We start from the raw sequence: 72,089 nt of genomic DNA on the forward strand, positions 1-72,089 counted from the left end.
CTAGGTCCATAGTATAAGATTCATCATAAAGATCAAACAAGACCGTATGAGTATTACGTTTGGATGAAAACTCAAACCTCCGCACGAAGGAATCAGTGAGATAATAATAATGTAAGCACTTGTCCGATAAGAAGTCCTCGAGGCCGGCATTTTGTATGTACGCATAGAATTCATCCTTGAAACCTGCACGATCCATAAATTCATCCGATGGCCATTCGCAAGGCTTCACTTAAGCTTCCCTTGGCGGTTCAAGGTCCTGCTCACGAATCACAGGACTTGGTCCTTTCTTCCTTGAAGAACCGCCTTGATACATTTTCCTGGACATTTTTCTTCCTCTGAAAAATTTCTGAAATTTTTAGTGACTCAAAATAAAAGTGAACAAAACTCAACAGAATTGATAGCAACTACTCCTACAAGTGCCTAGAGGCTATATCATGCATCAAAACTACTTTGGACCATATAAATTTGACATGCAAGCTCAAGAACATGGTCACCACAGCAGCAAAAATTTGCAATGAATAGTACAAAAACTAATTGGACCATTGGAGGAGTCACATACCGAAGAACAATCCCCCAAAGCAGTTTTGTGAATGGAGCTTTGAGCAAGGAGATCGAAAATGGCAGCAAGATGAGCAAGAACACGAGTTTGAGCTATGGAGTGATTTTTCTGGAGGAAGAAGGAGTGGATGGGTGCTGGAATAAGTGGAGGGGGGCCACGTGGGGCCCATAAGGTCAGGGGCGCGTCCTTTGTGCAAATTATTTAATCTTTTACGGATAATTCAGAAAACAGAGAGAGAATACTCTTCTTGCTTTATTTAATCTAAATAACAGAAAGTAAAAAGTGAGTACAAAGAGTTGTGCTTTCTAAATTCATCCATCTCATGCTCATCAAAAGGAATCCATTAACAAGGTTGATCAAGTCTTATTAACAAACTTCTTCTGAATGACATGAAACCGGAGAATTTTCGAATAACACTATCTTACCTCAACGGGGATATGCATGTCCCCAACAATAAGAATATCATATTTCTTTTTGGCAGTAGGAAGAGGGAATTCAAAACCTCCAATAGTAATGGTTGAATTTTTTTTGATAGAATTGATACTATGAACTTGAGGTTGTTTCTTCGGAAAGTGTACCGTATGTTCATTACCATTAACATGAAAAGTGACATTGCCTTTGTTGCAATCAATAATGGCTCCTGCAGTATTCAAAAAGGGTCTACCAAGAATAATCGACATACTGTCGTCCTCGGGAATATCAAGAATAACGAAGTCCGTTAAGATAGTAACGTTCGCAACCACAACAGGCACATCCTCACAAATACCGATGGGTATAGCAGTTGATTTATTAGCCATTTGCAAAGAGATTTCAGTAGGTGTCAACTTATTCAATTCAAGTCTACGATATAAAGAGAAAGACATGACACTAACATCGGCTCCAAGATCACATAAAGCATTTTTAACATAGTTTCTTTTAATGGAGCCTGGTATAGTTGGTACTCCTGGATCTCCAAGTTTCTTTGGTATTCCACCCTTAAAAGTATAATTAGCAAGCATGGTGTAAATTTCAGCTTCTGGTATCTTTCTTTTATTAGTAACAATATCTTTCATATACTTAGCATAAGGAGGCATTTTAAGCATATCAGTCAAACGCATACGCAAAAAGATAGGTCTAATCATTTCAGCAAAGCGCTCAAAATCCTCTTCATCCTTTTTCTTGGATGGCTTAGGAGGAAAGGGCATGGGTTTCTGAACCCATGGTTCTCTTTCTTTACCATGTTTCCTAGCAACAAAGTCTCTCTTATCATAACGTTGATTCTTTGATTGTGGGTTATCAAGATCAACAACAGGTTCAATCTCTACATCATTATTATTACTAGGTTGAGCATCAACATGAACATCATATTAACATTATCACTAGGTTCATGTTCATTACCAGATTGTGTCTCAGCATCAGAAATAGAAATATCATTGGGATTCTCGGGTGTGTCTATAGCAGGTTCACTAGCATGCAAAGTCTTATCAGTTTTCTTTTTCTTTTTATTACTAGGACTAGGTGCATCAGTATTAGTTCTGTGAGAATCCTGCTCGACTCTCTTAGGATGGCCCTCGGGATACAAAGGTTCTTGGGTCATTTTACCACCTCTAGTCATGACCCTAACAGCATTATCATTATTCTTACTGTTCAACTCATTAAGCAATTCATCTTGTGCCTTAAGTACTTGTTCTACTTGAGTTGTAACCATGGAAGCATGTTTACTAATAAGCTTGAGATCGTTAACAGTTCTACTCATATAATCACCCAAGTGATCAAGCATGTAAGCATTACGTTTCAATTGTATACTAACATAAGCATTGAAGTTTTCTTGTTTAACAGTAAAATTATCAAACTCATCAAAGCATTGACTAGCATACTTATTATGAGGAATATCACCTTCATCAAATCTATGGAGAGAGTTTACCTCTACTACCTGTGTCGGGTTATCAAGACCATGTATTTCTTCATTAGGTGGTAGATTCTTAACATCTTCAGCTTTAATACCTTTTTCTTTCATTGATTTCTTTGCCTCTTGCATATCCTCAGGACTGAGAAATAGAATACCCCTTTTCTTTGGAGTTGGCTTCAGAGTTGGTTCAGGAAGTGTCCTGATGCGGAGCATCCTACGGTCATCCCCATGGACCTACCATCATCTCATCAAGACCCAAGAGGACCTATGACACGAGCACGAGCTAGAGCTCTCGAGAACGAGGTGACTTCCTTCCTTAGTGATATCACATATGATCCACTCGAGACATGGCTACTACCTAAGTCCGATATGCTATGCATGATCAGGTGTCAAGAGGACCCTCACAAAGATGCACATGAAGATGGACAAGCCACCAAGTCCATGGATGAAGAGAACCAACGGAAGAAGGCAAGTTCACCTTCCAGGCCCCGGACATCCGGCCAAGGCCCCGGACGTCCGGCCCCTGAAGATGTCAACAACAGCAGCAGCCCAGCCATCGAAGTGCTACAGGGCCCGGACATCCGGCCCCAGCCCCGGACATCCGGCTCCTCCCGAAGCCCCGGAAATCCGGCCCCTCGCCCGGACATCCGGCGCCACGCGACAGAAACTACAGTAGCAGAACCCTCAAGCCCGGACATCCGGCGCCATGCTACAGAACATCCAGAAGTTTTGCCCTCCAGCCCGGACATCCGGCCCCTCCTGAAGCCCCGAACATCCGGCCTGACGCCCGGACATCTGGCCATCCCTGTCTGCGCACAGTAAGGGCCGAGGCCCGTGTACCCCTTCGACCCCCTAGACTATATATACTCCTTCTCCTCCATCTTTCTAGGGTTAGCATTGGTTTAGCTCATATGTGAGATAGAGCATTGCTCATCCATACGGATCTCCTCCTCGAGAGAGACTGCGGCCCCTCTTCGGAGACGATCCACGTTGGATTCAAGACCCCCTCTTGGGTGGCCCCCATCAAGACCTCCTTTCAGAGAAGAACCGGTTACCTATGTATCGTCCCTTGTTGGATTTGGATCGTGTATCTCTTTGTGTTTCGAGGATCTAGCACATGTGTGATTGTTCTTGTTGGTTTGAGTGACTCTCTCGTGTCTTCCCCTCGTGTTTCCCCTCGTGTTCTTAGTTGGGATCCGCTCCTTTCGTGAAAGATCGGCTATATAGGGTTCCACCCTACATCATCTTGGTATCATGAGCCACGTTGATCACGATTTCGGAGCCCCCTCTCTTTGTTTTCTAGCTTGATTTTGTTGTTTTTCGTCCTAACCCGAAAATTGCCCGACAAAAATAGCCCCAAAAGTTTTTGTGATTTGTTGGTGTGATGAAGTTTTGTTGGATTTGATCCGCGGATTTCGTGTGTTGCAGGTAGATCTAGCTTTTCCCCATCTTTTCCCCAAATTCCATGCACAAATTCCTCCGAATTTTTGCCCCGGATTTGACCTCTCCACGCGGTGTTCTTCGGATCCCGAGCCCGGACATCCGGCCCGACCAGCCCGGACATCCGGCCCCTGGCAGCATCACTTCCATCCTCCACTCCGCTTTCCGCCTAACTCTCACCAAATTTTGTCCCGGTGCCCACATACACTTCCGCATACCACCACCACTTCCGCATAGCACCACCATAGCCTTTCCCGTTACCAACTCCGACAATTTTAACCCGTTTTGTTTTGCGAATTTGAGTTGTGGTTTCCGTGTCCTATTGTGTTTCGGCTATCTAGGTACGGTTCGGCATCAACATCACCACCGCTCATCTTCGCCAAGGACTACTACGAACGGCTACATTACTTTGGTATCACCTTCACCTTCATATCATTTTGGTATCGTGATATTATCATACTCTCTTGCATTTGCATTGATAACCCCATGGCCTTACTTTTGGGTAGCTTACCCATCGAGACGAGCCTTTAAGTATTGTCGGCAACATGACTTGTGCACATTAGTGTTCATACTTCACATAGCATACATACCATCATCATGTTGCATATCTTGGTATCATCTCTTGTGTCACAAAGTTGTCTTCGCATACACAATTGCTATCTTGGTTCGTGAAGCATTGCATGAGAAAAGAGCTCAAACAACAAAGAGCCAAACAAGCTTTTAAGCAAAAGGAGAAAGATAAGCAAAGAGCTTAAGCTAGAACCATAGCATCATACAACATTAAGATTGTCATACTCGATCATCTTGGATCAAAGCATAGAAACATCATACATATAGCATACTTGGGATAGAAGTCGTTGCATTTTTTCTTAGTAGGTTGTGCATAAGTTCGTATCTGCCTATTGTGCAATCGTGCTAGCGTCTCTCTAGTGTTGTGCAACAAGAGAATCTTGGTGGATTCCACATTTTGGCTCACCCTTGGTTGCCCGACCCCACTTATCTATTTGCGTGTGTGTTTCCGTGTACCATATTTGCTATTGGTCTACTTGTCGCATTTGCAAATTTGTGAATCTTTTCCAACATTATTGAGTCTCACTTACAATTGCATCGAATTTTGTGCCACCATCCTAACCAAGCTCCACCATAAGCTTTTACTTGTGTAGGTGCGAGAACCGACAAGAATTAGTACCAATTGTGCTATTTCCTTGCTACACATTGGAGTGATCTTTGATCCATTTTCAACATCGGTCAAGGTACATTTGGTATTGGTTCTTCTCTTTCTCCCACTCACATATCTTTGTTTGGAATGATGGATAGGCCAAGTACTTCTACCAATCCACTCTTCTTGGAGCAAGACGACGACATGTCATCCTACGTCACCAAGACTCAACTATTTGGTGCACACCGAGCTTTGCATCAAGAACAACTTGCTTTGGGCGATCGCATCGACAACCTCGCCACCGATCTACGACAATCTGAGCAACGTACAAGAGACTACTTCGACACATCCATGAGTTCCCTCAAAGAAGATATCCGAACCATGATGGTCCGCTCTTCTACAACTTCGTCCTTGTCAAGACGGAGCCGCTCAAGTTGAAACTATGACGACACCATCTCCGGTTCAAGTACACCGACATCAAACACTCTTCGTCGTGCCGCGCGTCAAGACCGTCAAGCTAACCGCAATCCTCTACACGACACCGACTCTCAAGAGCATCGACATCATCACAACCAAGCTGCTTTCGCACAAGCACAAGAACGGCAACGCCAACGACAACAAGAACAAGAGGAGCGAGCGCGACAACATCAAGATGCACAAGATGTTGGGGAACGTAGCAGAAATTCAAAATTTTCTACGCATCACCAAGATCAATCTATGGAGTAATCTAGCAACGAGGGGAAGGGGAGTGCATCTACATACCCTTGTAGATCGCGATGCGGAAGCGTTGCAAGAACGCGGATGAGGGAGTCGTACTCGTAGCGACTCAGATCGCGGTTGATTCCGATCTGAGCACCGAAGAACGGTGCCTCCGCGTTCAACACACGTGCAGCCCGGTGACGTCTCCCACGCCTTGATCCAGCAAGGAGAGAAGGAGAGGTTGGGGAAGACTCCATCCAGCAGCAACACGATGGCGTGGTGGTGATGGAGGAGCGTGGCAATCCCGCAGGGCTTCGCCAAGCACTGCGGGAGAGGAGGATGAGGGAGAGGGGTAGGGCTGCGCCGAAAGAGAGACGTTCTCATGTCTTGGGCAGCCCCAAACCTCAACTATATATAGGGGAGGGGGAGGGCTACGCCCCCCATCTAGGGTTTCCCCCCAAGGGGTGCGGCCAGCCCTAGATGGGGCTTGGGGGCGGCCAAAGGGGGGAGGAGTGCCTCCCTAGTCAAGTGGAGGCCCTCCCCCTTAGGGTTTCCCCTCTCCCATGCGCATGGGCCTTGGGGGGGCTGGTGCCCCTGGCCCATTAAGGCTAGGGCGCCCCCTTACAGCCCATGCTGCTGTATTGGACGTGGTGGAACATTTTCCGGACCTCCGGACCCCTCCGGAATCCTCCGGAACCTTCTGGAAGCTTCCCGGTACAATACCGAAAAACCCGAACTTTTCCCGGAACCCGAACAACAACTTTCCATATATAAATCTTTACCTCCGGACCATTCCGGAACTCCTCGTGACGTCCGGGATCTCATCCGGGACTCCGAACAACATTCGGTAACCACGTACATACTTTCCCTATAATCCTAGCGTCATCGAACCTTAAGTGTGTAGACCCTACGGGTTCGGGAACCATGCAGACATGACCGAGACGTTCTCCGGTCAATAACCAACAGCAGGATCTGGATACCCATGTTGGCTCCCACATGTTCCACGATGATCTCATCGGATGAACCACGATGTCGGGGATTCAATCAATCCCGTATGCAATTCCCTTTGTCTATCGATATGTTACTTGCCCGAGATTCGATTGTCGGTATCCCTATACCTTGTTCAATCTCGTTACCGGCAAGTCTCTTTACTCGTTCCGTAACTCACATCATCCCGTGATCAACTCCTTGGTCACATTGTGCACATTATGATGATGTCCTACCGAGTGGGCCCAGAGATAACTCTCCGTTTACACGGAGTGACAAATCCCAGTCTCGATTCGTGCCAACCCAACAGACACTTTCGGAGATACCTGTAGTGCACCTTTATAGTCACCCAGTTACGTTGTGACGTTTGGTACACCCAAAGCATTCCTACGGTATCCGGGAGTTGCACAATCTCATGGTCTAAGGAAATGATACTTGACATTAGAAAAGCTCTGAGCAAACGAACTACACGATCTTGTGCTAGGCTTAGGATTGGGTCTTGTCCATCACATCATTCTCCTAATGATGTGATCCCGTTATCAACGACATCCAATGTCCATGGTCAGGAAACCGTAACCATCTATTGATCAACGAGCTAGTCAACTAGAGGCTTACTAGGGACATGGTGTTGTCTATGTATCCACACATGCATCTGAGTTTCCTATCAATACAATTCTAGCATGGATAATAAACGATTATCAAGAACAAGGAAATATAATAATAACCTATTTATTATTGCCTCTAGGGCATATTTCCAACAGTCTCCCACTTGCACTAGAGTCAATAATCTAGTCCACATCACCATGTCATTAACACTCATAGGTCACATCACCATGTGACCAACATCCAAAGAGTTTACTAGAGTCAACAATCTAGTTCACATCACTATGTGATTAACACTCAATGAGTTCTGGTTTGATCATGTTGTGCTTGTGAGAGAGGTTATTAGTCAACGGGTCTGAACCTTTCAGATCCGTGTGTGCTTTACGAATATCTATGCCATCTTGTGGATGCTACCACGCGCTATTTGGAGCCATTTCAAATAACTGCTCTACTATACGAATCCGGTTACTACTCAGAGTCATCCGGATTAGTGTCAAAGTTCGCATCGACGTAACCCTTTACGACGAACTCCTTTTCACCTCCATAATCGAGAAAATTCCTTAGTCCACTAGATACTAAGGATGAGTTCGACCGCTGTCATGTGATCCATTCCCGGATCACTATTGTACCCCTTGACCAACTCATGGCAAGGCATGTTACATGTGCGGTACACAGCATAGCATACTATAGAGCCTACGTCTAAAGCATAGGGGACGACCTTCGTCCTTTCTTTCTCTTTTGCTGTGGTCAGGTCTTGAGTCTTACTCAATACTCACACCTTGTAACACAGCCAAGAACTCCTTCTTTGCTGATCTATTTTGAACTCTTTCAAAATCATGTCAAGGTGTGCGTTCTTTGAAAGTATCATCAGGCATCTTGATCTATCTCTATAGATCTTGATGCCCAATATGTAAGCAGCTTTATCCAGGTCTTCCTTTGAAAAACTCCTTTCAAACAACCCTTTATGCTTTCCAGAAATTTTTACATCATTTCGGATCAACAATATGTCGTTCACATATACTTATCAGAAATGTTGTAGCGCTCCACTCACTTTATTGTAAATACAAGTTTCTAACAAACTTTGTATAAACCCAAAAACTTTGATCACTCCATCAAAGCGTATATTATGACTCCGAGATGATTGCTCTAATCCATGGAAGGATCACTGGAGCTAGCATACCTTTTAGCATCCTTAGGATCGATAAAACCTTTCTGATTGTATCACATACAACCTTTCCTTACGAAAACTAGTAAGGAAACTTGTTTTGACATCCATCTGCAAGATTTCATAAATGCAGCTAATGCTAACATGATTCTGACGGACTTAAGCATCGCTACGGATGAGAAAATCTCATCGTAGTCAACTTCTTGAACTTGTGAAAATACCCTTTGCCACAAGTCGAGCATCATAGATGGTAACATTACCGTCCACGTCCGTCTTCTTCTTAAAGATCCATTTATCTCGGATTTCATGGCTTCTAACCATTTGTCGGAATATGGGCCCACCATCGCTTCTCCATAGCTCGTAGGTTCAGTATTGTCCAACAACATGATATCTCAGACAGGATCACGTACCACTCTGAAGTAGCACGCATCCTCGTCGTCCTACGAGGTTTGGAAGTGACTTGATCTGAAGTTTCATGATCACTATCATAAGCTTCCACTTCAATTGGTGTAGGTGCCACAGGAACAACTTCCTGTGCCCTGCTACACACTAGTTGAAGTGACGGTTCAATAACCTTATCAAGTCTCCACCATCCTCCCACTCAATTCTTTCGAGAGAAACTTTTCCTCGAGAAAGGACCTGTTACTAGAAGCAATTACTTTTGCTTCCAGATCTGAAATAGGAGGTATACCCAACTGTTTTTTTGGGTATTCTATGAAGACGCATTTATCCGCTTTGGGTTCGAGCTTATCAGCCTGAAACTTTTTCACATAAGCATCGCAGCCCCAAACTTTTAAGAAACGACAACTTAGGTTTCTCTAAACGGTGTTGTCTCAACGGAATTGCGTGGTGCCCCTTTTAAAGTGAATGCGGTTGTCTCTAATGCCTAACCCATAAACGATAGTGGTAATTCGATAAGAGACATCATGGTATGCACCATATCCATTAGGGTGCAGTTATGATGTCCGGACACACCATCACACTATGGTTTTCCAGGCGGTATCAATTGTGAAACACTTTCCACAATGTCTTAATTGTGTGCCAAACTCGTAACTCAGATACTCCTCTCTATGATCATATCACAGACATTTTATCCTCTTGTCACGACGATCTTCAACTTCACTCTGAAATTACTTGAACCTTTCAATAATTCAGACTTGTGTTTCATCAAGTAAATACACTCAGCATCTACTCAAATCATCTGTGAAGTAAGAACATAACGATATCCACTGCATGCCTCAGCACTCATTGGACTGCATACATCAAAATGTATTACTTCCAATAAGTTGCTCTCTTGTTCCATCTTACTGAAAACGAGGACTTTCAGTCATCTTGCCCATGTGGTATGATTTGCATGTCTCAAGTGATTCAAAATCAAGTGAGTCCAAACGATCCATCTGCATGGATTTTCTTCATGCATATATACCAATAGACATGGTTCGCATGTCTCAATCTTTTCAAAACGAGTGAGTCCAAAGATCCATCTACATGGAGCTTCTTCATGCGTTCTATACCAATATGACTCAAATGGCAGTGCCACAAGTATGTGGAACTATCATTACTATCTTATATCTTTTGGCATGAACATGTGTATCACTACGATCGAGATTCATTTTAGGTGCAAGACCATTGAAGGTATTATTCAAATAAACAGAGTAACCATTATTCTCCTTAAATGAACAACCGTATTGCGATAAACATAATCCAATCATGTTTGTGCTCAACGCAAACACCAATCTCGATGGTAGAGGGAGCATGCGATGCTTGATCACATCAACCTTGGAAACACTTCCAACACATATCGTCATCTCACCTTTAGCTAGTCTCCGTTTATTCCGCAGCTTTTATTTCGAGTTACTAACACTTAGTAACCGAACCGGTATCTAATACCCTGGTGCTGCTAGGAGTACTAGTAAAGTACACATTCATATAATGTATATCCAATATACTTCTGTCGACCTTGCCTGCCTTCTCATCTACCAAGTATCTAGGGTAGTACTGGTTCAGTGACCATTCCCCTCATTGCAGAAGCACTTAGTCTCGGGTTTGGGTTCAACCTTGGGATTCTTCACTAGAGCGGCAAACGATTTGCTGTTTCATGAAGTATCCCTTTTGCCCTTGCCCCTCTAGAAACTAGTGGTTTTACTAACCATCAACAATTGATGCTCCTTCTTGATTTCTACTTTCGCGGTGTCAAACATCGCGAATAGCTCAAGGATCATCATAACTATCCCTGATATGTTATAGTTCATCACGAAGCTCTACTAGCTTGGTGGCAGTGACTATGGAGAACTATCACTATCTCATCTGGGAGATTAACTCCCACTCGATTCAAGCGATTGTGGCACTCAGACAATCTGAGCACATGCTCAACGATTGAGCTTTTCTCCCTTAGTTTGCAGGCTTAAGAAACTTGTCAGAGGTCTCATACCTCTTGACGTGGGCACTAGTCTGAAATCCCAATTTCAGTCTTCGGAACATCTCATATGTTCTGCGACGTTTCAAAAACGTCTCTTGTGCCACAATTCTAAACCGTTAGCATTACGCATTGAACTATCACGTAGTCATCAAAACGTGTATGCCAGATGTTTCGTAACATCTACAAACGACGTTGAGGTTCAGCACACCGAGCGGTGCATTAAGGACATAAGCCTTCTGTGCAGCAATGAGGACAATCCTCAGTTTACGGAGCCAGTCCGCATAATTGCTACTATCAACTTTCAACTAAATTTTCTCTAGGAACATATCTTAAACAGTAGAACTAAAGCGTATGACATAATTTGCAAAGACCTTTTGACTATGTTCATGATAATGAAGTTCATCTGATTATGAACTCCCACTCAGATAGACATCCCTCTAGTCATCTAAGTGATACATGATCCGAGTCAAACTAGGCCGTGTCCGATCATCACGTGAGACGGACTAGTCATCATCGGTGAACATCTCCATGTTGATCGTATCTACTATACGACTCATGTTCGACCTTTCGGTCTCTTGTGTTCTGAGGCCATGTCTGTACATGCTAGGCTCGTCAAGTCAACCTAAGTGTTTCGCATGTGTTCCGAGGCCATGTCTGTACATGCTAGGCTCGTCAACACCTGTTGTATTCGAACGTTAGAATCTATCACACCCGATCATCATGTGGTGCTTTGAAACAACGAACCTTCGCAACGGTGCACAGTTAGGGGGAACACGTCTCTTGAAATTTTAGTGAGGGATCATCTTACTTACTACCGTCGTTCTAAGCAAATAAGATGCATAACATGATAAACATCACATGCAATCAAATAGTGACATGATATGGCCAATATCATTTTGCTCCTTTGATCTCCATCTTCGAGGCACCATGATCATCTTTGTCACCGGCATGACACCATGATCTCCATCATTGTGTCTTCATGAAGTTGTCACGCCAACGATTACTTCTACTTCTATGGCTAACACGCTTAGCAATAAAGTAAAGTAATTTACATCGCGTTATTCAATGACACGCAGGTCATACAAAAAATAAAGACAACTCCTATGGCTCCTGCCGGTTGTCATACTCATCGACATGCAAGTCGTGATTCCTATTAAAAGAACATGATCAATCTCATACATCACATATATCACTCATCACATCCTTTTGGCCATATCACATCACATAGCATACCCTGCAAAAACAAGTTAGACGTCCTCTAATTGTTGTTGCATGTTTTACGTGGCTGCTATGGGATTCTAGCAAGAAAGTTTCTTATCTACGCAAAAGCCACAACGTGATATGCCAATTTCTATTTACCCTTCATAAGGACCCTTTTCATCGAATCCGATCCGACTAAAGTGGGAGAGATAGACACCCGCTAGCCACCTTATGCAACTAGTGCATGTCAGTCGGTGGAACCTGTCTCACGTAAGAGTACGTGTAAGGTCGGTCCGGGCCGCTTCATCCCACGATGCCGCCGAATCAAGATAAGACTAGTAACGGCAAGAAAATTGACAAAATCGACGCCCACAACTACTTTGTGTTCTACTCGTGCATAGAAACTACGCATAGACCTAGCTCATGATGCCACTGTAGGGGAACGTAGCAGAAATTCAAAATTTTCTACGCATCACCAAGATCAATCTATGGAGTAATCTAGCAACGAGGGGAAGGGGAGTGCATCTACATACCCTTGTAGATTGCGATGCGGAAGCGTTGCAAGAACGCGGATGAGGGAGTCATACTCGTAGCGATTCAGATCGCGGTTGATTCCGATCTGAGCACCGAAGAACGGTGCCTCCGCGTTCAACACACGTGCAGCCCGGTGACGTCTCCCACGCCTTGATCCAGCAAGGAGAGAAGGAGAGGTTGGGGAAGACTCCATCCAGCAGCAACACGACGGCGTGGTGGTGATGGAGGAGCGTGGCAATCCCGCAGGGCTTCGCCAAGCACCGCGGGAGAGGAGGATGAGGGAGAGGTGTAGGGCTGCGCCGAAAGAGAGACGTTCTCATGTCTTGGGCAGCCCCAAACCTCAACTATATATAGGGGAGGGGGAGGGCTGCGCCCCCCATCTAGGGTTTCCCCCCAAGGGGTGCGGCCAGCCCTAGATGGGGCTTGGGGGCGGCCAAAGGGGGGAGGAGTGCCTCCCAAGTCAAGTGGAGGCCCTCCCCCTTAGGGTTTCCCCTCTCCCATGCGCATGGGCCTTGGGGGGGCTGGTGCCCCTGGCCCATTAAGGCTAGGGCGCCCCCTTACAGCCCATGCTGCTGTATTGGACGTGGTGGAACATTTTCCGGACCTCCGGACCCCTCCGGAATCCTCCGGAACCTTCTGGAAGCTTCCCGGTACAATACCGAAAAACCCGAACTTTTCCCGGAACCCGAACAACAACTTTCCATATATAAATATTTACCTCCGGACCATTCCGGAACTCCTCGTGACGTCCGGGATCTCATCCGGGACTCCGAACAAAATTCGGTAACCACGTACATACTTTCCCTATAATCCTAGCGTCATCGAACCTTAAGTGTGTAGACCCTACGGGTTTGGGAACCATGCAGACATGACCGAGACATTCTCCGGTCAATAACCAACAGCAGGATCTGGATACCCATGTTGGCTCCCACATGTTCCACGATGATCTCATCGGATGAACCACGATGTCGGGGATTCAATCAATCCCGTATGCAATTCCCTTTGTCTATCGATATGTTACTTGCCCGAGATTCGATCGTCGGTATCCCTATACCTTGTTCAATCTCGTTACCGGCAAGTCTCTTTACTCGTTCCGTAACTCACATCATCCCGTGATCAAGTTCTTGGTCACATTGTGCACATTATGATGATGTCCTACCGAGTGGGCCCAGAGATAACTCTCCGTTTACACGGAGTGACAAATCCCAGTCTCGATTCGTGCCAACCCAACAGACACTTTCGGAGATACCTGTAGTGCACCTTTATAGTCACCCAGTTACGTTGTGACGTTTGGTACACCCAAAGCATTCCTATGGTATCCGGGAGTTGCACAATCTCATGGTCTAAGGAAATGATACTTGACATTAGAAAAGCTCTGAGCAAACGAACTACACGATCTTGTGCTAGGCTTAGGATTGGGTCTTGTCCATCACATCATTCTCCTAATGATGTGATCCCGTTATCAACGACATCCAATGTCCATGGTCAGGAAACCGTAACCATCTATTGATCAACGAGCTAGTCAACTAGAGGCTTACTAGGGACATGGTGTTGTCTATGTATCCACACATGCATCTGAGTTTCCTATCAATACAATTCTAGCATGGATAATAAACGATTATCAAGAACAAGGAAATATAATAATAACCTATTTATTATTGCCTCTAGGGCATATTTCCAACACAAGACGCCAAGGCGCAACGTCAAGAATGACAACTACGTGAAGCTCAAGCACTTGAGGCGCAACGTGCTCTTCAAGACTCAAGTCGTGCCGTAGCCAATCGAGGCCGATAAGCTCGACTACATCAAGAAGCACTTCGCAACGAAGCTCAAGAAAGGATTTACGAAGCACGTGTGCATCGACAAGCTCCTCGACATGATCGACAAGTTCCTCGTCAAGATCGACAAGCTCCTCCTCATGCGAGACAAGAACGTCAAGTCCATCGAGAGAAAGAAGACAATGGAACACCTCCTCGCCAAGAGCATCATGAGGAAGACAACCCTCCTCACCAAGAGCAACATGAGGAAGACAACCCTCCTCGCCAAGAGCGACATGAGATTGCCAATCCTCACCGACATGGGCGTCATCATCCCCGACCCCAACACAATGTAGAGCAACGATATGGCAAGCTAATGTTCACCATGCCCAAGTTTACCGGAAGCAATGACCCCGAAGAGTATATATCATGGGCATTGAAGGTCGACAAAATCTTCCGCTTGCACAACTACGAAGAAGAGAAGAAGATCGCAATGGCATCCCTCGAATTCCAAGACTACGTCCTCATTTGGTGGGAACAAGTCATTGAGCGCCATGCGGCAAGAGGTGAACCACCCATCACCACTTGGGCACAAATGAAGGATGTCATGAGAGCACGATTCGTGCCAAACTACTACAACCGCGACCTCTTCAAGAAACTCCAACAACTCAAGCAAGGAACCAAGAGCGTTGAAGAGTACTACAAGGAAATGGAGATTGCCATGATACGAGCCAATGTCAAAGAAGATGATGAGCAAACTATGGCACGTTTCTTGAATGGACTCAATCACCCTATCAAGAAGATTGCCGACTTCCAACCATACTCGAACCTCATCGAGCTAGTGCATCAAGCTACCAAAGCGGAACGGCAAGTACAAGACAACTTCAAGTATGCCAAGTTCTCATCCAAGTCCTATGGCCTCTCCAACAATCAAGCTTCGATGACTCCCACCACGAGCAATGGCGACAAGTCAAGTTACAAGAAAGCTTCGACAAGCTCAAGTCGTCCTCCTACTACAAGCAACTTCAAGCCGAAAGCTTCATCATCATCTACTCCAACCGATGAGACCATCAAGACAAGTTCCATCAAATGTTTCACATGCGGAGGCCGAGGCCACAAGTCCTTCGAGTGCACAAACAAGCGCACCATGATCCTCAACGACGACGGCACCTACGACTCCATGAGTGAAGGAGAAATGGAAGCTCTTGAGCAAGTGGCCATGCACCGACAAGTGAACAATGAAGAAGAAGATGATCACATCTTTTGTGACGAAGACTCAAGTCCCGCTCTTGTTGTCTCCAAGGTCTTGACTCTTCAACATCAACAAGACGAAGATCAAAGATGCCATATCTTCCACACAAAGGCCGGCATCAATGGACGGTCCGTCAAGATCATCATCGATGGAGGGAGTTGCCATAACTTGGCAAGTGAAGAACTATGCTCCAAACTCCAATTGGTCAAGATGAAGCACCCGCACCCGTACAAGGTTCAATGGCTAAGCGACACCGGCACCATACAAGTCGAGCAGAGAGTACAAGTCTCTTTCAAGATCGGCGCCTATGAATACACTTTGGAGTGTGATGTCCTTCCGATGACCGTGTGCCACCTCCTTCTTGGACGGCCATGGCAATTTGACCGAGGTGTCATTCACAATGGGCGTACAAATCATTATAGCTTCAAGATGAAAGGGAAAGAGTTTGTGCTACGTCCTATGTCTCCAAGTCAAGTGCTCGCCGACAAGCAAAACACCCATCGTGGAGAGAATAGTGAGAGAGTGAACCACCAAAAAGAGAGTGAGCGCCACAAGCCCAAATTGAGTGCCTCCACGATGAGAGACAAGAAAAACTTAGTCCTTTTTGCCACCAAACGTGAGATGAGAGAAGTGTGTGAGAACCCATCAAGTGTCCTACACTATGTCCTATTGTGCAAGCCTGAGGCACCAAAAACTAACAACTCTCACGATCTACCTTTGGTGTTATCTTCTTTATTGCAGGAATTCCAAGATGTTTTCCCCGATGAACTACCTCCGGGTCTACCTCCACTACGAGGCATTGAGCACCGAATTGATCTCATCCCCGGAGCGCCGCTTCCAAACAAAGTGTCCTACCGCGTCAACCTCGAAGAAACCAAAGAAATTCAAAGGCAAGTAAAGCATCTCATAGACCATGGACATGTGCGTGAAAGTTTGAGTCCTTGTGCCGTACCGGTCATTCTTGTGCCAAAACGAGACGGTAGCTTTCGCATGTGTTTCGATTGTAGACCTATCAATGCTATCACCGTTCGTTATAGGTATCCCATTCCACGCCTTGATGATATGCTTGATGAACTTTGCGGTGCCACTATCTTTTCCAAAATTGATCTTAAAAGTGGTTACTATCAAATCCGCATACAAGAGGGTGATGAATGGAAAACCGCTTTCAAAACAAAGTTTGGTCTATATGAGTGGTTAGTCATGCCTATGGGTTTATCGGAAGCACCCGGTACTTTCATGCGTCTTATGCATTACGTGTTTCGCCCTTACATTGGTGAATTTGTTGTTGTCTACTTTGATGATATCCTTGTGTTTAGAAAATCTCTCAAAGAGCATGTCACCCACCTTCGCACCGTGCTACAAACTCTTCGAAAAGAGCTACTTTATGCTAATATGGAAAAATGCCTATTTGGTGTTGATAAGCTTGTTTTCTTGGGTTTCGTAGTATCTTCTAAGGGTGTTCATGTTGATGAATCTAAGATCAATGCTATTAAAACTTGGCCCCAACCAACCAATTTGCAACAAGTGCGTAGTTTTCTTGGTTTAGCCGGTTTCTATCGCAGATTTGTGAACGATTTTAGCACCATTGCTTCACCTTTGCATGCTTTGAGTAAGAAAAATGCACCGTTTGTTTGGGGAACATCTCAAGATATCGCTTTCAATGAGCTTAAGAATTTGCTTACTCATGCTCCCGTGCTTGCATTACCCAACTTTGACAAACCTTTTGAAATTCATTGCGATGCTAGTGGTAATGGCATAGGAGGTGTGTTAAAGAAGCGCCCAATTGCTTATTTTAGTGAGAAACTCTCCGGAGCGCAACTCAATTACCCTATCTATGACAAAGAGCTATATGCTTTGGTGCGAGTTTTGCATGAATGGGAACATTACCTACGCCCTCATGAGTTCATCATCCATACCGACCATGAAACACTTAAATACCTTAAGGGTCAAACTAAGTTGAACAAGCGTCATGCTAAATGGAGTGAGTTCATTGAGTCGTTTCCTTATGTCATCAAGTATATTAAAGGTAAGGAAAATGTTGTGGCGGATGCACTTTCCCGTATATGCATGCTTGTTAATCAACTTGAGCTAAATGTCATTGGCTTTGAGCATATAAAAGACTTGTATGAGCATGATCCTACATTTTCTATTCCTTATGCCAAGTGTTTGACGCATACTTCTTGGGATCGATACTACATCAAAGATGGATATCTTATGAGAGCTAACAAACTTTGCATCCCCGAGTCCTCTCTTCGCTTGTTGCTTTTGCAGGAATCTCATGGAGGCGGACTCATGGGACACTTTGGATGCGACAAGACATTTGCTACGCTCTCCAAGAACTACTTTTGGCCCAAGATGCTCCACGACATCAATCGCTTCACCAACCAATGCTCTACATGTCGCAAAGCTAAATCCAAAGCTCAATCTCATGGCCTCTATATGCCACTTCCAATTCCATATCACCCATGGGAAGACATTAGCATGGACTTTGTGCTGGGTTTGCCTAGAACTCGAAATGGCAAGGATTCCGTTTTTGTTGTTGTGGATCGATTCTCCAAAATGGCACATTTCATTCCTTGCAACAAGATAGACGATGCTTCACATGTTGCAAATTTGTTTTGTAGGGAAATCTTGCGCCTTCATGGAGTGCCAAAGACGATTGTCTCGGGCCGCGACGTCAAGTTCTTGAGTTACTTTTGGAAGACATTGTGCGCCAAGCTCGGAATCAAGCTTTTGTTCTCTTCGGCATACCATCCACAAACCGACGGCCAAATGGAGGTGACCAACTGCACGCTCTCCACTCTACTACGCGTGTTGATAAAGAAGAACATCAAGGAGTGGGAGGAGTGCCTACCCATCGCCGAGTACGCCTACAATCGTGCAAGACATTCGACTACCGGCAAGTCCCCCTTCGAGGTCGTCTATGGCTTCAACCCATTGTCTCCATTGGACATTCTACCTCTACCGCTACAAGAGCGCACAAACATGGACGCGAGTGCCTGAGTCAACTTCCTCAAGAAGATGCACGAAGATACAAGAAACACCATCGAGCGCCAAGTACAACGACTCGTGACCAAGCTCAACGTCAACAAGCAACCCATGATGTTCAATGTTGGAGATCTTGTGTGGCTACACCTTCGCAAGGATCGCTTCCCCAAGGAACGCAAGTCCAAGCTACTACCCCGAGCGGATGGACCCTTCAAGGTGCTTGCACGCTACAACAACAACGCATACAAGATCGACATCCCACGCGACAAGTACTCCGTGAGCGACATCTTCAACATCAAAGATCTATCCCCGTACCATGGTGATGAGGATTTCGATCCGAGGTCGGATCTTTCCCAAGGGAGGGGAGATGATGCGGAGCATCCTACGGTCATCCCCATGGACCTACCATCGTCTCATCAAGAGCCAAGAGGACCTATGACACGAGCACGAGCTAGAGCTTTCGAGAACGAGGTGACTTCCTTCCTTAGTGATATCACATATGATCCACTCGAGACATGGCTACTACCTAAGTCCGATATGCTATGCATGATCAGGTGTCAAGAGGACCCTCACGAAGATGCACGTGAAGACGGACAAGCCACCAAGTCCATGGATGAAGAGAACCAACGGAAGAAGGAAAGTTCACCTTCCAGGCCCCGGACATCCGGCCCTGAAGATGTCAACAACAGCAGCAGCCCAGCCATCGAAGTGCTACAGGGCCCGGACATCCGGCCCCAGCCCCGGACATCCGGCTCCTCCCGAAGCCCCGGAAATCCGGCCCCTCGCCCGGACATCCAGCGCCACGCGACAGAAACTACAGTAGCTGAACCCTCAAGCCCGGACATCCGGCGTCCAGCCCGGACATCCGGCCCCAGCCTGAAAATCCGGCCAAAAGCCTGGACATCTGGCGCCACGCTACAGAACATCCAAAAGTTTTGCCCTCCAGCCCGGACATCCGGCCCCCCAGCCCGGACATCCGGCCCCTCCTGAAGCCCCGGACATCCAGCCCGACGCCCGGACATCCGGCCACCCCTGTCTGCGCACAGTAAGGGCCGAGGCCCGTGTACCCCTTCGACCCAATAGACTATATATACTCCTTCTCCTCCATCTTTCTAGGGTTAGCATTGGTTTAGCTCATATGTGAGATAGAGCATTGCTCATCCATACGGATCTCCTCCTCGAGAGAGACTGCGGCCCCTCTTCGGAGACGATCCACGTTGGATTCAAGACCCCCCTCTTGGGTGGCCCCCATCAAGACCTCCTTTCGGAGAAGAACCGGTTACCTATGTATCGTCCCTTGTTGGATTTGGATCGTGTATCTCTTTGTGTTTCGAGGATCTAGCACATGTGTGATTGTTCTTGTTGGTTTGAGTGACTCTCTCGTGTCTTCCCCTCGTGTTTCCCCTCGTGTTCTTCGTGTTCTTAGTTGGGATCCGCTCCTTTCGTGAAAGATCGGCTATATAGGGTTCCACCCTACATCATGTCCAATCATTTTCATTACTCAATATATCATTCAATAGTAATTCAGCTTGCTCAATAGTTCTTTCCCTGAAAACACAACCAGCACAACTATCCAGGTGGTCTCTGGAAGCATCGGTTAGTCCATTACAAAAGATATCAAGTATTTCATTTTTCTTGAGAGGATGATCAGGCAAAGCATTAAGTAATCGAAGAAGCCTCCCCCAGGCTTGTGGGAGACTCTCTTCTTCAATTTGCACAATTAAATGTTCTCCTTAAAGCAGCTTGTTTCTTATGAGCGGGGAAATATTTTGCAGAGAAGTAGTATATCATATCCTGGGGACTACGCACACAAACAGGAGCAAGAGAATTAAACCATAGTTTAGCATCACCCTTTAATGTGAAAGGAAACAATTTAAGGATACAGTAATAACGATTTTATTCCTCATGACCAAATAGGGTGGCTATATCATTCAATTTAGTAAGATGTGCCACAACAGTTTCAGATTCATAACCATGAAAAGGATCAGATTCAACCAAAGTAATTAACTCAGGATCGACAAAGAATTCATAATCCTTATCAGTAACAAAGATAGGTGAAGTAGCAAAAGCGGGGTCATATTTCATTCTAGCATTCAAGGATTTTTCTTTCAGCTTAGCTAACAATTTCTTAAGATCTTCTCCATCATTGCAAGCAAAGAAGTCTCTAACAGTTTCTTCATTCATAACATAACCCTCAGGTACAACAGGCAATTCATATCTAGGGGGAGAATCATAATCATCAGTTTCAATAATATCATCAGTTTCAGTAATTTCATTCTCTCTAACCCTAGCAAGTTGTTCATCGAGAAATTCACCTAGTGGCATAGTATTAACAAGCAGAGAAGTAGTTTCATCATAAGCATCATGCATAGAAGAAGTGGCATCATCAATAACATGTGACATATTGGAATCAATAACATGTGTAGGTGTCGCAAGTTTACTCAAAACAGAAGGAGAATCAAGTGCAGAGCTAGATGGCAGTTCCTTACCTCCCCTCGTAGTTGAGGGAAAAAAATCTTCGTTCTTTGATCTTTCAGATTCCTCATAATGATCAACAGATATAAATCTCAAGTGACTCGGAGAATAGAGCTATGCTCCCCAGCAACGGCGCCAGAAAAAGGTCTTGATAACCCACAAGTATAAGGGATCGCAACAGTTTTCGAGGGTAGAGTATTCAACCCAAATTTATTGATTTGACACAAGGGGAGCCAAAGAATACTCTTGAGTATTAGCAGCTGAGTTGTCAATTCAACCACACCTGAAAGACTTAATATCTGGAGCAAAGTGGTATGGAAGTAACGGTAACGATGGCAAAAGTGATAGTAACCATTTTGTAGTAATCGTAACAGTGGCAACGGAAAAGTAACGAAGCATAGATCAATATGTAAAAAGCTCGTAGGCAATGGATCAATGATGGATAATTATGTCGGATGGCATTCATCATGCAACGGTTATAACATAGGGTGACACAGAACTAGCTCCAATTCATCAATATAATGTAGGCATGTATTCCGAATATAGTCATACGTGCTTATGGAAAAGAACTTGCATGATATCTTTTGTCCTACCCTCCCGTGGCAGTAGGGTCCTATTGGAAACTAAGGGATATTAAGGCCTCCTTTTAATAGAGTACCAGACTGATACGCCTCCAACGTATCTACTTTTCCAAACACTTTTGCCCTTGTTTTGGACTCTAACTTGCATGATTTGAATGGAACTAACCCGGACTGACGCTATTTTCAGTAGAACTACCATGATGTTATTTTTGTGCAGAAATAAAAGTTCTCGGAATGACCTGAAAATCCACGGAGACACGTCTTGGAATTTATGAAAAATATTGGTGAAAGAATTAGCATCAGGGGGCCCACACCCTGTCCACGAGGGTGAAGGGCGCCCCCCCCCCCCCCCGGGGGCGCGCCCCCTGCCTCGTGGGCCCCCTGGGACTCCACCGACCTCAACCCCAACTCCATATATTCACTTTCAGGGAGAAAAAATCAGAGAGAAGTATTCATCGTGTTTTACGATACAGAGCCTCCGCCAAGCCCTAATCTTCCTCGGGAGGGGCTGATCTGGAGTCCGTTCGGGGCTCTGGGGAGGGGAATCCATCGCCATCGTCATCATCAACCATCCTCCATAACCAATTTCATGATGCTCACCGCCGTGTGTGAGTAATACCATCGTAGGCTTGCTTGACGGTGATGGGTTGGATGAGATTTACCATGTAATCGAGTTAGTTTTGTTAGGGTTTGATCCCTAGTATCCATTATGTTCTAAGATTGATGTTGCTATGACTTTGCCATGCTTAATGCTTATCACAAGGGCCCGAGTGCCATGATTTCATATCTGAACCTATTATGTTTTCATGAATATATGTGAGTTCTTGATCCTATCTTGCAAGTCAATAGTCACCTACTATGTGTTATGATCCGGCAACCCCGAAGTGACAATAATCGGGACCACTCCCGGTGATGACCGTAGTTTGAGGAGTTCATGTATTCACTAAGTGTTAATGCTTTGGTCCGGTACTCTATTAAAAGGAGGCCTTAATATCCCTTAGTTTCCAATAGGACCCCGCTGCCACGGGAGGGTAGGACAAAAGATGTCATGCAAGTTCTTTTCCATAAGCACGTATGACTATATTCGGAATACATGCCTACATTACATTGATGAACTGGAGCTAGTTCTGTGTCACCCTATGTTATAACTGTTGCATGAGGAATCGCATCCGATATAATTATCCATCATTGATCCATTGCCTACGAGCTTTTCACATATTGATCTTTGCTTAGTTACTTTTCCGTTACCACTGTTACGATTGCTACAAAAACTGCTACTATTACTTTTGCCACTGTTACTGTTACTTCCATACTACTTTGCTACTAAATACTTTGCTGCAGATATTAAGTCTTTCAGGTGTGGTTGAATTGACAACTCAACTGCTAATACTTGAGAATATTCTTTGGCTCCCCTTGTGTCGAATCAATAAATTTGGGTTGAATACTCTACCCTCGAAAACTGTTGCGATCCCCTATACTTGTGGGTTATCAAGACTATTTTCTGGCGCCGTTGCCGGGGAGCATAGCTCTATTCTTTGAGTCACTTGGGATTTATATCTGTTGATCACTATGAGGAACTTGAAAGATGAAAGAACCAAGATTTTTCCCTCAACTACGAGGGGAGGTAAGGAACTGCCATCTAGCTCTGCACTTGATTCACCTTCTGTTATGAGTAAATTTGCGACACCTACACCTGTTATTGATTCTGATATGTCGCATGTTATTGATGATGCCACTTCTGCTATGCATGATGCTTATGATGAAACTACTTCTATGCTTGATAATACTGTGCCATTAGGTGAATTTCTTGATGAACAACTTGCTAGGGTTAGAGAGAATGAAATTATTGAAACAGATAATATTGATGAAAGTGATGATGAAGATTCTCCCCCTAGATATGAATTGCCTGATGTGCCTGAGGGTTATGTTATGGATGAAGAAACTGCTAGAGACCTTTTTGCTTGCAAAGATAGATATGATCTTAAGAAACTGTTAGCTAAGCTGAAAGAAAAGTCTTTGAATGCTAGAATGAAATATGACCCTGCTTTTGCTACTTCACCTATCTGTATTTCTGATAAGGATTATGATTTCTCTGTCGATCCTGAGTTAATTACTTTGGTTGAATCTGATCCTTTTTATGGCTATGAATCTGAAACTGTTGTGGCACATCTTACTAAATTGAATGATATAGCCACCCTATTCACTCATGAGGAAAAAATTCGTTACTACTATATCCTTAAGTTATTTCCGTTCTCATTAAAGGGTGATGCTAAAACATGGTTTAATTCTCTTGCTCCTGGTTGTGTGCGTAGTCCCCAGGATATGATTTATTACTTCTCTGCTAAATATTTCCCCGCTCATAAGAAACAAGCTGCCTTAAGGGAAATATATAATTTTGTGCAAATTGAAGAAGAGAGTCTCCCACAAGCTTGGGGGAGGCTTCTCCGATTACTTAATGCTTTGCCTGATCATCCTCTCAAGAAAAATGAAATACTTGATATCTTTTATAATGGACTAACCGATGCTTCCAGAGACCACCTGGATAGTTGTGCTGGTTGTGTTTTCAGGGAAAGAACTGTTGAGCAAGCTGAATTGCTATTGAATAATATATTGAGTAATGATAATGATTGGACACTTCCTGAACCAACTCCTAAGCCAACTCCGAAGAAAAGGGGTATTCTATTTCTCAGTCCTGAAGATATGCAAGAGGCAAAGAAATCTATGAAAGAAAAGGGTATTAAAGCTGAAGATGTTAAGAATTTACCACCTATTGAAGAAATACATGGTCTTAATAACCCGACACAGGTAGTAAAGGTAAATTCTCTCTATAGATTTGATGAAGGTGATATTCCTCGTAATAAGTCTGCTAGCCAATGCTTGGATGAGTTTGATAATTTTATTGTTAAACAAGAAAACTTCAATGCTTATGTTGGTAGACAATTGAAACGTAATGCTTATATGGTTGAACACTTGAGTGATTATATGTCTAGAGTTAAAGGTGACCTTAAACTTATTAGTAAACATGCTTCTATGGTTACCACTCAGGTAGAACAAGTGCTTAAAGCACAAGATGATTTGCTCAATGAATTAAATAATAAGAAAAATGATAATGTTGTTAGAGTTATGACTAGAGGGGGTAGAATGACTCAGGAACCTTTGTATCCTGAGGGCCACCCTAAGAGAGTTGAGCAAGATTCTCAGAGAACTAATGTTGATGCACCTAGTCCTTCTAAGAAGAAGAAAAAGAAAAATGATAGGACTTTGCATGCTTCTAGTGAACCTGTTGTTGACACACCTGAGAATCCCAATGATATTTCTATTTCTGATGCTGAAACACAATCTGGTAATGAACATGAACCTAGTGATAATGTAATGATGTTCATGTTGATGCTCAACCTAGCAATAACAATGATGTAGAGATTGAACCTGCTGTTGATCTTGATAACCCACAATCAAAGAATCAACGTTATGATAAGAGAGACTTCGTTGCTAGGAAGCACGGTAAAGAAAGAGAACCATGGGTTCAGAAACCCATGCCTTTTCCTCCTAAACCATCCAAGAAAAAGGATGATGAGGATTTTGAGCGCTTTGCTGAAATGATTAGACCTATCTTTTTGCGTATGCGTTTGACTGATATGCTTAAAATGAATCCTTATGCTAAGTATATGAAAGATATTGTTACAAATAAAAGAAAGATACCGGAAGCTGAAATTTCCACCATGCTTGCCAATTATACTTTTAAAGGTGGAATACCAAAGAAACTAGGAGATCCAGGAGTACCAACTATACCATGCTCCATTAAAAGAAACTATGTTAAAACTGCTTTATGTGATCTTGGAGCCGGTGTTAGTGTTATGCCTCTCTCTTTATATCGTAGACTTGATTTGAATAAGTTGACACCTACTGAAATATCTTTGCAAATGGCCGATAAATCAACTGCTATACCTGTCGGTATTTGTGAGGATGTGCCTGTTGTGGTTGCAAACGTTACTATTTTAACGGACTTTGTTATTCTTGATATTCCCGAGGACGATAGTATGTCGATTATCCTTGGTAGACCCTTTTTGAATACTGCAGGGGCTGTTATTGATTGCAACAAAGGCAATGTCACTTTTCATGTTAATGGTAATGAGCATACGGTACACTTTCCGAGGAAACAACCTCAAGTCCACAGTATCAATTCTATTGGAAAAATTTCAACGATTACTATTGGAGGTTTTGAATTCCCTCTTCCTACTGTCAAGAAGAAATATGATATTCTTATTGTTGGGGACATGCATATCCCCGTTGAGGTAACCTAGTGTTATTCGAAAATTCTCCGGTTTCATGTTATTCGGAAAGAGTTTGTTAACAAGACTTGATCAACCTTGTTAGTGGATTCCTTTTGATGAGCACGAGATGGATGAAGTTAGAAAGCACAACTCTCTGTACCCTCCTTTTACTTTCTGTTATTTAGATTAAATAAAGCAAAAATAGTATTTTCTGTCTGTTTTCTGAATTATCCTTGCAATAAAAATACCCCGAAAATAAAAGTTCTCCAAATGTCCTGAAAATGAAATATGATTTTTTGTAGAATATTTAAGAATTTCTGGCACTGAGAACACACCAGGGGGGCCACCATTTGGCCACGAGGGCACAGGGCGCGCCCACCCCCCTAGGGCGCGCCCCCTGCCTCGTGGGCCCCACGTGGACCCCCTCCACTTATTCCAGCACCCACTCACTTCGTCTTCCTCCAGAAAAAATCCTCCCATAGCTCAAACCCGTGTTCTAGCTCATCTTGCTGCCATTTTTGATCTCTTTGCTCAAAGCTCCATTCACAAAACTGTTTTGGGGGATTGTTCTTCGGTATGTGACTCCTCCAATGGTCCAATTAGTTTTTGTTCTAGTGATTTATTTATTGCAATTTTTTGCTGCTAAGGTGACCCTGTTCTTGAGCTTGCATGTCAAATTTATATGGTCAAAAGTAGTTTTAATGCATGATATAACCTCTAGGCACTTGTGGGAGTAGTTGCTATCAATCTTGTTGAGTTTGGTTCACTTTTATTTTGAGTCACTAAATTTTCAGAAATTTTTCAGAGATAGAAAATGATGAATAGATTGTTGAGGGGCTCTTCGAGCCAAAGCTCGAAGGATAAGCAGAAGGAGGAGAATAAAAAGCCCAAATACAATCTTCCTTGCATTGCGGAGGTTCGGCCATGCAAATGGCCTTGTGGTGCGTTCTTGAGAGCCGCCGGAATTTACAATGACTTTTATTACTTGGCTGAGAATGCAGGCCTCACCCACTTCCTCCACGACCAGCGCGAACAGTATCTCCTACTCACTAATATTTTCATGCAAAATTTTTATTTCCATGCTAAGAAATCACCACCTTCAGTGGAGTATCACTTATATGATGAGATTAAGGAGATATCACTCCATGATTTTTGTCGGGTCTGCAAGATACCCTTCGTGGGCAGCATCGAGGAACCACATCGCAGTGATGTGGATGGATTTATTGATAGAATTTCTGTAGGGGAAACGAGGAAAGTTTCCGACGCAAGAATTACTAGTATACATTTTCCTGTTCTACGTTACTTTGCGATTTGCTAGTACATGCTTAATTGGTCGCGGGAATAGTGAAAATTTTAGTGCTCCTGATCTTGTCATTTTGCGCCATGCTTTGTTTCGTGATACAACTTTCAGCTTAGGCGCTATTGTTGCTAAACGATTAAGTCTGAATCGTACAAACGGCCCCATCTTTGGAGGCATCTTTGCTTCACGCCTTGCCAAACACTTTGAGATACCTATTAGGCATTATGAGAAAGAGGAAAAGTTGCTGCCCCCAATTTTTCTAGATTATAAGAGTATGGTAGCACATGAATTTATTGTTAAAAATAAGAAGAAGATGCTTAAGTATAATTTGATATTTGATAAAACTCACTGTGAGACTATTACCTTGCCTGCACCCTCTTTTTTTCACATACTTTCACGCACGTACCTCATCTTGCCCGAGGCCATTTATGCATACTGGAGGCTGACACAAGTCCCAGAGCCTGAGCCACCACTTTACCCTTATCGACGGTCTATTTATCGGTGGGATCCGGAGGAGATCGCCAACCAGTGGCACCCTGAGGACCCTCCTCAGTACACCGGAGAGAGTAGCTTCGATCCGTGGGCATAGACCAACTTAGGCCAAAATCCTAAGCTTGGGGGAGTACGTATTTCTCACCGACATTACATTCATGTTCACACACTCATTCTAGTTGTCGGTGCTCATACTTTTTCATTGTACTATCCATGCTAGTTTATTTTCTTTTCTAAGCCTTCTTCTTGTGTGTTTGAAGAACCTTAAGAAAAACAAAAAAATTAGTTGTAGCTTTTAGCTAGTTTACTTTCCATGCCTGTAGTAGTAGTAATTAAAACAAAACCCAAAAAGATTTATCGTTCTTCTTTTGCTTGTTGGGAGCTTTCCCGTGTAAATAGTTTTATTTCTTTTCTTTGGAGGTCGAGAGGAGAAGACCATGATGAAAATGTTGAGTGGCTCTCATATGCATTATTGTTGATTTAACCAAGAGCCCATATTACCTTGTCTTCTCCCTTGTATTAAATGCTTGCAGATTCCAGCTTAGTCCAATGCACGTGCACTATTATTATTATCCACACCGTTCGGTCGTGCGAGTGAAAGGCAATAATGACGATATATGATGGACTGAGTGAGATGAGAGAAGCTGGTATGAACTCGACCTATCTTGTTTTTGTAAATATGATTAGTTCATCGTTCCTGATTCAGCCTATTATGAATGAAACATGTTTGCAATGACAATTAGAGATTATAGTTGCTCATGCCATGCTTAATTAGCTAGGAGTTTATAATGGTTTACCTTGCGTGCCAACATGCTATTAAAATGGTTGTGATGTGGTATGATAGGGTGGTATCCTCCTTTGAACGATTCGAGTGGCTTGACTTGGCACATGTTCACGCATGTAGTTGAAACAAAATCAACATAGCCTCCACGATATTTATGTTCATGGTGATTTATATCCTACTCATGCTTGCACTCATTGTTGATTAATCTTAATGCATGTTCATGACTGTTGTCGCTCTCTAGTTGGTCGCTTCCCAGTCTCTTTCTAGCCTTCACTTGTACTAAGCGGGAATACTGCTTGTGCATCCACTTCCATAAACCCCAAAGTTATTCCATATGAGTCCACCATACCTTCCTATATGCGGTATTTACCTGCCGTTCCAAGTAAATTTGTATGTGCCAAACTCTAAACCTTCAAATGAAATTCTGTTTTGTATGCTCGAATAGCTCATGTATCAACTAGGGCTGTCTATATCTTCCATGCTAGGTGGGTTATTCTCACGATGAGTGGACTCCGCTCATCATTCACGAGAAAATGGCCGGTAACCGGGATGCCCAGTCCCATGCTCAAATCAAATCAAAATAATTGCAAACAAAACTCCCCCAGGATTGTTGTTAGTTGGACGGCACCCGTTGTTTCGGACAAGCCATGGATTGATGTTTGTTGGTGGTGGGGGAGTATAAACTTTACCATTCTGTTTGGGAACCGCCTATAATGTGTGTAGCACGGAAGATATTGAGATCTCTTGGTTGTTATGTTGACAATGAAAGTATGTCACTCAAAATATTATTTATCTCTATTTCAAAACTCGAGCTCTGGCACCTCTGCAAATCCCTGCTTCCCTCTGCGAAGGGCCTATCTATTTACTTTTATGTTGAGTCATCATCCTCTTATTAAAAAGCACCAGTTGGAGAGCACCGCTGTCATTCGCATGCATTGCTATTAATTTACATTGAGTATGACTGTGACTGGATCTCTTTTACCATGAATTACAATGTCTAGTCAGTCCTTGATCTTCAGGGGTGCTCTGCATTTATGTTTTGCGGTCTCAGAAAGGGCTAGCGAGATACCATCTTGTTATATCATGTTATGATTGTTTTGAGAAAGTGTTGTCATCCGAGATTTATTATTATTGCTCGCTAGTTGATTATGCCATTGATATGAGTAAACATGAGACCTAAATGTTATTGAGAATATGGTTAGTTCATAATCTTTGCTGAAAACTTGAATGCTGGCTTTACATATTTGCAACAACAAGATCAAACAGAGTTTGCAAAAGTTTTTCTTTATCACTTTCAATTTGTCAACTGAATTGCTTGAGGACAACCAAAGGTTTAAGCTTGGGGGAGTTGATATGCCTCCAACGTATCTACTTTTCCAAACACTTTTGCCCTTCTTTTGGACTTTAACTTGCATGATTTGAATGGAACTAACCAGGACTGGCGCTGTTTTCAGCAGAACTGCCATGATGTTATTTTTGTGCAGAAATAAAAGTTCTCGGAATGACCTGAAAATCCACGGAGACACGTTTTGGAATTTATGAAAAATATTGGCGAAAGAATCAGTATCAGGGGGCCCACACCCTGTCCACGAGGGTGAAGGGCGCCCCCCCTGGGGCGCGCCCCTGCCTTATGGGCCCCCTGGGACTCCACCGACCTCAACCCCAACTCCATATATTCAATTTCAGGGAGAAAAAAATCATAGAGAATGATTCATCGCGTTTTACGATACGGAGCGGCCGCCAAGCCCTAATCTTCCTCGGGAGGGCTAATCTGGAGTCCGTTCGGGGCTCCGGAGAGGGGAATTCGTCGCCATCGTCATCAACCATCCTCCATCACCAATTTCATGATGCTCACCGTCGTGCGTGAGTAATCCCATCATAGGCTTGCTGGACGGTGATGGGTTGGATGAGATTTACCATGTAATCGAGTTATTTTTGTTAGGGTTTGATCCCTAGTATCCATTATGTTCTAAGATTGATGTTGCTATGACTTTGCCATGCTTAATGCTTGTCACTAGGGCCCGAGTGCCATGATTTCATATCTGAACCTATTATGTTTTCATGAATATATGTGAGTTCTTGATCCTATCTTGCAAGTCAATAGTCACCTACTATGTGTTATGATCCGGCAACCCCGAAGTGACAATAATCGGGACCACTCCCGGTGATGACCGTAGTTTGAGGAGTTCATTTATTCACTAAGTGCTAAAGCTTTGGTCTGGTACTCTATTAAAAGGAGGCCTTAATATCCCTTAGTTTCCAATAGGACCCCGCTCCCGCGGGAGGGTAGGACAAAAGATGTCATGCAAGTTCTTTTCCATAAGCACGTATGACTATATTCGGAATACATGCCTACATTACATTGTTGAACTGGAGCTAGTTCTGTGTCACCCTATGTTATAACTATTGCATGAGGGATCGCATCCGACATAATTATCCATCATTGATCCATTGCGTATGAGCTTTTCACATATTGATCTTTGCTTAGTTACTTTTCCGTTGCCACTGTTATGATTGCTACAAAAAATGCTATTGTTACTTTTGTCACTGTTACCGTTACTTCCATACTACTTTGCTACTAAATACCTTGCTGGATATATTAAGTCTTTCAGGTGTGGTGAATTGACAACTCAACTGCTAATACTTGAGAATATTCTTTGGCTCCCCTTGTGTCGAATCAATAAATTTGGGTTGAATACTCTACCCTCGAAAACTGTTGTGATCCCCTATACTTGTGGGTTATCATGGACCAAAGCATTAGCACTTAGTGAATACATGAACTCCTCAAACTACGGTCATCATCGGGAGTGGTCCCGACTATTGTCACTCCGAGGTTGCCGGATCATAACACGTAGTAGGTGACTATAACTTGCAATATCGGATCAATTAAGAACACAAATATATTCATGAAAACATAAAGGGTTCAGATCTGAATTCATGGCACTCGGGCCCTAGTGACAAGCATTAAGCATAGCAAAGTCATAGCAACATCAATCTTAGAACATAGTGGATACTAGGGATCAAACCCTAACAAAACTAACTCGATTACATGGTAAATCTCATCCAACCCATCACGGTCCAACAAGCCTACGATGGAATTACTCACGCACGGTGGTGAGCATCATGAAATTGGTGATGGAGGATGGTTGATGATGACGATGGCGACGGATTCCCCTCTCCGGAGCCCCAAACGGACTCCAGATCTGCCCTCCCGAGGAAGAACAAGGCTTGGCGACGGCTTCGTATCGTAAAATGCGATGAATCCTTCTCTCTGATTTTTTTCTCCCCGAAAGTGAATATATGGAGTTGGAGTTGAGGTTGGTGGAGATCCAGGGGGCCCACAAGGTCGAAGGGCGCGCCCAGGGCGGTGGGCGCACCCCCACCCTTGTGACCAGTGTGTTGGCCCCCTTCTGCTGATTCTTTTGCCAATATTTTTTATTAATTCCAAAAGTTATCTCCGAGAAGTTTCAGGTCATTCGGAGAACTTTTTATTCTGCACAAAAATAACACCATGGCAATTCTGCTGAAAATAGCGTCAGTCCGGGTTAGTTCCATTCAAATCATGCAAGTTAGGGTCCAAAACAAGGGCAAAAGAGTTTGGAAAAGTAGATACGATGGACACGTATCAGTGCCCCCCCCTCAGGTGACTCTTGGCTCCAGAAATTCTCTTTTATTGTATAAAAAATCCTCGCAAAGTTTCGTTCCATTTCGAGAACTTTTATTTCTGCACAAAAACAACACCATGGTAGTTCTGCTGAAAACAATGTCAATCCGGGGTTAGTTTCATTCAAATCATGCAAATTAGAGTCCAAAACAAGAGGAAAAGCGTTAGGAAAAGTAGATACGTTGGAGACCTATCAGTACACATCAATAACATGTATATCAAATATACCTTTGTTCACTCTGCCATCCTTCTTATCTGCCAAATTCTTGGGGCAGTTCTGCTTCCAGTGACCAGTCCCTTTGCAGTAGAAACACTCAGTTTCAGGCTTGGGTCTAGACTTGGGCTTCTTCCCGGGAGTGACCACTTGCTTGCCATTCTTCTTGAAGTTCCCCTTCTTTCCCTTGCCCTTTTTCTTGAAACTAGTAGTCTTGTTAACCATCAACACTTGATGCTCTTTCTTGATTTCTACCTCCGCAGCTTTGAGCATAGCGAAGAGCTCGGGAATTTTCTTATCCATCCCTTGCATATTATAGTACATCACGAAGCCTTTGTAGCTTGGTGGCAGTGATTGAAGAACCCTGTCAATAACACTATCATCTGGAAGATTAACTCCCAGCTAATTCAAGTGGTTATGATACCCAGACATTCTGAGTATGTGTTCACTGACAGAACTGTTCTCCTCCATCTTGCAGCTATAGAACTTGTTGGAGACTTCATATCTCTCAACTCGGGCATTTGCTTGAAATATTAACTTCAACTCCTGGAACATCTCATATGGTCCATGACGTTCAAAACGTCTTTGAAGTCCCGATTCTAAGCCGTAGAGTATGGCACACTGAACTATAGAGTAGTCATCAGACCGCGTCTGCAAGATGTTCAAAGAGTCTACATTAGCGGGAGGGGGCTTGTCACCTAGCAGTGCATCAAGGACATAATTCTTCTGTGCAGCAATGAGGATAATCCTCAAGTTACGGACCCAGTCCGTGTAGTTGCTACCATCATTTTCAGCTTAGCTTTCTCTAGGAACGCATTAAAATTCAAGGGAACGGTAGCACGGGCCATTAAAATGCAAAAACTATCAAGACTAAGTTCATGATAAATTAAATTCAATTAATCATATTACTTAAGAAATCCCACTTAGATAGACATCCCTCGAGTCATCTAAATGATCATGTGATCCATATCAACTAAACCATGTCCGATCATCACGTGAGATGGAGTAGTTTTCAATGGTGAACATCTCTAGGTTGATCGTATCTACTATATGATTCACGTTCGACCTTTCGGTCTCCAGTGTTCCGAGGCCATGTCTGTACATGCTAGGCTCGTCAAGTTTAACCCGAGTATTCCGCATGTGCAAAACTGTCTTGCACCCGTTGTATGTGAACGTAGAGCTTATCACACCCGATCATCACATGGTGTCTCGGCACGACGAACTATCGCAACGATGCATACTCAGGGAGAACACTTATACCTTGAAATTTTAGTAAGGGATCATCTTATAATGCTACCGCCATACTAAGCAAAATAAGATGCATAAAAGATAAAACATCACATGCAATCAAAATATGTGACATGATATGGCCATCATCATCTTGTGCCTTTGATCTCCATCTCCAAAGCACCGTCATGATTTCCATCGTCACCGACTTGATACCTTGATCTCCATCATAGCGTCGTTGTCATCTCGTCAACTATTGCTTCTACAACTATCGCTAACGCATAGTGATAAAGTAAAGCAATTACATGCCGTTTGCATTTCATACAATAAAGCGACAACCATAAGGCTCCTGCCAGTTGCCGATAAATTTTATAAAACATGATCATCTCATACAATAATGTATATCACATCATGTCTTGACCATATCACATCACAACATGCCCTGCAAAAACAAGTTAGACGTCCTCTACTTTGTTGTTGCAAGTTTTACGTGGCTGCTACGGGCTTCTAGTAAGAACTGTTCTTACCTACGCATCAAAACCACAACGGTGATTTATCAAGTTTGTTGTTTTAACCTTCAACAAGGACCGGCCGCAGTCAAATTCGATTCAACTAAAGTTGGAGAAACAGACACCCGCCAACCACCTTTATGCAAAACTAGTTGCATGTCTATCGGTGGAACCGGTCTCATGAACGTGGTCATGTAAGGTTGGTCCAGGTCGCTTCATCCAACAATACCGCCGAATCAAAATAAGATGTTGGTGGTAAGCAGTATGATGATCATCGCCCACAACTCTTTGTGTTCTACTCATGCATATCATCTACGCACAAACCTGGCTCGGATGCCACTGTTGGGGAACGTAGCATGCAAATTCAAAAAAATTCCTACGCTCACGCAAGATCTATCTAGGAGATGCATAGCAATGAGAGGGGGAGAGTGTGCACGTACCCTCGTAGACCAAAAGCGGAAGCGTTTGACAACGCGGTTGATGTAGTCGAACTTCTTCTCGTTTCGACCGATCAAGCACCGAACGTACCACACCTCCGAGTTCTGCACACGTTCAGCTCGATGACGTCCTTTGAACTCTTGATCCAGCAAAGTGTCGAGGGAGGGTTCTGTCAGCACAGCAGCGTGGTGACGGTGATGGTGAAGTGATCCGCGCAGTGCTTCGCCTAAGCACTACGTGAATATGACCGGAGGCGTAAACTGTGGAGGGGGGCGCCGCACACGGCTAACAATGGTTGATTTGTGTTCTAGGCGCCCCCTCCCCATGTATATAAAGGAGGGAGGGGGAGAGAGGCAGCCTAGGGCGTGCCCAAGTAGGAGGAATCCTACTTGGGCCCATTGTCCAATTCGGCCTTCCCCCTTTCCTTTTACCGGAGGGGGAAAAGAGGGAAGAGGGAAGGAGGAAGGAAAGGGGGGCCGAACCCCCACCTCCTTCTCCTATTCGGCCTCCTACCATAAGAGGGGGGCGCCACCCCTTGTGGGCTGGTGTGCTCCCCTCCTATGGCCCATATGGCCCATATCTTCCTCCGGGGGGGGGGGGTTCCGGTAACCTCCCCGGTACTCCGATATGTACCCGATACATCCCGGAACACTTCCGGTGTCCGAATACTATCATCCTATATATCAATCATTATCAGTCGAACCGTTATGACAACATACGTTATTTCCTTTGTCTTCGGTATGTTACTTGCCCGAGATTCGATCGTCGGTATCTTCATACCTAGTTCAATCTCGTTACCGAAAAGTCTCTTTACTCGTCCCGTAATACATCATCCCGTAACTAACTCATTAGTCACATTGCTTGCAAGGCTTATCATGATGTGCATTACCGAGAAGGTCCAGAGATACCTCTCTGATACTCGGAGTGACATATCCTAATCTCGATCTATGCCAACCCAACAAACACCTTCAGAGATACCTGTAGAGCATCTTTATAATCACCCAGTTACGTTGTGACGTTTGATAGCACACAAGGTATTCCTCCGATATCCGGGAGTTGCATAATCTCATAGTCAAAGGAATATGTATATGACATGAAGAAAGCAATAGTAATAAAACTTAACGATCATTGTGCTAAGCTAACGGATGGGTCTTGTCCATCACATCATTCTCCTAATGATGTGATCTCGTTCATCAAATGACAACACATGTCTATGGTTAGGAAACTTAACCATCTTTGATTAACGAGCTTGTCTAGTAGAGGCTTACTAGGGACACGGTGTTTTGTCTATGTATTCATACATGTGTCAAGTTTCCGGTTAATATAATTCTAGCATGAATAATAAATATTTATCATGATATAAGGAAATATAAATAACAACTTTGTTATTACCTCTAGGGCATATTTTCTTCAAAATCGTGGCAGAACTTTTGCTAAATGGGGTAAAACGGATGAAATCTCGCTAAATGGGGTAACTAGTATCAAAAATGTCAAAATCAAATGTAAAAATGGAATTCACTCCTTTTTATTTTTATTTTTCTGTTTCAAATTTTTTAATTCATAAGAAAATTTTGGAATGTATTAACATTTCTTAGAATTCATGAATAATTATTCAATCATGAATTTATTAAGTTTTGGAACATTTTATAAATTTGGATGTGCAATCTTCAGAAAATGTTCATGTGGCTTTTAAAAAGCTTTCACGCATTTCCACAAATTTGTTCACTTATTTTAATAAATCATTTATACTTTTTTATAGAAGTGTTTATGCATTTTTTTAACTTGTTCATAATTTTCCTAGAAACGTTCATATTTTTAGAGATAATCACACTTTTTGAAGAAAACTTTCCACATTTTTTTTGAGAAACATAAAACATTCCACGTGTTTGATTATAAATATTCTTGATGATTTTCTGGGAAAACGAAAAAACAGAATCAAAGTAAAACCCGCGCGGAAAACCACACAAGCACTCCCGTTACAAACGGTGCGCAGACGCTGAACTGGGCCGGCCCAGCCACGCCCGTTTCTTAAAAAAAGGGTATAGGATCGCCCTTAAATTGGTACTCGTATTGGTATCATATTCCCCACAAGATAAAATAAACGAAACGTGCTCCCCCGTGAGCCGAAACCCTAATTTCTTCCGATCCCCGAGTTGCGGCGTGATGGCGGCGTCGACGGAACGTCAATGCCAATCCGGGTGGCCTAACCTACGGAGAGGTCTCCTGCGCAAAGTCCTCTCCCGGCTCCCGTCCCTCGCCGACCGCGTCCGCCTCCGCCTCCGCGCCGTCTGCCGCCCATGGCGCACGCGCGCCACGCTCCAGCCTCCGCCCCGTCGCCCGCTCCCCTGGCTCGCCCTCCCGGGCGGCACCGTCTTGGACTTCGCCAACAAGAACACGCACCGTCTGCGTATTCCAGACGACGACGGCGGCCCCTGCTACAGCGCCGGCGACAATATGTTCTTCCTCCACCACAACGACGGGCGGTGCTTCGTGGTCAACGGATTCTCCGGCGCCGCGACGCCTCTCCCCGAGCTGGCTGCTCTCCTGCAGTCTCACATGGTAAATCCCTGCGACGAGAAGAAGTCTGACAAGTTGGATCGCAAGTCGTATGACAATATGAAGATCAAGAAGGTGGTTATGTCCTCCGTGGCATCCTTACCGAATCATCATCGCGTTGTGGCCGTTCTAGCCAGTAACTGCTCTAAATCCAGAGTCTTTATTTCTACATGCCGACCGGCCGGCGAGATCAACTCGTGCCTTGTGATGCGGGAGAAATCCACCATCCTCGACATCGCCTTTTTTCAAGGGAAGATGTACGCTAATGTTCACATGTTCCAGGAGCTTGTCGCCGTCGATCTCAGAGATGGCTGCCTCGATAAGCCAACGCCGCCCGGCGTCGAACCCCAAGTGAAGGCATACACATCATGGATATGGCCCCCTGACCTACTACCGGATATGTATCTTAAGGATCTTTTCGACGACCCTAAGTCAGACGAGAAAGTCGAGCAATATCTAGTGGAATCCAATGGCAAGCTGCTGATGGTGAGGAGACGTTTCCTCCGAACTGGCCATAACAAATTGACTTGTCGGTTCCAGGTGTTCGAGGCGGACCTCAGGGACGGTCCCCGTCTTGGCCAGTGGAAGAAGGCCCGCAGTCTCCAGGGCCGGGCGCTCTTTGTGGGCACGCCGTGCTCCAAGTCTTTTCGTGCTTGTGATGTTGATGGAGCTCAAGGAGATTGTATCTACTTCTTGGTCGATCATGGCAATCCCCTTCGCCACTCTGCCGTCTACAACATGGTAAACAAGACGATCATGCCTTTGATACCGGTGTCAGTGTGGCGGAGTGTAAAGCTAACATGGGATAGCCAGCGGTTTCCGGCATGGTTTTTTCCGGTTGAAGTTTAGTTCTGTACAAGAAGTTGTCGTGCGATTTGCCGTGCCGTTGGATCTGGACGCATCTGAGTCATAGTTATTGTTTAACCCGTTGTTGATCTTTGCTTATTGTACTTCGACTTTTTGGTGGGTTGATAATGTAGACCAAAACACTGTGTACCTCGACTCTGCTTATTGTTCTTTGCTCATTGTGTTCTGTTCGGTTTGTTTAGTGGTTCTGTCCATTTGTTTAATCTTTTTTAGTAGCAGAACATAGTAACTTTGATTATCTACAACATATTTGTTTGAAGCAAAAGATAGAAACTCAACGAAAAATGAAGCTACTAGATCTGCCGTTGTGTGATTGTTGCTATAATTTTGCTGTTGTTAAGTGCGAGTCATGATGATGAGCATAAACACCAGAGCAACATTGATGGTAACTGTAGAACTATGAAAAAATGTTGCAAGCAAGGTTTACCCTGATCAGACAATGTGATTTGTTGTTTCACAACATCAGTCAAGCATTAGTATTGTAATAACATAGGAACTGCAGCGGTATGTACGGCAAGCAAACATCTATCTAGCCAGCATATTTGTGAGATACAGTCATTTTGTTATTCTAGTAGAATACCATGCCAACTTTCATGGAATTTATATCATTGGCAAGTTTGAGACAATGATCAGGGCCAACGCTTCTGCATATACCTACACATACTAGCTAGTTTAATGCCCGTGTGTTGCCACAGGCCGACAATGCATCTATCACGAGCCCCTCAACTTCAGCTCCTCCTTCATTGCATTATTGCTTCGCTATGTTGTCACCCTGGAGCAAATATACGTTGTGTTTTTTCCCAGTCTACCATATTGCCATAGTCAGTCCCATCATCCCTAACCTATGGACTAACAAATGAATATATCACAAGCTGCTTGGCTTCAACTCTACATTGCCACCCAACTCCGAACTTGCATATGTTTTCTCCAAGTTCACCAAATTGCCATAGGCATTCCCATCAATCCCTAACTTTGAATGTCTTGCAACATTTGTCAAAAAGTATCGCGAGATTTCGTCTTGACCGCGAGCATATGGACATTTACCGTCTGAAAACAGGGCAGGCCGCCGTGGCGCGGACGGGGCTTGGTGGCAACGGCATCGTCGGCCGATCGTCTGTACACGGCGTGAGTGGAGCCGATCCTGCCGATTTCGGTGAGGTCCCGACCTATCTGCCCGATTCCGCGAGGATTGTTTCATTAATCTGTTATTCCGTACTCACTCAAATGTTGCTCAACGACAAGCTGGTGAAGCTTAAATATCACGCGCTGCAGGCCTCGAGACGTTTTGTGCTGAACCTGTTTCCGGATGGGTACTCGGTCGGTGGGCTCGACAAGGTCTCGATGCGAATCGCACTGACCGCTGCTGCTACTGTTTGTTTGTTTGTTTGTTTGTTATTACTTGATGATGCTCAGTTGCTCATGATGGAATCTGGTTTTTTCAGTACAAGGAATGCTTGTGTTTCTGATTGGTGATGATCCAGAGGGGAAGCCCTATACTAGGGCGTCGAGAGCTTTGCTTTCTGTGAGTATGGTGCTTGTTTCCACAATGTCAGGGGGGAGAGGGTGGGGTGGTGGTGATTAATCATGAGTCGGTTTTCGAGTTACAGAGTTAACAGCAAGAAGGTAAAAAAGGAGTAAGCACTTTCCCTTGGGAGTGGGTGCTAGATTTTGCAGTCCATTCCAGTGCAACATAATTATGGGCGCCGGGGGCAAACACACCAGTCTCCAGACTATGGGAATTTTGACTGTCGCAATTTGTTACCCACACTATTCCCTTTTGCTGATGAGACCAGAGTATAGTATTATTATGCATACATTTCATAGAGCCACTGCACATTTTATATTTGTGGGAGTGTACATTTTATTTCTTTCATGTTATATTCTATCTTTGGGGGAACCAGATAGCTTTGGTTGCATGTTTACTCCCAGAAAGGAATATTTCTATTCAGAGCATCCTTAACAAGTTATGTTGTCCTGATGGCTTGCTTATTTCTGTTACAGTTTCTTGTAGTGCATCATCTGTGGATTTTATACTTTATAAATGTATTTTTACAGGATATTGAGTATGGCTGCCTGCCTAAAGATATCCTGCATGGTATCCCTTGCAAATGCCAAAACGGAATTATTGTTTGTGAGGTTAGCTAAAGTCATATTTTCCAACTTTAATGTATGTATTATCTCTGCTGATGTGGGCTTTCTTTACATTGTGATGTACCTAGGTGCGGGACTACAGGTCCTTCCTGTCGAGTGGGGGTGATTCTTCAGAATACGACTTCCCCAAATTGAACAGGATTGCTCTTAGATTGGGCACTGAATGTGTTGTCAATGATCTTTCCTTGATTGCGGACGCTTTGTGGACTTATCATGAGCAATTGATCAGCACTTCTGTAAACCTGGAAAGGCAAGGTTTAACTGTCATCTACTACTTCCGAAATCCCACCTGATTTATTTTTCTTATGCATATTTCAGATTGCCGAGTCGACCATCATTAATTCCTTGCAACCCAGGCTTAATTTTGACCATAAGTCATGCCTTGAAAAGCTTTGCAACCCTGTTAAGAAGGTACCCCTATTTTCAGTTCCTGGATCCTACTCAAATCTTTTGTTAACTTTAGAAAGTACTGCAATTTAACTTGCGCTTTTGTGCCAAATTGTATGCAAATAGATCGATTTAGGTCTATAGGGTGGACATCGAATGAAAGATACATCTCTTCTCAATACTTCTCCTGGCCCTCCTGAAAAATGCAAGCCCAAGGAATGCGACACCTGTGAAGGTCAGCAGTATGCCCCACAAGTTGACAATGCAAAATCAACTGTAGTGTCTGATCCTGAAGATACTACACAATGCTCTTCTACCATTATCAACAATTCTGCCTAATGTGATAGAGAACAAAGTGCATCAAGTACTCCTGCTTCTGCTAATTTTCTTCAGAATCATGATCAGCAGGCGGACTTAGCTATCATGAAGGCTGATCATAAAAAGGTATGATTGCTAACAGAGACAATTTTACCACAAAAGAGAAAGGAGTGCTCGAATCTTCTACATGAAAGGCTGTTTTCAGACAAAAGTGTAAGGTTGTGTTCCCAAAGTTCCAATGACCAGTTTCAAAGGTTAGTGGGCGCTTCAAATAAAGGTCTTATGCTAGGATCTCCAAAAGAACCGTCGATTGAGGACAAAGTAGATCAAACAATAGGAAACAAGGACATGGAAGTACATCAACAGAAGTCCTTCTCAACTCCTTCCTTGAACATAAAGGATCCATGTTCAGAAAAATTCGCCGAAAAGGTTAACAGGGGTCTCGGAAAGAACTGCCAGTTGAGGTTATGGTTGATCAGACCATGGGCAAAAGAATATGAGATTACAGGAACAGAAGTCCTTCTCAGTTATACCAACAAATCACCCACTTCCTTCCTTCAACAGAAATGGTCCATGTTTAGAAGAGTTCCCTGAAAAGGTTTAAAGCTGGGATCTCGAAAAGAGCTTCCTTCAACAAATCACCTCTGTAACCTCCTGCAATGCAAGTTCAAGAAATGCAGATGCCAAACCTCACGAGGATACAGCTTCTACGGAGCCCCAGCCTACTACTTCAAAGATAAAAGTATGATGAACTTCTACCATTTCTCTGAACCAGCAAATCGATTTCGAAGGGAACAGGCAGAAACAAGCTGATATTCTGGTCAGGCGTTCGTGTGAGGACAGAAGCTCAATAGAGCCAGATGTTACTGATGGTACTAGCAGTCAATTTGGTATTTCTTCAGATGTTGTGCATTGGACACCCTTTATATGACATTTAACCTAACAGAAAAGATTCTATCAGAGGTCAACCTGACCACCCAGAGGTGTTGCTTTGTACAACTTCACTCTCTGCACTTTTCATTTTAAGTTGGATTTTTTTTCCGTGCAACTGGCGCCAGAATTATAGAAGTTCTTTACAAAAAAAAATCTTGTCCATTATTCTTTGTGTAGGCATGCACCAAATGGAAATGCTGCTAAAATTGATGGTTGAAACATTGACGCCATTGAATTCCTGCTCACCATCTTGTTTCGTTCGGTATGATAGTGCTGAGGGAAGTCCATACACGTGGGAATAGGCCATTTCATGCTGTCCGACTCGGAGAATGAAACATACTCGAAATATTAGATGCCTTGTTTTTCACCATGTACAGTATTTCTGTAGAGGTGGGTTTATTTCTTCTTGTGCACGAATAATCTTATTTTGTGCAAGTTCTACTTCTTGTTCTAAAACATCACATGGCAGGTATAGTTGATCAATATCATTACTTACTTCGCCTTTTTGAGTCTGAATCACCAGATGAGTGTTTTCACATCGCTACTCTTCCCACTTCTGTGAGTACTATTTTAATTCACTTTTACAATGCAAAAACAATAGTATAATACCTCCTCATATCTGTCTCCTCCATAGTATGCTTTTGCAGGATCAAGCAAAAAAGTTTGTCGATCAATTCATTCTTCTGGTAAATAAGCATTGTCTTCCAAGGCATTCATTGTTTTGACAAGAAATTGAACCTTTCTGTCTTTGTCCGGTTAAAAAAAACATTCTGTCTGTGGCCACTTGCCGTTAGGCACTGACAAGCAAGGTTTTTGAGTCGTGACTTGGCGAGTCGCCGCGAGCCCTGCGGCTCGGCGTATAGTCGACGAAAGTCGCTGTATAGTCGTTGTATAGTCGCGAGTCGCCCTGATTTTTGGAAAACGACTTGGCGATTAGTCGGCGACTATACAGCGACTAATCAGCGACTCAAAAACCATGCTGACAAGCTGTTGAAATATGTTTAAATATCAGTTTTGTTTATTATTTCCCGATTGTGCATATTAAACTAGATTTATGCATGTGTAGCAGAATGTTTAGAGTACATGCATGACACTACATCTACTTCATCAAGATTATGTGGTCAAACTTAGGCAATGACATAATATTTGTACAGACTACAAATTGTATGTATTTTTTATTTAGCCACCTCCAGCTTGAGTATGGTCACATTATTGATCACACTAAAACTGCTTTATAATAAAACAGGTGGAAAGTTTTCTTCAAAAAGTGTGATTTATCTCTAAAAATATGAACATCTCTAGGAAAATTATGAACAAGTTAAAAAAAATGCATGAACGCTTCTATAAAAAAGTATAAATGATTTATTAAAATATGTGAACAAATTTGTGGAAATGCGTGAAAGCTTTTTAAAAGGCACATGGACATTTTATGAAGACTGCATATCCAAATTTATAAAATGTTCGTAAATTTTAAAGTGTTCCAAAACTTAATAAATTCATTAATTGAATATTTATTCATGAATTATAAGAAACATTAATACATTCTAAAAAAAAACTTCCTAACTCATGCATTGGCCGGTGAGGCGTTTGATTGTAACAGAACTAATATGCTGATTAGAAGATCACGTGTATACACATGACCCCTAATTTAAAGTTTCCTCCAACATTTTGAATATTATCAAAATTCTTTTACTTCTTGGTTTGCGGCAGGATCGCGCGTGTGATTCGAAAAAAGGCGAGCCATGCGTGCCGTGAATATTGGAGGCCAGAGTGGTGCGGCCCGACTCAGGTGTTGTGCGTTGGATGCGAGCGACCTGCTCTGATGCGATCATATCGGGACGCCCCGGTCGAGAGAAACTACGAGGACCGGTTCAGCATGGAGAAAAATAGGCAGGTAAAAACCATCAATGTGCCATGCCAGGTGGACCTGCCCATCAAAACGCTCACAAAATTTAAAATAGAGTAAATTGTGGTAGAACTTTTGCTAAATGGGATAAAACAGATGAAATCTTGCTAAATAGGGTAATTAGTGTCAAAAATGTCAAAGTAGGGGGTAAAAAACAGAATTCACTCAATAAAAAGTGATAAATGTAAAGATAAATAAGAAAACAAATGAAAAAATAGAACAAACTGAATGAAACCAAACAAAAAAACTTACAAATGAGAGGACGGACAGAACACCCCCAAACGGTAACAAAACATAGGAAGAGTGGTCAGTGGAAGCTGGAAAAGAGAGATCATTTCTAGCTCCAGGAAAAAAATCTAACTTCAACCATACCCATTCTAGTGTTAACTTGTGTATTTTTTGTACCACTTGTAACGTTATATTGGCATGTTGTAACGATCCTAGATTGTAGGATCTGAGGGCCTGCGTGCCACATCTCTCGGGACTCTCTCTCCCTCTCTATGTATACCCTGATGTGTAACAGAATCAATCAAGGGAATTTTGCATGATCACTTCCCAATTTGGTATCAGTCGCAAGGACTCTCTCCATGGCCGCGGACGACACCTCCTCCTCCTCCTCCTCCGCCACCACGAGCTCGGCCACGTCGCCGGGCACCCTCTCCTCCTCCTCCTCGGCGCCTGCCGCCGGCACCTCCCCGGCCACCGCCTCGACCACCCCTCCCTTCGTCTTCGGCACGTCCCCCAACCTCTTCAGCGGCTCCTCCCCTGCCACGGCTTCTCAGTTCGCCCCTCTCTTCACCACCGCCGGCTCCCCCCTTGCGCCACCGCCGGCCCCCGCCGCTCCACATCCCATTTTCCGTGATCACATCACGAACCACATTAAGTTCCTCCATCCTGCCGATCACAATTATCATAAGTGGAAGACTTTCTTCCTGATGGTCCTGGTTCGCTACGGCGTCTCCTACCTCCTCGACCACCCTCCACCTCCCAATGCTCCGTCCCAATACCTTGAGCTCGACGCCCACATCGTTATGTGGATCTATGCCACTCTCTCAGACACCATGTGTGACCACGTTGTTGGAGCCACCACCACCTACGCCCTCTGGCACAAGATCAAAGATTTCTTCCTCGCCAATTGCGACGCCCGCTTCATGATCCTCAACCGCCAATACCGCAACCTCAAGCAGGGTGATCTATCGGTGTCGGAGTACGCCCGCCGTCTCAAACTCCTCACCGACGCCCTCGCTGACATCGACCACGTCGTCACCGAGGTGGATCTCACCACGCAATTTCTTCACGGCCTCGACAAGCGGCTCGACACACTAGTGCAGAACCGGGCTTTAGCGCCGGTTCGTAAGGGCCTTTAGTGCCGGTTCTGCAACCGGCACTAAAGAGTGGAGACTAAAGGCCCCCCCCTTTACTACCGGTTCGGCACGAACCGACGCTAAAGTGCCACCACGTGGCACGAGCCAGGCCCGGGTGCTGGTAGACCATTAGTACCGGTTGGTAACACCAACCGGTACTAAATGTTTGGGGGGGTTTTGGTTTTAATTTTTATTTTCCCATTAATTTTGTGTTTTCCATTTAATTCTTTTTTGTTTGCTGGTATTTTACGATACTACATATTGTACACGTTATGCATATATATAAATAGATTTTCTCGTAGAACCGATCATATATATATATAATCGAATGTCTCACAACCATCATTAATTATTCACACATACACATGTATATATATACAATTTCTCCTACATGTTGCCTTGGTGCCTTCGGAGCACGATGACAAGTGGTTCATGGGGGCGGTAGCGGGTAATAGTATTCTCCTTTGGGATCTATGACCTGGTCGAGCAAAAATCCCGCTATTTCCTCTTGAAGTGCTCGTATGCGCTCTGTTGGTAGGAGCTGGTCCCGCACCTCTTTGAACTGTTAAGAAGGAGATCAATATGCATGTGTATTAGTTGTGTGACTAGATATCGACAATCATGTAAGATTTGTGAATAGTGTTCTGGCAAACGTACCCAGCCCTGTCTATCAGATCTGCTCCTTTCGGACGTCATCATGCGAATGTTCTCGCACGTAGTATGCACACACTTCAGTCCCCGGCGCCTGCTTCAGGGCCTTTACGAGAATAGAATTTAATCAGATAATTATTAATCAAGCATGTTAATTAATTAATGGTATTGAAACAAGAATTAAAGAGATGGTAGCTAGCTAGCTAGTACTACTTAATTACTTACCTTGGGTCGATACCAACATAGCTTTTGTCGCCATTTTCCTGGAGTCACCATGATGTACTTTGCCCAAGCCCTGCCCGCCGGCAAAGAAAATTAATAAAGGGGTTATTAAAAATAATTTATATCAGGAAATGAAGAACTAAATAGGCCGAGATATAGTTAATAATGATTGAAATAACCTGTCGACTATCCCCTTCACCATGCTGTTGTCACTATCTTTTTTAAGTAGTGAGTCCAGTACTTCAACTTTTCCTTCGTCAACTTTAATGTCTAACAAGATCCAGTGGAAGCTGCATGCGCATACGTTTGCATGTATAAATTAAGCGGGCATGTGCATAACACTAATCAACTATAACCCTAAACCCTATACACTTATTAACATCTAGCTAGTAAGCAAAAACAGAATTTGTAGTACAAGACAGTGTGACTCACTCGAAGTTGTAAGGAAGTAGTATATCTTCATTGCTATTGAGGCGCTTCAAGAACTCTACCATGTTTTTCTCTACATCTTGTCTACACCATTCCAATTTTCATGTGTATTCATTAACGGTATTTGGGTCAATGAACCCAATGCCATAGCGTCCAGCTTTTTTCATTTCATACATCTTCATCCTGCATAATACCACAGAAAAGAATATATAGTGAGGATATATATAATTACAGGTAATTAATGATCAATCAATGAGCACTAGAGCTAGCTTGAGACTTAAATTACAGAAAGAAATCACTTACAGACAATAGCAACTGACGATAGATTTGTCGAGTACATCTTGATTGAATAACTGAAATAGTTCTGAATACTCAACGGACAGAGCTTTCTTATTGAAGTAATGATCTTCCTCGACTTGCACCATGAGGGACACTGGATTGGAATTCTTGGTAATTTTCATGTACCAATCATGCAATTCATACATTCTCGTTGGGAGGTTCTTGACCTCCTCGGGCTCGACCAAAGGTTGGCCCCGGACATATTTTCGTTTTATTTCCTCCTCTCTAAGCGGAGACATGGGCGCGATATCGAGGAGTTGTCCAACAGTGATGTTGAGCATTTCAGCCTGCATTATATGCTCCTTGGTTATTACCACATCGCCCAGCTCGGGAACGTAAACGGTTTGCCCACAATAATATTGGGCGCGCGTACTCTCATGTGTTGTTGGGACAACAAGCGGGGGGGGGGGGTCGATTGCGCCGCCTGTTCTCCCAGCTGGGGAACGGTTTTCCCGCATTTTTTGACAGCTGCTTGTTGGCTCGAGCTCGAGCTCGCTTCTTTCTGTAGTCGTGCTCGATGTGCCTTCCTGATTTGGCGCTCATGGTCTAAGTCAACAGGCTTGGGAGCTGGTGGTCTAGCCATACGAATGAAGTGGTCAATCTTTTCCTCAGGCACTTTCTCCCTCGGCGGCGTTGCCGGTTTTGGTCGAAAATGAGCGTCCACTTCGGCCCGCACTATTGCATCGTTTTGCTCCTCGGTCATGTCGTAAGGCCTCTGAGGAAGAGGAGCGAGGCTGCTTGGACCATATTTATATCGCTTGTCTCCGTCTGTACTTTCTGTACTACCTCGACTCGTACCGCTACGCACCATAGCTGCGGCGTGTCTCTTCTGCGATTGCTTAGGCGGCGGAGACGGCTGATGTGGCTTAGTTGGAGCAGGAGGAGTGGCCTGACGCTGTGCCGGACTTGAAGCAGGAGGTGTGGCCTGACACGGTGTCGGACTTGAAGCAGGAGGTGTGGCCTGACACTGTGCCGGACTTGAAGCAGGAGGTGTGGCCTGACATGGTGTCAGACTTGAAACAGGAGGAGTGGCCCGACGCTGTGCCGGACTTGAAGCAGGAGTCTGCTCACGCGTTCGTGGACTTGGAGGAGCGGGAGTCTGCTGACACGGTGGCGGACTTCGAGGAGGAGTCGGCAGACGCGATGTCGGTGGACTTCGAAAGATGATGCAATCCTTTCTCCATAGGATGATACGATGTATGGCCTCTCCCAGTGTGTGCTCGTCGTCATCTCCAGGAATGTCAAGATCTAGCCCCGAATATGGGTCCACCACCTCATCAACCAAGACACGAGCATAGCCCTCTGGAATCGGGGCGCAATGGAAGGTTGCTTCGGGGGTAATTGTAAAAGCAACGGCGTCCGCCACCTTCATGGATATGTTCTTCATTTTGAAGTGTAGCTCACAGTTAGTGTTCTCTATGATGTCATCCACAGGGTATGTATCCAGTAGTGCGTCGCCCGGGGCGGAACCAACGCTGCTTCTCGGCATGGATGGGACGGTGCTATCCAATGCTGGATGATCATCCGCTTGCTGCTGCCGCTGCTGAGACCCCCTTTCCTGGCTAAGTGAGTCGATCTGCTGCTGCTGCTGCTGTAATTTGAGTGCCAAGTCCGCGTGCCTTGCTTCTAGGCCTGGAAGGCGTTCCACGTCCTGCTTCCTCTGCTCCTCCTCCAGCTTCCTTTTCTTCTCCTCCTCCATCTTCTTTCTTGCACGGGTCCTGCAGTCGTCGTTCCATTCCGAAAAGCCCTCATACCAGGGAATAACGCCCTTGCCTCGTGTTCTTCCCGGGTGTTCAGGATTTCCCAGGGCGCGCGTAAGCTCGTCGTTCTCTCTGTTGGGCGTGAACACCCCCTTTCGAGCATCTTCTATTGCGTCAAGTAACTTTTGTTCTGCTCCTTTTAGACCTGCCTTCTTCGAAACCAGGCATGTCTTCGGGTCCAACGCCCCCCCATGCGCATAGAACCAAGTTCTGCACCTGGGGGGGCAGCTCCTAGTAACCGGAGTGACCCCTGCATCCTCCATCTCTTGCTCAGACTTATCCCACTTAGGCATTGCCACCGCGTTGCCACCGCGTAGCCACCTGGACCCAGCCTATGGAACTGCGTCTTTTTTGCGGCATTGGCCTTGTTTTTTCTCGACCGTTCCTTAGATAATTCTGATTCCTTGAATTTCACGAAAGCGGGCCAGTGTTCTCTTTGCTTCTCCAGTGTTCCCTTGAATTCTGGAGTCTTCCTTTCTGCAGCGAGGTAGTTGGCCCATACAGTTTTCTTGTGGGTGTTGAATGCAATTGCCATCTTCTTAAGAGCAGCGTCCTTGACTTTCTGCACATCTGCATCAGTGAAATAATCTGGTAGGGTGAAATGTTCCATCAGAGATTCCCAAAGCTTTTGTTTTGCTCTGTCGTCGACCCAAGTAACATCTGGGCGTTTAGTTTTTGGCTCTTTCCATTCTTGAATGGAGATCGGGAGTTGGTCCTTCACAAGAACTCCGCACTGACGAACGAACTTGTTCGCAATGTTCTTAGGCGTGAGGGGTTCGCCACTAGCTTTGATGGAATCGATGTTGTACTTTACACCCTCCTTCAACTTTTTGCCCGGGCCGCGCTTTGTCCTACTATCTGTAGAAGCATATTTGCTCGATCCGGAGGGTTGAAAGAAGAAAGATCGATTCGTTAATATATCTTCAAATAAAAAAACATGTGATGATCACTAGATGCCTGCTTATATAAATATACCTTGCCGGTAGTCTTTGTTATTTCAAGATCAACATTGTATTCGTCATCATAATCATTGTCTGCATCATCATAATCATAATCATAGTTCATGACTTCATCAGCTCGGTCGTCGAGATCGAATATCTTATCATCACCCTCCCCGGTATTGTTCAGATATTGGGAGCCGCCATTTGCTTCATTCAGATCATCTGGCCTGCTAGGGCTGCGTATGATCTCGAACAGGGCCTCTTCTCCCTCTCTGCCGGTATTGTCCGCCATAGCTTTTATTTAACTAATACAGAAGAAATATAAAACAATTTAGTATTCAAATTACAATGCATGGATGCAATCAATAAGGAAAAACTGAATCATATAATACATAATATGCATCGTCTCGAATAATATTAACGAATCCAGCCCGGCGGAGCCCAATCCCGGACATGGGTCAGCCGGACGTCGTCGCGAACGGGTCGACGGCGAGGATGCGGGCCGGGCATCGTCGAGAACAAATACTATATGCCCGCAAAAAGTAACATTTTTTAAATGATTGTATTGTGATAACTAAAATTCTATATGCAAATTCTAACAATTTGACATTAATCTAATTCATCTAACTAAAACTAATTCTAAAATTTCTAACATTTCTATATATATAACTAACATTTCTAATATTTCTATAACTAAAAAACAGAAAAATTGCTAACATTTCTATAACTTAAAAACAGAAAAATTTATAACATTTCTATATAACTAACATTTCTAATATTTTTATAACTAAAAAACAGAAAAATTTATAACATTTCTATAAATATTTCTATAACTAAAAAACAGAAAAATTTCTAACATTTCTATAATATTTCTATAACTAAAAACAGAAAAATTTCTAACATTTCTATAAATATTTCTATAACTAATTTGTGTGTGGACATGGCGGCCGGGGCAGGCGCTCACCGGCGAGGCGAGGCGACGGGGGGCGGCGATGACGCGGATGGCGACGATGGGGACGGGGACGGGGCGGCGACGACGGGGACGGGGACGGCCGGGGCGGGGACGACGGCGACGGGGGCGTCGACGAGGGGTGGCGACGGGGGCAGCGATGGGGGCGGCGACGGGGGGCGGCGGGCGACGGGGCAGAGGAGAAGAAGCAGATGAAAACTGACAAAATTTGCAAGTCCTACTTATATAGGATGGCCACCAACCGGTACTAAATGTCACATTTGGCCAGCCCAAGCGGCGGGAAGCGCACACCTTTAGTACCGGGTGGTGGCACCAACCGGTACTACACCCAGTACTAAAAGGGTGCGGTGGCGCAGGTGCGGTGCGGGCAGGTTTAGTCCCACCTCGCTAGCCGAAGGGCGCCCGCACCTGCTTATAAGCCCCGTCGCGGCAGCTGTCTCGAGCTCCTCTCTATTGCAGGCCTTCTCGGCCTACCTGTTCTGTGCTGCCCTGTGGACCTATTGGGCCTTTGCGGGCCTGCATCCTAGCCCAACAACAGGTTGGGTTTCTAGTCGTATGCAGGCCGCTTTGGCCCAGTAGGCGGGCTTTTTTTTTCTTTCTTTATTTTTGTTTTATTTATTTTTGATTTGTTTTTTGCTGTATTTAGAGTTTCGTTGTGAATATTTTTGCTTTAGGTACAAAAAATACAAACTTTCTATTAGTGCCGATAGTTTACAAATTTGAATAGTTTACATTTTGAATTATTTGAAATTTGTGTGAATCACTAGTTTGTGAATAACTTAACTTTGAAAATAGATTTTTCAGTGATTCTTTTTTCTTATGTTTAATATTAGTGTGTTTTATCATTATATTCAATTTGGTAATGCTTAGGTTATTTAAAAAATGAAATGCCTTTGTAACGGATGAGTTTTCGTCCGAAACCCTGATACTTCGAAAGAGATTGTCCATTTTGTACACGAAGTGCATCCAGTTTTTGCGGTAACCCTCTCTACTTTTTTGCACATGCTATGTGGGTGAAATTATGATACCATGCCAACTTTCAACCTTTTCTGAGTTCATTTGAAATGCTTTTCAATTTCAGGGTCATTTAGCTGAAAAAATCAGTAAATGCATGAAAGAATTTGTTTGCACATAAAATTTCTTCGCGTTTCAAATGCCAAAACACATAACTACCCTAACTATTACAGAGATTCCCTCCTGGGTGTGAAACACAGAAGAAAGTGATGATAGTGAAGCCGATCACTTCCCAGATCTTTGGGTGTGAAACTTTTTCTTCGCGTGTGTCCCTTTGCGCCGTAGCCATGAAAAATCTTCATCATTTAACTGGATGCTCGGGTCAATATTCACTGTGAATGGAGCAATTTCATCAAACTTTTCATAATCTTCTGACATGTCTGTCTTGTCATCCAGTCCCACGATGTTTCTCTTCCCAGAAAGAACTATGTGGCGCTTTGGCTCATCGTATGATGCATTCGCTTCCTTATCTTTTCTTTTTCTCGGCTTGGTAGACATATCCTTCACATAGAAAACCTGTGCCATCATTAGCTAGGACAAATGGTTCGTCTGCATACGCAAGATTGTTGAGATCCACTGTTGTCATTCCATATTGCGGGTCTTCCATTACCCCATATCGTGTCATATTGACCCATTTGCACCGAAACAAAGGGACCTTCAAACCACGTCCATAGTCAAGTTCCCATATCTCCTCTATGTAACCATAATATGTTTCCTTTCCTGTCTTGGTTGTTGCATCAAAGCGGACACCACTGTTTTGGTTGGTGCTCTTCTTATCTTGGGCGATTGTGTAAAATGTATTACCATTTATCTCGTACCCTTTGAAAGTCATTATATTCGAAGATGGTAACTGGGACAGCGAGTACAGGTCATCTTCAATAGAGGCGTCATGCATGGTACGTGTCTGCAACCAGCCGGCGAAACTCCTGGTTTGTTCACGTGTAATCCAGTCATCAGACCGCTCCGGGTGTTTGGAGCGTAGAAAATTCTTGTGTTCGTCCATATACGGAGCCACCAAGGCGGAATTCTGTATAACTGTGTAGTGTGCTTCAGTGAGAGAATGTCCGTCCATACATATTTTTTGATTCCCTCCTAGCGTGCCTTTTCCATCCAGTCTGCCCTTATGCCGCGATTCAGGAACACCAATCGGCTTAAGGTCAGGAATAAAGTCAATACAAAACTCAATGACCTCCTCATTTTCATGGCCCTTGGAGATGCTTCCTTCTGGTCTAGCACGGTTATGAACGTATTTCTTTAAGACTCCCACGAACCTCTCAAAGGGGAACATATTGTGTAGAAATACATGACCAAAAACGTTAATCTCTTCGCATAGGTGAACTAGGACGTGCGTCATGATGTTGAAGAAGGATGGTGGGAACACCAACTCGAAACTGACAAGACATTGCACCAAATCATTCTCTAACCTTGGTATGATTTCTGGATCGATTACCTTCTGAGAGATTGCATTGAGGAATGCACATAGCTTCACAATGGCTAATCGAACGTTATCCGGTAGAAGCCCCCTCAATGCAACCGGAAGCAGTTGCGTCATAATCACGTGGCAGTCATGAGACTTTAGTTCTGGAACTTTTTCTATGCCATGTTTATTATTCCTTTATATTCGACGAGAAGCCAGACGGTACCTTAATACTGAGCAGGCATTCAAAGAAGATTTCCTTCTCTTCTTTGGTAAGAGCGTAGCTGGCATGACCCTGATATATGCCGTCTTTTCCATGCATACGTTGCTGGTCCTCCCGTGCCTCAGGTGTATCTTTTGTCTTCCCATACACACCCAAGAAGCCAAGCAGGGTCACGCAAAGATTCTTCGTCACGTGCATCACGTCGATTGCAGAGCGGACCTCTAGATTTTTCCAATAGGGCAGGTCCCAAAATATAGATTTCTTCTTCCACATGGGTGCGCGTCCGTCAGCGTCATTCGGAACAGGTTGTCCGCCAGGACCCTTTCCAAAGACTACCTTCAAATCCTTGACCATATCATGTACATCAGCACCAGTACGGTGGCGAGGCTTCGTCCGGTGATCCACCTCACCTTTGAAATGCTTGCCTTTCTTTCTTACAGGATGCCTGCTCGGAAGAAATCGACGATGTCCCAGGTACACATTCTTCCTACAGTTGTCCAAATATATACTGTCGGTATCATCCAAACAGTGCGTGAATGCGCGGTATCCCTTGTTTGTCTGTCCTGAAAGGTTACTGAGAGCAGGCCAATCATTGATGGTCACGAACAGCAAGGCCTTTAGGTCAAATTCTTCCCCCATGTGCTCATCCCACGCACGTACACCTGTTCCATTCCACAGCTGTAAGAGTTCTTCAACTAATGGCGTTAGGTACACATCAATGTCGTTGTCGGGTTGCTTAGGGCCTTGGATGAGCACTGGCATCATAATGAACTTCCGCTTCATGCACAACCAAGGAGGAAGGTTATACAAACATAGAGTCACAGGCCAGGTGCTATGGTTGCTGCTCTGCTCCCCAAAAGGATTAATGCCATCTGCGCTTAGACCAAACCATACGTTCCTTGCGTCATCTGCAAACTCCTTCCCGTACTTTCTCTCATTTTTTCTCCACTGCGACCCGTCAGCGGGTACTCTCAACTTTCCATCTTTCTTACAGTCTTCTCTGTGCCATCGCATCGCCTTGGCATGCTCTTTGTTTTGGAACAAACGTTTCAACGGTGGTATTATAGGAGCATACCACATCACCTTGGCAGGAATCTTCTTCCTGAGGCGCTCGCCCTCGACATCACCAGGGTCATTGCGCCTGATCTTATAGCGCAATGCACCGCATACCGGGCAAGCGTTCAAATCCTCGTACTCAACGCGGTAGAGGATGCAGTCATTAGGGCATGCATGTATCTTCTGCACCTCTAACCCTAGAGGGCAGACAGCCTTCTTTGCTTCGTACGTACTCTCGGGCAATTCGTTGTCCTTTGGAAGCATATTCTTTATCATTACCAGCAACTTTCCAAATCCCTTGTCAGATACACCATTCTCTGCCTTCCATTGCAGCAATTCCAGTGTGGTGCCCAACTTTTTCTTGTCAGCTTCGCAATTCGGGTACAACAATTTCTTGTGATCCTCTAACATGCGCTGTAACTTCTTCTTCTCCAAATCACTTGCGCAGTTTCTCTTTGCATCGGCAATGGCCCGACCTAGATCATCAGCGGGCTCATCTGATGCCTCTTCTTCAGCTTCTTCCCGCATTGCCAGCTCAGCTTCTTCCCCCATTGTTGTATCATCGTATTCAGGGAACCCATGGCCAGGATAGCTGTCATCGTCCTCTTCTTCTTCATTGTCTTCCATCATAACCCCTCTTTCTCCGTGCTTGGTCCAAACATTATAGTGGGGCATGAAACCGGAATTAAACAGGTGGACGTGAATGGTTCTTGACGTAGAGTAATTGTGATCATTCTTACAGACTGAACATGGACAAGGCATACAACCATCCGCCTGCTTGTTTGCCTCAGCCGCAAGCAGAAAAGTTTGCACGCCATTAATGAACTCAGGAGAGCATCGGTCATCGTACATCCATTGTCGGCTCATCTTCATTACACAACACCGAATAGACCAAATTAATACAAGTTCATACATAAAGTTCATACAAGACTTAAATGCAACAAACAAATAACTCTCTAACTAAAGAATTTAAATGCAACAACAAATGCGATCAAGATCGCAACTAAGGTAACAATTGATCCAACAGCATAATGATACCAAGCCTCACTATCAATGGCATATTTTCTAATCTTTCTAATCTTCAAGCGCATTTTCTCCATCTTGATCTTGTGATCATCGACGACATCGGCAACATGCAACTCCAATTCCATCTTCTCCCCCTCAATTCTTTTCAATTTTTCTTTCAAATACTCGTTTTCTCTTTCAACTAAATTTAACCTCTCGACAATAGGGTCGGTTGGAATTTCCGGTTCACAAACCTCCTAGAAAAAATATCTATGTCAACTTGATGGGCATTATTTTTCATAAACACGAAATGCAACAACTAGTTTTAAAAGAGAATATACCACATCCGAATCATAACAAGGACGAGGGCCGACGGGGACGGATATCAAAACCATGGCACTATGTATAACAAACAACGTACGGGTAAGATAATTATACGAGTAACTATATATCCAAATCACACAAACATCAATTTGGTAATGTAAAACATTCATGAACAAGAGGCTCACCACAAGGTGGTGCCGGCGACGGAACGGTGCGGGCGATCGACTGTGGTTACGACGGAGATTTAGAAGGCACTAAGTAAACCACACCTACATATGCAAACTAAGTGTTAGTTTTGACCACAAATTGCATATAAATGAAATACTAGCACATATATTTTCTACCAAATTACTAAACTCATAAATTAATCACTATACAAAGCATTGCAAGAGCTAATCTAGCAATGAGAGATGAAAGGACAAAGTTGCTAACCTTTGTGATCATTTGAATGGATGGGGGCCTTCAAATCTTGACAAATTTTGGGCAAAATGTGTGATGAGCTCGAGAGGAAGAGGGGAAGAACAGAGAGGAGAGGGGAAAGGGAAGAACAGAGCGAGCTCGGGTGGACGAAGGGTTTATGTAGGACGACCTTTAGCACCGGTTCGTGCCATGAACCGGTACTAAAGGTGCTGGAGGGGCCCCGGACTGACAACATCCTGCCACCACTCACTTTAGTACCGGTCCGTGGCACGAACCGGTGCTAAAGGTCGGCCACGAATCGGTACTAATGAAAGCGGCTGGCTAGCCGTTGGAACCGGCACTAATGCACACATTAGTGCCGGCTCAAAAGCAAACCAGCACTAATGTGCTTGACATTTTACCCTTTTTCTACTAGTGACACCATCCGCGTCGTCCTCGGCGACCAGGGCCTCCCCTTCGACACCGTCCTCTCTCGCGTTGTCCTTGTGGAGGAGTCGCAGGCACAGCGCGCTGCGGAGGAAGGCGCCTCCGCGTTCGCCATGGCGGGCGGCAGCTCTTCAGGCGGTGGTTCCTCGGCCGGCTCCTTTGGCGGTCGCGGCCAAGGCGATCGCGCGGCCGACCGCTCCTATGATCGCGCCCCCGACGCCCCTCATCCGCCGTCCAACTCGTCTCGTCGCGGGCGTGGTGACCGCTCTGGCAACGGTGGTGACTGTGGCCGTGGGCGTGGCCGTGGTCGCGGCGACCACTCTGGGCGCGGTCCGCAGGCACCTCAGTTCTCTCCCTTCACGAGGTATTTCGCCCCGTACGGGATGGCTCTCCCGACGCCCCGCCCTGGCTGGATCCCGCCCAACGCCGCCGGTGTTCTTGGGCCCCGACCCGGTGCCCACGCCCAGGCATACCCTGCCTTCACGCCCTCGCCGGTGCCGTCCACTCCGTACTACCAGCCGCCACCACACAGCCCTCATGGGACCACCTCGCCATGCTCAACGCCGCCTTCAGCAACGGCGGCTACGCCACGCCACCGGCTCCCGAGTGGTATCTCGACAATGGCGCGTCCTCGCACGTGACACGCACCCAAGGTAACCTGACCTCGTTGAGTTCTTCATTTTCGCATTTACCTTCTAGCATTGTTATCGGTAATGGGCATCATCTTCCTGTCACTGCCACGGGCTCTACCACACTCTCCCCTCATGATTTTCGTCTCACTGACATTCTTGTCTCCCCAAACGTAGTCACCAGCCTCATCTCTGTTCGTAAATTTACTAAAGATAATTCTTGCTCTATTGAATTTTACCCGTGTGGTTTTCTTGTGAAGGATCTTCGCACTCGACGAGTTCTCATGATCTCCGTTAGCAATGGAGATCTCTACCCCTTTGTTGGCAATAAACCGGCGCCGGCGTCCGCTCTCCTCGCCGCCACACCCTCGGACTTGTGGCATCGTCGCCTTGGGCATCCCGGCGTCCACACCTTTTCTTCCCTGTCTAAGCATTTTTCGTTAGATTGTAATAAGGCTCCTCACTCTCCATGTAGCGCTTGCCAACTTGGCCGCCAGCCTCGTTTACCTTTTCCCTCTTCCTTTAGCAAAACTTATGCCCCTTTTGATTTAATACACTGTGATTTATGGACATCACCTGTTGTTAGCTTCTCTGGTTTCCAATACTATCTTGTGGTGCTTGATGATTTTACACATTACTCGTGGACCTTCCCCCTTCACAACAAATCCGAAACTTCCACAGTTCTCCAATGCTTTTTTACATTTATTTACACCCAATTCCACGTAATCATCAAAAGCATGCAGTGTGACAACGGTGGTGAATTTATCAACACATCTCTTCGCGCCTTCTTCTCCTCCAACGACATTGCCTATCGCTTCTCTTGCCCCCATACTTCCCCCCAAAATGGCAAAGCGGAACGAATGATTCGCACAACTAATGATGTCATGCGCACCCTTCTTCTTCAAGCCACCCTCACACCACCCTTTTGGGTTGAAGCCCTACACACCGCCACATACCTCCTCAACCGGCGTCCCTCGCGTGTCATTGTGCCCCACACCCCTCATTATCTCCTCTATGGTGTTGCACCCACATATGACCACCTTCATGTCTTCGGATGCTTATGCTTCCCGAACCAATACGCCACCATGGATAACAAGCTCGCCCCCCGTTCGTCCCGCTGCGTTTTCCTTGGCTATGCCCTTGAACACAAGGGTTATCGGTGTTTCGACCTCGCCACCCGCCGCGTCATCGTCTCTCGCCACGTTATATTCGATGAAACAATTTTTTCCATACACTTGCAGCATGCCGGACCACACCACCGTCACGTCCACAAAGGATCCCCATGCAACCCGCCTGCCCAGCCCCGCCTTCCCTCCTGGATCCATCCCACCTACCCCGCCTGGGCCCCACCACCCACCAGCTTCCGCTCCCGGCCAACCGTTTCCTCCCACGCCGCCCGCTGTGCCCACTCCCTCGTCCCCCGCGTCCGGATCGTCCTCGGATCACGAGTCCACCAGCGAATCTTCCCAGCCCGGTCCTGCCGCATCCCCATCGGATCACGCGCCAACCACCCCACCTACCTCGCCTGGTCCCGCCGCATCCCTCTCGGATCACACGCCCACTCCCGCCCCTGGCTCGCTCGTTCCCAACGCCTCGCCACTGGCTACTGCTTCTGGTCCAACTCCTGTAGCCTCGCCCGGTCCCACCGGATCCTCCTCGAACCGCTCGCCACCCAGTACGCCTTCGCCACCTCTTCCACCCCGTGCCATTCCGATACAGCCACCCAACAATGCACACCGCATGACCACACGTGCCAAAACCGGTTACATAATGCCTAAATGGCTCTTTCTTGCCGACGCCTCCTCCACCATCTCCTCCATTCCTCCCACGTATAAATCCGCCCTCAAGGATCCCCATTGGCGTCAAGCAATGTTAGATGAGTTTAATGCATTAATGAACAACTTCACTTGGTCTTTGGTGCCTAAGCCTGCAGGTGCGAATGTGGTCACGGGCAAGTGGATTTTTCGGCACAAATTCAACACGGATGGGTCTTTGGCACGGTACAAGGCACGGTGGGTCATTCGTGGCTTCACACAACAAGAGGGTGTGGACTATGATGAAACTTTCAGTCCGGTGGTCAAGCCAGCAACTATTCGGGTGGTCTTGAGTCTTGCCACCTCTCATTCATGGCCCATCCATCAACTTGACGTCAAGAATGCATTTCTCCATGGTGAGCTCAATGAGACTGTGTATTGCTCGCAACCGGCTGGTTTTGTGGACTCCTCCAAGCCGGACCATGTGTGTCTTCTCCACAAGTCACTCTATGGTCTTAAGCAAGCTCCTCGGACGTGGTTCTTGCGCTTCCAAGCCTTTCTCTTATCTCTTGGGTTTCGGGCATCCAAGAGTGACACCTCCCTCTTCATCCTACACCATGGTAACTCCCTTGCATACCTCCTTGTATATGTGGATGACATCATCCTCACCGCGAGCTCTCCTCACACCCTCACCCACATTATCAACTCTCTCAAGCGGGAGTTTGCCATGACTGATCTTGGCACTTTGCACCATTTCCTCGGCATCAATGTTACTACCAACCAGTCCGGCCTCTTCCTATGCCAACAACAGTACACACTAGAGCTTCTTCAACGCGCCAACATGCTCAACTGTAAGCCCGTTTCCACACCGGTTGACACAAGCTCTAAACTTTCCTCCCATGAGGGCCATCTCCTCTCTAATCGGACCCACTATCGTAGCATCACCGGCGCCCTACAATATCTTACCCTCACACGCCCGGACATCACATATGCTGTCCAACAAGCTTGCTTATTCATGCATGCTCCTCGCGACATACACATGCAGCTTGTGAAGCGCATTCTACGATACTTACAGGGCACCTCCCATTATGGCCTTCAGCTTTTTCGGTCTCCTTCCAAGGACCTCATTGCCTACACCGATGCTGATTGGGCCGGGTGTCCAGACACGCGCAAGTCCACCTCCGGTTTTTGTGTGTTCCTTGGAGCAAACCTCATCTCATGGTCATCCAAGAGACAGCCCACCATCTCACGATCCAGTGCCGAGGCTGAATATCGTGGTGTTGCAAATTGTGTGGCTGAATCTTGTTGGCTCCGGCACCTTCTTCATGAGCTCAAGGTTCCTCCCACACGTGCCACCATGGTGTATTGTGACAACATCAGTGCTTCCTACCTCGCGAGCAATCCGGTTCAGCATCAACGGACCAAGCACATTGAGATTGATCTACACTTCGTTCGGGATCGAGTGGCTCTTGGCGAAGTGCGCGTCTTGCATGTGCCTTCCAGCTCCCAATATGCCGACATCTTCACCAAGGGCTTGCCCTCGCCATTGTTCACCGACTTTCGATCCAGCCTGAACATCCTTCCAAATGGAGTTCCGGCTTGGGGGGGGGGTGTTAACTTGTGTATTTTTGTACCACTTGTAACGTTATATTGGCATGTTGTAACGATCCTAGATTGTAGGATCTGAGGGCCCGCGTGCCACATCTCTCGGGACTCTCTCTCCCTCTCTATGTATACCCTGATGTGTAACAGAATCAATCAAGGGAATTTTGCATAATCACTTTCCAACTTCTAGCTTCCTATGCATAACGATCTTTCATCCTTTCATCGAAAACACCACCATATAGAGAGATTTCAATTTGTAAGGCTAGGGTTTGTAAACTCTATTCGTACTAGATCCAGAGATTGAGATCGGTTTAATCTTTCATTTTATTGTGGCAAAAGACGATATTATTGAGACGGTTTCCTTTTGCATAATCTCTGTGTCTGGTTGTTACTCTTCTCGTATGCGCGAGCGTCTTGTTACTGGTATGCATCCACCACAGGATCTTTAATCTGAATTTGAGAAGAAATTAATGTCACATCTGCTCTTATGTTCTTCGCAACTCCCGAACTGAATCCTGATGGCAAGTATTTTTCGAATGAACGAATAGGGCAACTATGCCTTAGCATTTCTCATTAATCTTATTTTTAAACTACATCCTATTTAGTGCAACCTTTGCTATATCCAATTTGTCCACTTTTTTTTAAATGAGGGATTTGTCAACTTTTAGTGCATTTGTTTATGTGATATGTAAAGACGAGGGCATCCGGAGAACTTCTTCACATGTACTACCTTTTTCATGTTCGTTTTTGCCATCAGGTTCATATGTTTCCCCTCTATTTTTCTTATCTGTTTAATTGCTTACAATACATAATTAAATGACTAGGGATGGTACAAACAAAGGGGGATAAGAACGAATATTCGATTTTGCAACCAGGCTCAGATGCTCCCTAAATCAACACCATTCAAACACATGTGGATCTGTGCCAGCGACTGTATTTCACCAGCGTATATCACAAGTATTTAGGCAAGCGACAATGCGCAATAACTGCAACGGAGCGTTGACTATTTTTCCCTCGCGGGAACGCCCCGCGCGCGACAAGTGTCACGCGCGGAGCGCTCGCGAACCGTTCGTTCATAACGCTCCGAAGGAGCGCTCGCCAACTAGTTGCTCTCGATGTCCCTCGGTCGCCGCATGCAAAAGCCATGACATGTTCTTTCAACTATGGTCCACTGGGGTATCCGGCCAGGCCTACCACGGTGCATTGTTTGACCTCTCCTGCAAAAGCCTACTCTGTGTCACACAGCCTATGACTGATCCTGTCGAATACTCTGAATTATCTGCTTAATTAAACCTGCCACCGCTAATGGCTTGCTGCTCCTGCGCCACTGCATGAACCTTAAAAAAGACGGACGCGCCAGATAAGAGGGTGCCGGGGCTCCCGGGTGCCATCGCACCATTTTGATGATTCATGTATCATGATGATGCAGAGATCGGGGTTACCCTTTTTCCAAAAAATAAATACCTACGATTAATGCAAATGTATATGATAAATCATGATCTACATGTTGAATTGATAGTATACATATAATTCATGCCAGGGCCATTTCCGCAACCCCTTAACAATCGCCACCTATTGTAACTAGGAAACATTCTCATCTTCTAGGTGTTTTGAGGGACACAAAAGGATATATCACCATGTGAGACTACAATTATCCACATCAACTCTGTTGATATCATCCGGACATTTTCTACAAACCTCCACACTATGATGCAGAATGTGCAATTCAGTAGTTTATGGCACGTCAGTTTGGATGCTAATCTTTCCCACAAAATTCATGAAAAAAATCACGCAGCAACGCGTGGGGAATCATCTAGTTTTCTCAAAATTACCAGCATGTGACGCTAGTTACGGTTACTGCTAAATACGGAATAGAACTAAACTTCAACCGGGAAAAACCATGCCGGAAACCTCAGGTTATCCCATGACCATCTCTTTGGCTTTACCCTCCGCGACGGTGGCATGAACGGCACGATCGTCCTGTGCACCACGCTGTACACGCCGGCGTGGCCAAGGGGATTGCCATGATCGAGCAGGAAGTAGACACAATCTCCTCGAGCTCCATCAACATCACTAGCACGGAAAGACTTGGAGCACGTGGCGCCCACAAAGAGCGCCCAGCCGTCGAGGCTGCGGGCCTTCTTCCACAGGCCAAGGCCGGGACCGTCCGTGAGGTCCGCCTCGAGCACCTCGAACCGGCAACTTAAATGTTGTTTGCGGCCAATTTGCGGGGGTGGGGCCCGGAAATATCTCCTCACCAGCAGCAGCTTGCTGTTGGATTCCACTAGATATTGCTGTACTTGCTCGTTCGGGCTATTGTCGTGGGAGAATTGTTTCAGATACATGTCCGGTTGGAGGTCAGGGGGCCATATCCATGATGTGAACGCTTTCACTTGAGGTTGGACGCCGGGCGGCGTCGGCGGCTTGTCGAGCCAGCCGTCGCTGAGTTCGACGGCGAGGAGCTCCTGGAATATCTTGACCTGCGCGTACATCTTCCCTTGGAAGAAGGCGACGTCGAGGATGGTGGATGTCTCCTGCGTCACAATGCACGAGTTGATCTCGCCGGCCGGTCGGCACGTGGAGATAAAGACTCTGGATTTGGAGCAGTTACTGGCTAGAACGGCCACGAGGCGTTGATGGTTCGGCGAGGCTGCCACGGATGACATCGCCACCTTCTTGATCCTCATATTCTCAGACCGCTTGGACTCGAACTTTTTCTCGTCGCATGGATTTACCATGTGAGACCGTAGGAGTTCGGCCAGCTCGGGGAGAGGCGTCGCGGCGCCGGAGAACCCGTTGACCACGGAGCACCGCCCGTCGTTGCCGTGGTGGAAGAACATGCTCTCGCCGGCGCTGTAGCAGGGGCCGTCGTCGTTTGGGATACGCAGACGGTACGCGCTGTTGTGGGCGAAGTCCAAGGCGGTGCCGTCCGGGAGGGCGAGCCAGGGGAGATGCGGAGGGGCCCGGCACGGCTGGAGCTTGACGCCCGTGCGCCATGGGCGGCAGATGGCGCGGAGGCGGACGCGGTCGGCGAGGGACGGGAGCCGGGAGCGGACGTCGCGCAGGACGTCTGGCGCTAGGCCCGGCCATGCGCGCTGGCGTGGACGTTTCGTCGACGCCGTCATTACGCAGCTTGATATGAGATTATATTAGGGTTTCGGCCCGTACAGGTACTACCGTATCATATCATGAACATCTGTCGCTGTACATGTACCAGATAATTAGGGTTTCTGCCTTTCTTTTACATCAACTTAGGGTTTCTGCCTTAAATCAAGGGTGCCGCTGTACCAGCCAGCACGTATATACTTTAAGAAAAAATCTTAAGGAACATCATGAAGATATGTCGCTGTACCAGATAATTAGGGTTTCTGCCTTAAATCAAGGGGTGCGCCGGACACATGTTGGGCCAGCCTAATAAGCACATCTGTCGCTGTACCAGCCAGCACATAAAAATATCTAGTTAAATAAAATGTTCACTTGCCTAAAAAAATGTTCACACCATTAAAAATTAGGAGTAATAAGTATACTTTAAGAGAATATTCATTCTGTTAAAAATATTCATGCACTTTTGTAAAGATGCTCCTGTATTTTTATAAAAACAAATGTTCACTTGTCTAAAAAATTGTTCATGTGGCTCTAGAAAAATTGTGTACTTTATTTTCCCATACAAAATAAATATAAAGGAAGAAGTAAAAAATTAAAAACGAATAAATTAATAAATATACAAATATAGAAAAGAAAAAAGAAAAAAATAGTAAAAGGAATGCAGAAAATTAAAAACAAAACTTAAATAAAAAGAATCGAGGAATAAATATAAAACAGGACCAAAAAACTCCTCATAAAACAAAAAAAAACAACCCTAGTGCCAAGATTTGTCTCCGTCGGTGCCGGCGGTGGCGTCGCTCTCGTTGTTGTTCCTCTCCGCCTTCGCTTTTGACCCCATCTCGACCCCTTCTCCTGTCGTTGTCTGATGCCGCCCTAGGTCTCATGTGGCATGAGGAGACGTACGTCCACGCAGTCGGCCGTTGTCCTTCAAATGAACCCTTTATATCGTCGATACTCCATGTCACTTTGCTGGGAAATGCCATCCTCATCTTCTCTGCCTCTAGCATGGAAACATCGGTGAGGGCATAATCAAGGGGGAGGGGGCAAGCCTTAGTGCTATTAGCCTCATACCCGTTCGGCTGTGCTCTTGTGAGTCTGAGGGCGGCTATGGTTTCTCACCTCCTGCCGGCGGCGGCGCAGGTCTAGCTTGTCTCCTATGGCCTACGCCATGGAGGCGCAATAGATCTCGGCCCTTGTCGACGGGAGGGCTCCTACTTTATTTTAGACGTCCTTTGTGTCCGTTTAGGGTTTGTATCATGCTAAGGGAGACGAGGTGGCTGACGCCTCCCTAAAGATGGTATAAGGTTCTCCTCGCCTAGTCCCTGTCCTGGTGGTGTGAATAGCCTCGTCGAAGAGCGTGTGGAGGTGTGTCTTCGGCCGATCTCGCATGATCCAGTCAATGGTTGTCTTTTGGTGGATCCTGTAGGAGCGAAAGTATGTCTAGCGAGGGTTGATTAAACTACTTGCCAAAATTAATGGACTCTTTTCCCAATTTTAGTTCTTGGCAGATTTTAGCAATTTCTAGCAAGTTAAATAACATCTGACACATGCAAGTCTAGAGCATAGACAGCAAAAAGCAAAGACATTGCAATTCATAATAATGTAAAGAGATGGGTTTAGAGAATCACAAACGCAACGGTGACACGGAAGATTTTTTGATCCATGGTTTCGATAGGTGTTCCTATTGTACGTCCACGTTGATGGAGGCTTCGATCTCAAAAGATCACAGTAGCGAGATTCCATGGAGGGCTCGCACCCATGAAGGGTCCACAAAGAAGCAATCTTGCCCTCCATAGGTTACGCCCACATAGGGCTGGCCTCGCTCGAGTAGATCTTCACGACATAGGCGATCTCCTTTCCCTCACAAACATCTTGGTTTCTCCCACGATTTGGAGACTCCCAAGCACACCTAGCCAATCTAGGAGGCACCACCCTCCAAATGGTAATAAATGGTGTTTGTTCATGATGAACTCCTTGCTCTTGTACTTCAAAATATAATGTCCTCAACACCCGACACTCTCTCACAAATTTTTTGGGGGTGGAAAGCAGGTGACTAGAAATCAAAGGATTGATGGTTGGAGTGGAATCCCTTTGAAATCAGCATAAGGAGTGGGAGTTCTCTCTCAGAAATATGGATGTGTAATGTGTCTGCTTCGAGAGGTACTGGTGAAGTGAGTGGGGGCATATATAGCCTTCAACAAAAATCAGGTTGTTAGAGCATCTCTAGCAGACCCCGCATAAGTGGTCAAACCCGTAATTTTTTTGCGTTTTACAGTTTTGGGTGAAAAAAGTGTCCAGAACAGAAACCGTAAAAGTGGTCCAACCCGTAAATTTTTTAAGGGCCACCGCAAATGCACACACGAAACCCTTATCTTTGGAGGTTGGAAGGCGGAATCTAGGGGGCCCCGTATACCGGTCAAACCTCGTTGGAGCAAACACGCCGCCGCGGAGTTTGCCGGAATCCGCCCTAAACTCGCCGGAATTCATCACCGCTCACCGGAAAAGGCCGCTAGGCGCCGCAATCGATCGCCGCCGGTTCGAATTGGACGAGCTCGGCATAGCCGTGGCCTCCCATGACCTCAGCCTGACCGCCGGAATCCTCCCGGCGCGGCAGGCAAAGGGGCACGACTCGGCTGGCAAGGCGGCGGGGCGTGGCCGGCGCGGTGATGGGGCGCGGCCGACAGGGGCGGGGCGCGGCTGACGGGCCACGGGGCGCGGCTGACGGGCGACGCGGCATGGCCTGCGGGCGATGGGGCGCGACCGACGTGGCCGGCGCGGCCGGCTGGGGGAAGGGGCGGCAGCGGCCGGACTGGAGGAAGGAGCTCTTTTTCCAGTTTTACAGTTTGTTTTACAGTATCTGTTCGGCCGCAGTTAAAACGAACCCTTAAAATGCACTTTTTCCAAACCGTATCCCAGTTTTGCAGTTTGTGATTTTAGGGGTCTGCTAGAGATGCTCTTACTCACTTTTAGCACATCTCAGTGAGAATGACTGAAAATACTCGATCAAACTGTTATATACAAAAGGTTTGAACTTCAGATATTTCGGTGACTTCGGGTGAAACTGTTTGGTGCCTGTGATCAAGTGCCCCACGTCAGATGCGTGGCACTCCGGCCCTGAAGTTTTTCGATGGCAATTCCACTCACACAAGGATGATAAATTCTAGTGGCAGACGACAAGTTCCTGTCAAAAATAAACCGAATCACGAAAGTTGCCATGGTTGGCAAATAAAGTTGCCATTCTCACGTCATTTAACTTGTCATAAAAAACGTTCGGAGTTGTCATGTGGTCACACCTGACGTTCGACACCAATCAAGGTCCAAAATCTACTAATGAGGTTGTTGAAATATGAGATGGGCCTAGAGCCCATATGACAATTTCAGATTTAATCTCTAAGGGCCCATGTAGGTGGCATGACAACGTGGTGGGAAGTTTAGTCCCACCCCCGAAGTGGAAGGAGAGTTGGAGTGGTTTATAAGGGATTCTCTCCCTCATGCTATTGGAGCTTGAGAAGAAAAGAAGCCCTCGCGCACTCCTCCTCCGCTTGCCGCACCGCCGGCGCCGCGGCCGCGCCGCGGGATTGAGCCGAGCCGAGCTCACTCCTATGCGCTTCTTTTTGCCGGTCAGGGTAGGGCCACGATCTGAGACGTCGGATCATGGGCTATCGACTTGGACGTGGGTTCAGCCCACGTCTCTCCACGCGCGGGCGCTGCCAACCCTAGCCGCCGCGAAAACAGAACGCATCTCCATCTCCGCCTCCACGCCCACGTTGTTCCTCTGCTGCCGCCGGCGACTCCATCCCATTCACCGCGTACACCGCCTCTCCGGATCCTGTATGGGAGAGGGGCGATTAGGTTTTTGGGTAGCGACTACGCGACTGCTCGCTTCTGTTCATCTACGTCCGCATCACCTTCGTCATCACCATGTCGACCGACGCCGACCGTGCCGCCGCTGAGAAGGCCGAGGCCGACAAGAAGGCCGCTGAGGATGCCGCGGCTGCTGCCACCGCCACCGCCGACGCGTGGCCGATTGAAGGGTATACATCGTTTATTCCTCTCGTGTTTCTTTCTGTTGTAGCAGTACTAGCAGTAGATGTTTCTACTATGTGCGTAGTACATGCTCTGTTAGATCGTAATCAGTGTGTTATCAATGCTGTCCATGTCATGCTCATGATTCATTCATGAATTAATTTAATCGAAAAACTGCCTATTTACTCATCAGAGGTCATGACACAAACATGAATTAGGAGTACAAAATGAAATTTACTCTTAGGAATCTAGGATATTGATGAAACATGCATGTCCTGATTACTAGATGACCTGAAATCCCCATAAGAGACGAAATATGTGTTGTTGTTGTTTCTTGCGACTGAAAATACGTGTTGGGTTAAACTCGTGAGGTCATGGTCGTACTCGTACGGTGCATGCTCCTCATGGCAGAGAGCCGTCGTGCAAGGGAGAGGAAAGAGAAGTTACAGTGGAAGGAAACAAGGAAGTTTCCCAAGGACGACCATGAATTGTTTCTTGTTGGCCCGTCTAGATTGGCAGCCGCCAGACGTTGAACAATTATCGGAAATCGTCGACCCGCAACAAGTTCCTGCCGGCGGACAAACTCCATACCGCTACCAACTGACATACGTTGTGCTATGCTGGCCATTATCTCTACTTATTATTACTTAAAAAGAATATAAGGTGTCATTTCACCTCTCCTTCGTCTAACCTTATATATGCCCCCCCCCCCCCTTCCTTCTCTTTGATATTTTTCTCCCATCTCTGAATTTTCTCCCATCAATTTCCCTGAAAATATAATCAATTATCCCACATTTTATTAACTTACCAAAATACAAATATTTTCTCTGGTAAGTCAATAAATTCTTATAAAAAATGCTTACAAATAAGATATTAGGTAAATCTTGGCGATTACATACAAAAGTTTGCTAAGATTTTAGACTCCGTGCACATATCGATCTTACGTCTTGGAAGTACTATACGGTAAAAGGTATGATTGCAATAGCAAGCATTGAGTATAAACGTGTTTATCCGTCTAACTAAGAAAACAAGTAGGTTGTGAAATGATATGAAATGTAATAATAGGCATATAGTCATGGGCTAACCTATTAGAATATTTATACTCCTATTATTACAACGCGCGGGCAATTACCTAGTTACGTAAAAAAAAGTATACTTCTTGGATTTGGGGAAATAAATTGACGCACCCAGCCAAGTGGGTCCTTCACCAAGCAAAGTCACGGCTACAGTAGCCTGACTTGGTCTTTGTGAGGCTCCGATCAACAACAAGCGGTCAAGATGGAAGCACTGTGCATAAGTGCAGTATCAACTCTGTGCATACATACAATGTCAAGATGGAAGGTCTTGTCCCTGCTCCTGCCGAGGTGATTAGGTTTCCCTCCCTCCCATCGACATTGCCGCCGGGCTGTCTTCAGGGCCATGAAGGTGCGGTGGATCTTGGTCCTTGCCCCCGGGAGGGTTCATGCTCTGTTTTTCTTTTTTACTATGTTTGTGTCATCCTCAAGAAGGCGAGGTGGTGGCGGTTCTATGAAGATGGAATATGTTCCTCCCCACCTAGATCCCGTCTCAGTGATGCGTCTATCGTCGTCGGAGGGCATGTGGAGGTGTGCATTTCGTGGATCTCGTGGGATTTGGTCGATTTTGGTCTTTGCTGGATCTCTATGGAATCCTTCGTCGGTTGCTGTTTTGGTGCGATGACCATGTGAGGCCTTCGCATGATAACTTCCTGACTGTCTATTAAAACAAGTTTTGCTCGACCGGAGGGAGAGGGGGATGAGGCAACGCACCTTCGGCTCGCTCCAATGTTTGTAGTCGTCGTTAGGTGATCTACGGACATGAATGTAATTTTTGTTAACTTCAGTGTTCCTTGTACTGTCGTGATGGATGATGAATACATCGGAAATTTGTCCCGCAAAATATACGGGTAATGTTATTCAGTGAACGTTCGCTGGAAGAGGATGACAGTACAAACGTTTTTCATGGAAATTACATTGCAAAGAAAATGGCAATTTCTTCAATCGAACATGACAATTTTGGCGATGAATCCGGATATTCCCTTTTGCTCCTACGTGCATATGCACCTATTGTTGAAATACACATTACGAAAAGTTGAAAAATTCGGAACAAAAATCCCGCGTGTATATCCGGACATTTTATGTCCGTTCACAAGGTTTCGGTGAAAAACGACGTTTTTTATGGCTTGCGTAAAAAAGACAATTTCCGATGCTTCATTCTAACTATTCACGAGGCATTTCTTTATCTTTTTTACACAAGCCACAAAAAACGTCGTTTTTCACCGAAACCTTGTGAACGGACATAAAATTGTCCGGATATACACGCGGGATTTTTGTTCCGAATTTTTCAACTTTCAAAATGTGTGTTTTTGACAATGGGTGCATATGCACCTAGAGCAAAAAGCCGCGTCCTGTACCGAGTTAGTTTTAGGTTAACAATGGGTACAGGAAGAAGGGGTTACTTTAGGCAGAGGCGTGCATCCACTCCTGGACGCGGCGACAAATTGCCCCGAGTTAGTTTTAGGTTAACAACAATATCTTTTTGCTTCCTGTACCAAGACCATTTACAAAAGCGAAGGGGCGAAACAGAATAGAATCCCATCCATCCTAGGAGAGGCCGCATTCCCTTCCTCCCCCACCTTGTTGCCCTCGCAGATCGACGACCCCTCCCCCTCCCCCATCCCCGGCGAATGGCGTCCCGTCTGGCGTCCCGCCTCCTCCTCCGCCGCCCCGCCGCCGTAACCCCTCCCTCCCTCTTCTCCTTTTCCTCTCATACATGTATCTATGTTCCGGGTGATCTGATGCGGTGATTCGGCCGGATTGGGGATCATCCGCCGGGCGGTTTCCGCGGACGGGCTTGGTTGCCATGGGGGCGATTTACCGTCGCTTTCCTCGTATTTTTTGTGCGAACAGGATTTCTGTATCTTCTACGTCGCCTGCGCAGAATTGATTTTCTTCGGATCGTTTTACGGCGAGTGTGGCACGCGTGGGCGTGTCTGATTTTGACGTCGTGTAGGGGCGTACAGGTTTTACCCTTTTTTCGCGTCAGATAGTCTTGATTTTGTTTTGATCCGTAGAGGATTGTTGAACCGTGATGAAGGAATACCCCTGCGGCGATCGGAGATCGTACTACCAGATTGTTGCTTGCTTCCACGCTTGGACTTGGCCTTTTTCGGCACAGTTCAGGTTGATGGTTTCTAGATATCGACCGAGACATGTATTATGCTGCAAAGTGAATGCGAGTTGTTGGTATGGTTGAGAAATTCGAGGTGTTTCAGGGATGCGTGTAGGGCAACTTGATCACCTGTAGTTCAACTAGGTGAGGGAACTCGTCATGTCTGAAACTAAGTAATGTAGCCTTGCAGTTCATTGACCTGACCTGGTTGAGTAGACTAGCGCTCTGCACAAACTAACCTGTCAAATGTAGATGGGTTTTTTTTGTAACCATTTCTGTGATCTGTTCACCGGTTTAGTTTGATTTTGCCATTGTTTGATGATTTACTCAACTATGTGATGCAATAAGAATAAGGTGCACTTATGATCCTTGAACTTGCATCAGGTCCATCTACATCCATTCACTTTTAAATGTACGCTTAGGTCCCTTAAAAAGTTGAGTGGGTCAACTAAACTGGTTGTGGAGGATATGTGTAGGAGTTCTTGCAGGATATGACCTGGGTGAGCACAATAGAGCTCAGGGCTCAGATCAGACTAGTTAAGTTTTATTTTGCCATCGTTTGATGGTTTAACCACTAGGATTTGGTTGCTGTAGAGGCGATTTTCTGTCTCTTCTATGTCTTCTGTGCAGAATAGGGGTTGTAGAGATTTTGTCGTTTTTGTGTCAGATAATCTTGAATTTTTTTTTGGACAAAGTTAATCTTGGTTTGATCTGTAGAGGATTGTTAAGCCTCGTTGAAGGAATAACCTGTGACGATCAGAGTACATACCGAATTATTGCTTGCTTCCACAATTGATTTTGTCCTTATTCGGCAGAGTCAGGCTATGATAATTTCTAGATATCGAACGAAACCTGTATGCTGCAAAGTGAATGTGAGTTATTGATATGGTTTAGGAATTTGGGGTGCTGTGAGAATGTGTGTCGGTGAGCTTGCATACTATGGCTCAACTAGATGAGCCGATTCATCATTAATGAAACTTAATCTTGTAGCCTGGGAGTTCTGAGACCTGGCTGAGCAGACTAGAGCTCAGAGTTTCACACTTAAGCTGAGTACATAAATGCAGATGTGTTCTGTTGTACGCATGTTCTTTGATCTGTTAACTATTTTAGTTGGATTTTGCCATCAGTTGATGGTTGAATCAACTGTAAGATGCAGTAAGAATGAAGTGGACTTATGGTCCTTGAACTTGCAATGGGTCCATCTACATCCATTTACTTTCAAAATGCACGTGTAGTTCCCTTTAACACATTAAGTGGGTCCCTAAGGTAATCCAACTGTGCCACACGGTCATGTTTCTATATTTTTTTTCATTGGTTACTCTATTTTTGGACGACCGAGTTCTTCACATACTAGTGATAACATAATAGTACATCACACAACCTCTGTTTTTCTTTTCTGTTGCGAAATTTTGTTTTTGCCACTGTTCTGTTGCTGACATGCACGACCAGACCACATTGTCTGTGGCACAGCCAGTAGAAAAATGAGTAAATGGCACT

The 72,089-nt window shown here is 45.2% G+C and overlaps 2 protein-coding genes across 3 annotated transcripts in view; both read left to right on the top strand.

Annotated features, from left to right (window-relative positions):
- The first annotated feature begins 36,684 nt into the window (after nucleotides 1-36,684).
- Nucleotides 36,685-38,199, top strand: LOC123099552 (uncharacterized). 2 transcript variants are annotated; one of them, XM_044521690.1, is made up of 2 exons: nucleotides 36,685-37,164; nucleotides 37,702-38,199. In XM_044521690.1, the coding sequence occupies exons 1-2, from the start codon at nucleotides 36,769-36,771 to the stop codon at nucleotides 38,008-38,010; spliced, it is 705 nt and encodes a 234-aa protein (XP_044377625.1). In that variant the 5' UTR covers nucleotides 36,685-36,768; the 3' UTR covers nucleotides 38,011-38,199. The 2 variants fall into 2 exon arrangements, with proteins under 2 accessions (XP_044377625.1, XP_044377624.1); XM_044521689.1 differs by having other exon boundaries at nucleotides 36,685-38,199.
- Nucleotides 38,200-69,923: 31,724 nt separating this feature from the next.
- Nucleotides 69,924-72,089, top strand: part of LOC123096080 (dihydrolipoyllysine-residue succinyltransferase component of 2-oxoglutarate dehydrogenase complex 1, mitochondrial) — a 5,400-nt gene continuing 3,234 nt past the window's right edge. The window contains exon 1 of the mRNA XM_044517678.1: nucleotides 69,924-70,155. Coding sequence (XP_044373613.1) covers nucleotides 70,108-70,155 — 48 coding nt within the window. The 5' untranslated portion in view covers nucleotides 69,924-70,107. The remainder of the gene's footprint in view (nucleotides 70,156-72,089) is intronic.

Source organism: Triticum aestivum, chromosome 4D (genome assembly GCF_018294505.1).
Source record: "Triticum aestivum cultivar Chinese Spring chromosome 4D, IWGSC CS RefSeq v2.1, whole genome shotgun sequence".
NCBI classification, from domain to species: domain Eukaryota; kingdom Viridiplantae; phylum Streptophyta; class Magnoliopsida; order Poales; family Poaceae; genus Triticum; species Triticum aestivum.

Coding starts and splice junctions, on each gene's coding strand:
- LOC123099552 (XM_044521689.1), top strand. CDS start 36,769: ATGGCGGCGTCGACGGAACGTCAATGCCAATCCGGGTGGCCTAACCTA.